The sequence below is a fragment of the Lactuca saligna genome, chromosome 9, assembly GCF_052625555.1.
Source record: "Lactuca saligna cultivar CGN05327 chromosome 9, ASM5262555v1, whole genome shotgun sequence".
Lineage (NCBI taxonomy): Eukaryota > Viridiplantae > Streptophyta > Magnoliopsida > Asterales > Asteraceae > Lactuca > Lactuca saligna.
The window spans coordinates 39,134,601-39,206,689 of NC_136425.1; the positions used below are offsets into that span (position 1 = coordinate 39,134,601).

A 72,089-nucleotide genomic window follows, 5' to 3' on the forward strand; every position below is an offset into this window, starting at 1 on the left:
GATAACATAAATTAATATACACAATCACATAAAGAAAAAAAAATTATATATTTACTCACCTGTCTGGATAACATAGTGGTGGCATCCAAATGAGCAAAGGTCCCAATCCAATAACCTCCATATTAACTTAAAACCATGGTGAAAGTTATTGATAGCCCATAATATAAATAAGGGAAAGTTTTGTTAGCAGATGAGACTGAATTGGAATGAGATTCCACTCAATGACACGTTTGGTTGCCAAAAAGATGGAAATACCCACAAACAAGAAGTTTAAGTATCATATACTCATTGTTCTTTGCATTTGAAAGCAGTAGTAGAGGATTTCGTTTTTCCTTTTCTTTTTGATGTTCTTGGCTTTCCATCTGATTCTGTCAAAACTATTTATCACCATATTCTCTTGCAATCTGCAACAGCATGTAATCCATGGATTTCCTAAAACTTTCTCCTACTTCACCAACACCATATACTCTTTGAAGGTATTTAATTATTATAGTTGTAGCTCTCACCATTTCCACATCCTCATAAAATTTGGTACTCAATATTATTGTAGAAATAGTAGGTTCCCTCAGTATTTTCTTTAACCCCAGATTTAAACTTGAACTACTGACTTCACTCAGATTTCCCAAGGCACCTATAGTGAACAAAACCTATAGCTTTCAGTACGAGCAACTTCATAAACTGAAACTCTGGTGCAAGAACAATTAGAATATTGTCAACTATAAAAGCCAAAGGTGAATCATATATAGATCTACACCTTCTTTGACAACTCCATACTGAAAGAAATCAAAAATTTCAATCAAACAAAGAGCATCTATAGCAGTGTAAGTCCTTTGCTCTTTTGTAAGAGGACGAACTGACAAATCACTGCATTGAAGTTCCCGAAACAAGATTATCATACTTTTCAGATTTCAAAATAGGAAATTTGTAAATGCTCCTAAAATACCCAATGCAAATTCATAGAAATAGATATAGGAAAAAGAAACAAAACCTTTGAAAGAGATATGCATAGAAGTTCCTCACATATGAATGATAGGCTCTTAGTACCCTTTGTCTTTCTTCTCGTTTACTTGTGATGCAGATGAATGTATATAGTTGCAATATCCAAAAATGGCTCCACCTTTTAAGTTTTTACCGAGAACAAGCATCACAATAACTATAGTTTAGTTTTCAAATTCCATTTTAGTTATGATTAAATGATGTGTGAGTAAAAGCTATTCCATAACACATGATGCACGAGTGCTAATCATATGTAAAATTCAAACCGACGTGATATATAAATTACGCAAAGGGATTGTGTTTACTAAATACATGATCACGCCAGTTAGACTTACATTTTGACACAAAACATCTCAAAATCCTAAATCTTCAATTTTCATAATGAAAGTCCTTTTGAAATGAAGAAATGATTACAGTGATTGGAGATCCGGTGTTGAGAACTCGTTGAACTCTCACAAGCCCTTCAGTACCATCCATAACAATAGTCCTCACCATATTATCCCCCAAATGCTACGCCACTTCCTAGACTAACCTAATCATTTGTGATGGGTGATGGAAGAGAGATAGAGGTTTGTTAAAGACAGGGCGGGGGTGGCGAACGAGATGTTTGATGATACCGATAAGAAGGAGATCAAGCAGAGATCCGATGAGAAGATTAACAAGTAACGGAGAAGTGGATCAGAGAGGAGAAAGAGAGAAAGAGGGAGAGGGGAGAATCGATTGCGAAGATGAAAGATAGAAAGAAAGTAGAAAAGAACAAGGCAAGTTTTCAAAATTTTGGGGATTCCATTTCCCCCATTGTCTACTAAACGCGTTTTTCATTAAAATTATTAAGCGATAGTTTTAGAGGACGCACATTTAAGATAAAGCTCATCTCTGTGTTTTTATTCTTTTTCTTAAGAAACTAATTTAAGGACACGAAATAATGCGTGACCTAAATCCTTAAATTTTTTGTAGAGATGACACTATTTTAATGTCACTCTCGTTTTCGTAACATAAATCAATGCATGTCGTGGTTTGCTGTGACAACCCGATATTTTTCCAGTCAATAAAAGTCAACCTTCTTAAATAAAATTTCGAATTTTATTTATTCCATTAAGCTCGTGAGGGTTAATGATTTAAATTATATAAATAATGTTTATATAAGTTTTTGGAATAAAACACACTCAAAAATAACCATTTTCCCCCTTAAAAACCAAGAAGCCTCGGACCGAAAACTCACTTTTTCGGCCGAGAACCCTCGGACAGCAAACCCATGGACCAAAAACATGATTTCGGCCAAGAACCCTCTTTCCGATCAAAAACACCCCTCGATATATATATATATATATATATATATATATATATATATATATATATATATATATACATATTTCCACCCAAAGACTTAGTCATTTCCTCACTTTTTCACTCGAAAACACTCTCATTTCTCTCTCAAACATCATCCAAAGAACATTCACACCTTGAAGATCAATCCTTTGAATCTTCATATTTTTCCTCAAGAACACCAAGAACAACCTTCATATCTTCAAGAGGCCGAAAACAACACTGAAACCGAAACCTGATTTTGGCCGAGAACCTGTGTTCAGTCGAAAACCAGTTCCGATCGAAAACTCCTCTAGACCGAGAACCTGGTTCTCGGATTGAGCCTTGACCGAAAACCCTACCATTCACTTCAAACAATTCGTGGTAGGTATTCCTACCACAAAACAAGTGTTTTCTAACACTTTAAATTAATGGTTTCGCTAATTTTAAACACAAATATATGTTTAATTATCATTAGGATACCGTTAATTCTGCATACATCAGCTCAAGGGTCATCTTTCCGGTCTCGTTGTAGAGCATACACAGTAAAAAACAGTAAGTTCATACCCCTACATTTTCACTATTTTTAATGTTTTTCAGGGGGAATATAAGTAAAACACAAGGATTTTTGTGTTTCTATACAAACAAAAATTTCAAACAGATTAAATACTTTTGCAATTGATACAAACCGAGAAATCACTACATTTTATAAGAATATTCAGATATTTTTATCCCTTTTGTAACATGTTGAGCATAAGGGTAGTTTTCAACATACAACCATAATTGCAAAACTTTCAGTACAATACATAACATACAATCGAACTATGGTTGATATAGTTTGGATACATTACACTACTTTTACATAATTCAATACACAAAACAAGAACATACAAACAAACTATAATAGGTATATAGTTTGGGATTCATTACACTGTTTTACTAATTCAAGAGCCTTATACAGTAACGAAAATACAAACTACGGTAGATATAGTTTACGATATTCAATACTATTTTTTGAATACAAGAGTACAAGACTAAATAGTTATTTAAGTATAATTATTTTGTAACGCCCCAACTCTCAGGTATTAATTTTACAACTTTATTTTTCATATTGAAAAGTCTACTCGACAAGTTGGATGCCCTGACTCGTCGAGTAGGAACATTTTTAGCCACATGTTTAAGTGATCAACTCGACGATTCGGAGGACACGACTCGACGAGTTGGAGATGAAGAATGAAACCCTAATTTCCGAGGTTTTGCACCCTATTTAAAGGGTCATTATCCTCCCTTGCAGCCCCTTGTGAGTCCAGAAACCCTAAATCGCCGTTTTTCCCTCTTCTTGTGTGATATTAAACTTTGTGGTGGATTGTGGAAGGAAGATCATGAAGTACTCAAGCTTGGAACAAGAGGAAGGCTGTAGATCTGATTTCTTCTTCATTTTAGCATTGTTTTTAAGGTAACAATTTGTTACCTCGACCTTCTTCTATCTAGATCTATGCATGTATGAGATTAGGGCCACTTTGGCAATGTTAACATGTTATTGTGGTTATTAGCCATGATCTGAAGTTGCAACTTCAGATCTATGCTTATCTTGGTCTGTAAGATCATAAAGTTTTAGCCTTTAGTGATTTAATACCTTCTTCATCCCTTAGAACCTTTCCTTAGATTGATTTGGGCCATTATCACCTTGCATGTACGTAAAGTTTGCAACTTTACGTAAGAAGTATGACTTAGGAGCTTAGATCTGCATTATGGAGCTTTAAAGTGGCTTAAAAATCATCTGGATGGGGAAAGGACTGAAGGGACTCAACGAGTTGCATGGCCAACTCAGTGAGTCCAATGAAGATTTTCGTATAAGGATTTCTACAACGACTAGGCGAGTCAGTAGGGTGACTAGGTGGGTCTGTTAGGGTTTTCCCGACATTTAAACATGCATGAACTCGGTGAGTTTTAGGGAAACTCGACGAGTCAACTGGGGATTTCGCGACTTCTCGAGTTCAGGAAGGACTCAACGAGTCGGTCAAATGCACTCAATGAGTCGGGTCAACATGGACTGTTGACCTTGACCATTGACTTGGACTTTGACCAAGGGTTGACTGATTGACTTCTGGGGTATGTTGGTAAATTGGAAATTTATGGAAATGATCTTATGGTAACTATAGGTGGTGGAGTTCGTGGCCAAGGTTCGAGAGTTTAAGTTATCACTTCGATTCGACAGTTGAGAGGTGAGTTATCCTCATTATACTAAGGGGTCAAAGGCATCAATGCCAGCCCATTGGATATGTTATCCTAGCAGTTGGTATTATGTTGAGTATAAGTTAATTTTTCATGCTAGTTGTTATGCTAGTTTGGTAGATCTATAGGACTATCTGGGTTATTATTTGATTATATGTATGTGCATTAGTTATGTTATATGTCGACATATTATGTGGGTTGGGTTGAGGTTATACTACTCCGTGCTGTAGCCAACAAACCCTAAAGTATTCCAGATATGAGCTGATGGCCAGGTGGGGCATGCCGGACTCATACTGAGGACTCAGGAGCATTCCAGATACGAGCTAGGGCCGAGTAGGGCATGTCAGACTCATACTGTGGGCTCGGGAGCATTCCAGATACGAGATGAGGGCCGTGTAGGGTATACCAGACTCATACTGTGGGCTTGGTGGCAATCCAGATGTGAGTTGTGGGCCTGAAAGGCAATACGGGATCACACTATTGGCCCAGGCGTAATCCAGTCTGTAAAGCTATGGACCCAGTACATGCTGTTATTTGTATATGTGTTATTTGCAGTGTAACAGTATTATAAGGGAACTCACTAAGCTTTGGGCTTACAGTTTAAGTTTTTGTTCCAGGTACATCTGATGATCGTGTGAAGGCAAAGGCGTGATTGTACAACTCCTCATATTTATAACTTGTTTCTGGGATACTCTGATATTATACTATTTTGAAAACAAGTTCTGTAATTATTAAGGGTTTTGAAATGTTTTGAAAAGTTTAAATTTGGCATGATTTTTATGGATGTTACATATTTTTACTCTACAAGTGATACATACAATTTCAAGTACAAAAGAACACTAGACGTAAACTAGTTAATATAGGGTTGTGAGGCACTACTTCAATTGTACCATTTGGGTGCGGAACAAAATCCTTCCACCGTATAACCAGAGTCTCCTAGAGGGAGAGTGTGAGATTTATGTAGAGATTTATACAGGACTGACAATCTGACACCTGAACTACTAGCTACAGTTAGGCAGGCATGTCTGGGGTGACAAATATCATACCATTCTGATGCCTGAAGAACATCATAGAGGTCAATAGGTCACATCAAGCATGGTTATACCAAACTCACAACAATATAAACTAACCATTTGTTTACGGGATTCAATTCTTTAAATAGTTTTATTTTAATTAATAGAACTACGATACAATACAACTGGAGGGTTATAAGGGATAAAACACATGGTTTTATTTGAAGTAATAAAACTACTATACATTACTAGTGGCAACCAGGGTTTTCATATAGAACAATACCATACATTACTGGTGGTAGCTAGGGTTTTCATGAGAACAACATTATACATTACTGGTGGTAGCCAGGTTTTTCATAAGAACAACATTATACATTACTGTTGGTAGCCAGGGTTTTCGTAAGAACAACACTATACATTATTGGTGGTAGCCAAGGTTTTCATAACAACACTATACATTACTAGTGGTAGCCAGGGTTTTCACAAGAACAATATTATACATTACTGGTGGTAGATAGGGCTTTCCTACATAACAATACTATACATTACTGGTGGTAACCAGGGTTTTCATATAGAATATTGCTATACGTAACTACTGGAAGTAACCAAGGATTTCATACAAGGGTTTTCGTATAAAACAACACGATACAATATGATTGGTGGTAACCAGGCATACATACTAATACTTTCATATACAACTACAAAATATAGTAACAAAATTACATTTGTTCTTAAGGTTTAAGACTACTATACACTACTAAAGAAAATATTGGATTTTCTTGCGAAAAATACAAACATTTTCACAGATTCAAAGACAGATTTTCATTACAAAAACATTCTTATGAAATCACCAACTTAAATGTTTAAACACTTTCAAAACCACTTGTATTCTCAGGGAACCGGTAGACAGGTACACCCACAGGTTTTGAGAAGACGGAGCTTTTAGAGTCGCGTCTTTTATACTTTTGATATACATTTTTGTTGTCATACAAACTATGTATCGAACATATGTAAATACTTTATTTATTCAATGTAATGGTTGTGTTTACTTTGATTACTATGATGCAGTTGTTGTGATACTGTACATGACATCCTTTGCCCCCGAACGTTTCCGCCGTTCCGGTTTGGGGGTGTGATAGATTGGTATTAGAGCATTATTTATAGTGAACTAAGTATGTCAAACCTTACGTGGTATACAACTATAAAGACTAAGGGGCCGAAGTGCTCTAAGCTAAAAGTATACTTTTAAAATCTAAGTATTTTATAAGAGGTATACTAACACTAAATACATACCAGAAGCAATATCACAAGAAGAACAAAACAAAATTACTTAGATGTTGGACACTACGGTTAAAATTAGACAGTAATGTAATCATATCTGGGATAAATATAGCCTAATCAACTATATTTATTTGTGATACGACTAACATGTGTTTGGGAGTGATAGTGGTGTTGCAACAAGTCTAAAACTTACCAAAATCTATACAAAAGGAAACAATAGAACAAAGCATACAAACTAAAATACTATATGAGTATTTTATAGCGCTACGATACTAGAGCCAAACACACTGTATAGATTTCATTCCAAGTGTTGCTATTAATTTCCTGGCGATTGTTAACTTTTATTAACTACACTTCTACTGTAAATCGCTTGATAGAACACTATACCTGTCAGGATAAGATATACATTGTTTAATATCACCTGACTCCTAACCACTATAAAGGACTTACCATCATTTTTCTCTTAAATTCTTTTAGAGAAATATGCCTCTGAAGAAGTCCATCCGAAAGAACAATAATCCACCGCCGATGCCACCTCCTCAGTACGATCCTGCTGTATTCCAAGCAGCAGTAACAGTCATTGTGCCTACTGCCATGTCATAGATTAATGCAAGTGGCACTAGCGGGTCGGGTAGTGGTGCCAACTCATCTAACCTCGGTGACAGTGATGGATACCCGAAGGAGTGTTCGTACAAGGACTTCACCAACGTGAAACCTTGATCCTTCGATGGCACAGGAGGAGTCATTGCACTAACCTGTTGGTTCAAGAAAATTGAATCAATATTTGAGATATGTGCATGCCCCGAAACTAGCAAAGTGAAGTTTGCATAATGCACCTTCACCAATAGGGCATTAATTTGGTGGAACAACCAAGTCAAATCACTGAATCTACCGATAGCTAATGCTATGAGTTGGGACAATTTGAAGGAACTGATGCTCGCTAAATATTGCCCACGGGGCGAGATGCAAAAGTTAGATCAGGAGATCTGAAGTCTAAAGATGAAGGGCTTTGATATTGCTGCTTACACTGTGAGGTTCAGTGATCTTGCTCTTTTATGTCCCGAGATGGTTACCCCAGAGAGCAAGAAAGTGGATATATTCATATGGGGATTAACCCCCCCCCCCCCCCGACGCAAAGAAATGTCCTAGCTGCCAACCCACTCACGTTTGATAGTAACGACCGGAGTAGACATTGATAGACCACAAGGATCGTCAATCCCGTGCCAACTGCTCACGAACCACCTAAAGAGGGTGGTGGGAAGAAGAAGATCTGGAACAAAAGAAAGGGACAATCACCATAAGAGACCTCCAAGAATCAGCAAACAGTGGCAGTCGATATGTTGGAACCCTCCCAAGGTGCGAAAAATGTAAATTCCATCATCACGGAGCTTGTTGTGACACGCAATGCACCAACTATGGCAGAAAGGGGCACATAACCCATTTCTTCAAACACATGTTCAACCAACCAATCAGGATCCTAGAGCTGGAGTAGGCCAAGCCTGCTATGGTTGTGGTGAAACCAAACACTACAAGAGGAATTACCCTAAAGCAACAACTACGAGCAACACAGGGAAAGTGCTAGCAATGGGCCAGGAGGAGGCAATTGTTGATCCCACTGTAGTTACGGGTACGTTCCTCCTCGACAACTCTTATGCATGGATTCTCTTTGATAGTGGTGCGAAGAGGAGTTTTTTCAGTTATACATTTAAAAACCTACTCAAACACAAATCCCAACCTCTAATCGAAACATTCACCTTCGAGATGGCTAACAGAAAGAAAGAGAGCACTAACGACATATTCCTATGTTGTACCCTCACTCTAAACGATTATTCCTTTCCAATCGACCTTATGCCGATCTCCATAAACAGCTCTGATGTCCTCATTGGCATGGATTGGTTGAGCCCCAATCGTGCTGAGATTCTTTGTTACAAGAAAGCCATTTGCCTTAATCTGTCAAATGGCTAAGCCCTCGTTATCTAAGACGATAAACTCAGCACGGACCTTTGCATCATTTTGTGCATCAAAGCTCAAAAATACTTGCGAAAGGAGTCTCATGCATTCCTAGCTCAGGTACTTAATGAAAAACAAGAAATTAAAGACCTCGAGAGCATCCGTGAAGTCTGTAACTTTCCTAATATCTTCCCCGAAGATCTTCTAGGGTTTCCTCCCGAACGCCAAGTCAAGTTCCGAATCGACTTGATTCCCGGAGCTACCCCTGTAGCTAAATCCTCTTATCGTCTAGCACCAGTAGAAATGCAGGAATTATCCATACAGCTGAATGAACTGCTCAACAAGGGATTCATTAGACCAAGCTTCTCACCCTGGGGAGCACCAGTCTTATTTGTGAAGAAGAAGGATGGATCTTTCCGGATGTGCATAGACTATCGCGAACTAAACAAAATCACTATTAAGAATCGCTACCCTCTATCCAGAATCGATGACCTCTTCGATCAACTTCAAGGAGTCAACTACTTTTCAAAGATAGACCTGAGATTAGGGTACCATAAATTATGAGTCCATGAGAGCGATGTTCCCAAGACAACATTTCAGACTCGATATGGTCACTAGGAGTTTGTAGTGATGTCCTTTGGTCTAACCAACGCACCCGCCGTATTCATGGACTTAATGAACCAGGTGTGCCGTCCTTTCCTATACAAATTAGTGATAGTGTGCATAGATGATATACTTGTATATTCACGACATGAGGAGGAACATAGACAACACTTGAGACAAGTGCTAGAAACATTAAGGACAGAGAAACTATACGTGAAATTCTCTAAGTTCGAGTTTTGGATCAGGAAGGTAACTTTCCTAGGTTACGTGCTCAGCGAAGAAGGCATACACGTGGACCCTTCCAAGATAAAGGAAACTGAGAATTGGTCAGCATCGAGAACGCTCACAGAAATCTGACAATTCTTGGGTCTTGCTGGATACTATCGCAGATTTATACAAAACTTCTCTAGAATTTCTAAACAGCTTACCACCCTGACTCAAAAGGGGGTGACTTTTAGTTGGGGAGAAAGCGAAGACACTGCATTGAAAACACTGAAACAGGCCCTGTGCAGCGCACCGTTCTTGTCTCTTCCAGAAAGGACAAAGGATTTTGTCGTAACTATGATGCATCCAATTAGGAGCCAGACTGTGTGCTTATGCAGCGGGTAAAAGTCATCGCTTACGCCTCGAGACAGCTTAACGCACACGAAGTAAACTACACAACTTACAATCTGGAGTTGGGTGCAGTGGTCTTTGCCATAAAAATATGGAGACGTTACCTCTATGGTACCAAGTGCACTATCTTCACCGATCATAAAAGCCTTCGACACATCATTGATCATAAGGAACTTAACATGAGATAACGGCGATGGGTAGAGCTACTCAATGATTACAAGGGTGTGATACGCTATCATCCCGAAAAAGCCAATGTAGTAGCAGATGCCCTTAGCTGAAAGGAGTACTCGAGTCGTAGGGTGAAAGCACTAACCATGACAATCCATTCCTATCTGTCCACGCAAATCAAAAAGGCTCAGCTGGAAGCCTTAAAACCAGAAAATATGGCAGGTGAAACTCTGTGAGGAATGGAGAAGAACATTGAGATCAAGGGAGACGGAGTTCATTATTTCATGGACTGAATCTGAACCCCAAAGTTCAGTGGTTACAGGAAGGTTTTCATGAATGAATCCCACAAAAATCGATACTCCGTTCACCCATGTTCGGATAAGATGTATCTGGATCTCAAGAAACTCTATTGATGGCCAAACATGAAAGCTGAAATTGCTACCTACGTGGGCAATTACCTAACTTGCGCCAAGGTGAAGGTAGAATATCAAAAGCTCTCAAGTTTACTCCAACAACCGGAAATACCTGAGTGGAAATGGGACTGCATCACAATGTACTTCATCACCAAATTGCCCAAGACCCCGAGTGGTCACGAAACTATTTGGGTAATCGTTGACAGACTAACCAAGTCCGCTCACTTCCTGCCAATCAAAGAAACATACAAAATGGAGAAATTGAGTAGAACCTACATCAAAGAGATAATACGACTACATGGTGTGCCCATATCTATTTTCTTGGATAGAGATAATAGATTCACCTCGCGATTCTGGCAGTCGCTTCAAAAGGCTCTTGGAACTAAGCTGGACATGAGTACAACTTATCATCCACAAACCGACGGGCAGAGTGAGAGAACCATTCAAACACTAGAAGACATGCTGAGAGCATGTGTTATCGACTTTGGCAAGTCATGGGATACCCATTTTCCACTGGTCGAGTTTTTATATAACAACAACTATCACACCAACATCAAGGCTGCTCCATTTGAAGCCCTTTATGGCCGTAAGTACAGATCCCCACTATTGTGTGTTGGAGTACGGGAGCATACGGGAGTACTTTATTAGTATTTTCCCCATACTTTTTATTTTGAAAGAGCTTTGGAGTCAGCATTTCTTTTATGAAGTGATCGAACGAGCTTCATATGCCAACGTTTCCTTTCACTAAGTAATTAAGGGAACTTCGTAGACTGCCTAATAAAATGTATCGGTAATAGACCACTACTAGGTATGTATGGTGTTATGTTTCCGGATAGTGTGAGTCTGGGGGTAAAATACCTCATGATATTCATATCAATCCTAGGCAAAGTTTGATGCTGGATAAGGTGAGGCTGGGCGTAAAATACCTCACGATATTCGTACCATAGCTAGGCATTGTTATCTAGATAACTACCCCTGACTTAATTGTCTTGTGGTTCTTTCTTTTACGAACGAAGGTTCGTGGTGAAACTTATTCTATTCCCCTCATTTGATGTCTTTATCGATCCTCGTTTGCTGCTAGGGAATTTCCGAAGCAGCTTCGTCAGTTTGTTGTTCATATCGATCCTTTAGGCTAGATCTTGTAAGATCATTGTAGAGGATAAGTACGTGGGGATTGATGTTCATTAAGTGCTTGTAGTATAAACCTCGAGCAGCGATGGACTTCGCGCCTATTCCTTAGGATAATCCTTAGGAATGAAGAATAGATGATTCTTAGGGTAGATCCTTAAGATTAAAGAAGATAATGGGGATGGATAATTGAGTTGATTATTCGATGATTAAATATAATAATAATATTATTGTGGGTTGAAAGCCCTATGTACTCACCAGGTTTCCCAACCTGACCCACTCAAGTTTATTTGTATCACATGTGTTGATACGAAGCTACTTTACACTGATAGATTTAAAGGATATGTAGATCACTAGTGTAAATAAATGTAAGGTCTGTTTATGCTTATGTTTTAGTATTGACAATGACATCCCAAAGTTTTAATATGAACAAAATACATTTCTTCGGAAATGCTTTGATAATATATTTATCATGTTTTTCTGGGAACAAATTCCGCAATATATTTATTTAAAAATATACTCTGATTTTCAAATAAAGCATAAACAAAATTGGTCTTTTTGGGGCGTGAAATTGGAAATCTCACATATGAAAACCTTTGGAATTCCAGGTTGGTGACCGCGCTCTGTTGAAGGTCTCACCCTAGAAAGGCATGATACGCTTCGGAAAGCGTGGAAAGCTAAATCCAAGATACATAGGGCCATTCAAGATCCTCGCAAGGATAGGCCCTGTAGCTTACAAACTCCGTTTACCTCAAGAGCTTAGCAACATACATCCCGTCTTCCACGTGTCAAATCTTAAGAAGTGTCTATCTGACGAAGGTGTAACGCCCGCAGATCCGGGCTAGTCAATTTAGAGTCAATAGGGGTCGAAAATGACTTTTCGACAAAAGATTATTTATAATAAATAATCTTAACCAAATTTTAGAATATGTCACAAGGTTTCCGTACATATAAAGAACGCCGAAATCCGAGTTATAACGAAGAAATTATGGCCCGTCGAAGTTTTACGGCAAAACCGGCACGACACCGAGAAGCGTAAATAGTGAATTTATGATAGAGCGAGATTTATCCTTAGCAATCTAAACAAAAGTCGTAGAATATGTTAAACTAAGAGCATCGATAAAAAGAACACCCAAATCTGACTTCGTATGAGGAAGTTATGATTTTTCTAAGATTCGGCTTAGCAGTGCACGGCCCGAAACTCGAATTTTAGTTCGAGCGGTTTTTGGCTTACGTGACCTAAATGAGAGTTCAAGATCTCATTAATAGGAACTCAACGGTAAAAATACAGACGAAAACGGAGTCGGTATGAAGGAGTTACGAATTCTTCGCGGTCATTTAACAGTCTAAACGCCTCGTACTGTTAAATTTAAGATCGGTCGAGAATTAGCCGACGGAGTCAAAATGAAAGTTGTAGATATTATTTTTACCTACGCGTGGATATAAAGAACGTCAAAAACGGAGGTCGTATGTGAAAGTTACGGATTTTAGAAGTCGGAAGTGTGTTGTGCGAAAATGGGTGATGTGGCACAATCTTGGCCATTGCTTTCTCCCCAAGTCTTGCCACTAGATGGTGACATGTGGCACCAAGTTCAGCCATTTTCACCCTATAAATACCACCTCTCCCACCCTCATTTTCTTCACACCTTTCTCATTCTTTCTTCTCTTTACTCTCTCTCTAGCCCCGAAATCCCCCGAAAAGCCTAGGGAACCTCCCTAGCACGAGGCGGAAGCCCCGGAGTGCTCGACGGCTCCGAGAAGAAGAGCTTTTCGGCTCGGAAATGCTGCTCCAAGCAAAGCCTGGTTTTCTATAAAACCCGCTGTAAGTGAGCTACGGCTACGCTATTTTTAATATAGTTTTTATTTAATTATATTAACGTTATTAAGAACATATAATAAATACTTGGGCTATTATTATGGGTTATATAAGTATTTTTTTAACGCTTATATAATAGTAATAATAGCTAGACTATTAATTAGTCTCGGCGAATAATAGACTAAAATCTATTGGTGATAATACTAGGTTTCGTCGAAGGAAATTATTTTAAAGTAAACGAAGCGCTGTCTGAGTACCGAGTCACCACCTTCTCAGGTGAGTGCATGGTCCCTTTCATCTTACACATAGATATGAAGTATTTATTATATAATTTACGTGTTGTGAGTGCATGGTCCCTTTCATCTTACACATAGATATGAAGTATTTATTATATAATTTACGTGTTGTGAGTGCATGATCCCTTTCATCTTACACATAGATATGGAGTATTTATTATATATTTTACGTGTTGTGAGTGCATGGTCTCTTTCATCTTACACATAGATATGAAGTATTTTAATATAAATTACGTGTTATGTGTGCATATTGTCTGAATACTTGTTGTCTATGCTGGTGAAAGATTTTTATACATGTTTTAAATGATGTAAACTGTATAAAGTATTTTATATCTACAAAATATGTTGGGTAAAACATGAGTAGATGAATGATGATGGATAAAATCTGAAATAGAGGAACATTACTAGTACAGACCTAGTGCCCTATAGGTATACATTGGCAGTAGTGGACCTAGTACCTTATAGATGAGCACTGGCAGCTGCGCCACAACCCGTAGATGATTTAGATCTACGGTAAACATCCTAGCAACTACGCTCTAAGGATAGTATCGGCAGTTGCGCCTAATAGGGAGCCTTATGACCATGACAATAGTGTTTAAAGGTCAATACCGACAGAAGCGCCTCATAGAAAATGTCCTAATTCTGGCAGCTGAGCCTAAGTGACAATATTAGCAGCTGCGCTTGACCAATGTGTCATTGGCAACAATGGACTTCATGTTATTTCCTTAGGAATGAATGAATGAGAAATAGCTGATTCTTAGGGTAGATCCTTAAGAATAAAGAAGATAATGGGGATGGGTAATTGGGTTGATTGTTTGATTGTTTAAACATAATAATTATATTATTGTGGGTTGAAAACCCTATGTACTCACCAGGTTTCCCAACCTGACCCACTCAGTTTATTTATATCACAGGTGTTGATATGAAGTGACATTACACTAAGAGATTTAAAGAGATGTAGATCACTAGTGTAAATAATTGTAAGTTCTGTTTATGCTTATGTTTCTGTATTAACGATGACGTCCCAAACGTTTTAAAATGAAATAAATACATTTCTTCGAAAATGTTTTAATAATGTATTTACCATGTTTTTCTGGGAACAAATTCCGCAACATTTTTATAAAATGAAGTACTCTGATTTTTATAAAGCATAAACAAAATCGGTCTTTTCTGGCCGTGAAAATGGGGATGTCACAGTTGGTATCAGAGCATTAGTTTAAGCGAACTAGGAATATGGATTTATTTCTAGACTTAAACTTAGAATGCTAAGCGATGATTGTGAGGTGTGAGCACTAGATTATTTTAGGAATTGTGCCTAAAATGCTTTTATGTGCTAAATACTTGTGCCTAATATAGTGTTAGTTGTTCGGATCTATGGTCTGCTGCCGACCGGATCTGGAAACCTTATGTGTTTAGGATTCTAAGCGTTTAACTATGATATTAGAACTAGCATATAAACGTTTCGGAGTGATAAGGATGATTTAACCGTCAATCCTAAGTAAAGATCTAGATTCACCTTATTCGGTGTATAGATCAAGATGGCAAGAACCCGTAGCGGAAACGTGAATGCAAATGGGAACCGAAACCAACCCCCAGTGATTGAGCAAATACCGGTTATGGTAGCCGCTGCTGAGCCAATAACGATGGCCGGAGTGCAAGCAATGATCCAGGAAATGTTGGATCGTCAAATGGAGGAAACCAGACGTTTGATCCAGCAAAATCGAGAGGAAGCGACTATTCAGATCGAACGTCCCGAGTTGAATGAAGGGCAGACTGAGGAGGAGAACTACAGTGGGACTGTTGGTCAAGTCAACCCACCAATAGTTCGACAAAACAACCATGACGACGAAGTCGAGAGGAATGGATGCAAGTACAAGGATTTTCTGACTTGCAAGCCATCGACTTTCACTGGAAAGGAGGATCCGATCGGGGTCATGGATTGGATCTCGGAGATGGAATTAGCTTTCATGACGTGCGGTTGCAAGGGAAAACAACAGACCACATTTGCAGTGCGTCAATTTCGAGGAGGCGATGTACGTTGGTGGAATACCTTGGGGAAGACTCTGAGCCCCAATGAGCCCCTGCAACTGACATGGGTAGAATTTCTGGTGCAATTCAAATGTAGGTACTGCTCAGCCTAAAATCTGCTCGAGCTAGAAAACCAATTCCTTACCTTAAAGAAAGGAAGCATGTCTATTGATGAATACACTAACAACTTCACAGAGAAGATGGAGTCCGCCTTACATCTTGTTCCGGATGAGCTAACAAAAATTGACAAGTACGCAAAAGGACTTCCATGGGAATATGCAGTGCCAGTGCGTCAGGAACCTACTTTGGAGGCAACTATCTGGGATGCCAAGTCGGTTGAGGAGATGATCAAGGGAAGATCCGCCAACAAGACCGAGGTTGGTGAAAAGAGGAAGTTTGAGGGGTCTGCGAAGCCCGATGAGAGAAGTAAATCAAGTACCAGGAAGTTTAGAGGATGAGGGAGTGAAGAAAGATGGTGCGAGAAGTGCAAAAAGAAACACTCTGGAAAATGCAGTGAGGAAGTAACTTGTTTCAAGTGTGGGAAGCATGGGCATTATGCCAACGAGTGTAAATTCAATAAAAGGGTGTGTTACGAATGTAATGAGGAAGGGCACTTCAAGTAAGATTGCCCAAAGAGAGAAGGGGCTACAAAGCCAAATGTGCCGCCAAAGCCAAAGGCGAGAGCATTTCAAATGATCCTTGATGAAGCAGATGACAATGCGAGGATTCAGGAGTGACGGCTCGACATCCAAAGATCGAGTTATGAAGTAGCCATAGAATCGTATGATGTAGCCTGTTAGAGGCATAGTCTAGGGTGAACTTGAACACCTATGTAATAGTTTCAAGGAATAATAAAAACTTTTGTTTTGATATTTGATGTGTTAAGCTGTTATATGATTTTCTTGTGTGGTGACTTGGGAAACTGCGGGACAATACTTGGGACGAGTATGAGTAGGTGTGAATGGTAGTAGAGGCCTATACTACCGGAAGCACAGGACTCACACTTGGATCAGGGAAAGTCACAAGGTTACCAAGAAGCCAGTAATTGATTTCGTTTTATTCAAGTATGTTGTTACCATTGTTTCGGTAATGACTAAGAAGATTGTTGTTATCCCAACCCTAGTGGTCATGTCACATTGAGTCCGACTACGATGAGTAGGTTACGTGGTTTAGAGAACCAAGTTTGATGTAGTGTCCGACTTTAACCAAACAACTGAAATCAAAGCGACCAATAGAAGTATTGGCACGACGCTAAAGAAGTTGGTAGCTAGAAATGCTACATGTTAAAGTGTGATTATATCACATTAGAACGTGAAGGAAGGCATAGTTTATTTCAGAATTTAACTCTAAAAGAACTAAGTCTAAACGAGCATCACATGATGATACGTCGTAATCTGGAGTCTAACCTGAAGAAGATAGCAGGTGCACAATTAAGTACTACTTACAGACAATAAGTCTAAAAGATAGACTCGAAGGAATAAAGAAGTTATAATTATTACCTAGGATGAAGAGATGACGTATGGAGTCATTATACGAGCCCTGTTTCGTTGATGATTCCGGGACGTAATCATCCTAAGGGGGAGATAATTGCAACGCCCGCAGATCCGGGCTACTCAATTTAGAGGCAATAGGGGTCGAAAATGACTTTTCGACAAAAGATTATTTAGAATAAATAATCTTAACCAAATTGTAGAATATGTCACAAGGTTTCCGTACATATAAAGAACGCCGAAATCCAAGTTATAACGAAGAAGTTATGGCCTGTCGAAGTTTTACGGCAAAACCGGCACGGCACCGAGAAGCGTAAATAGTGAATTTACGATAGAACGAGATTTATCCTTAGCAATCTAAACAAAAGTCATAGAATATGTTAAACTAAGAGCGTCGATAAAAAGAACACCCAAATCTGACTTCGTATGAGGAAGTTATGATTTTTCTAAGATTCGGCTTAGCAGTGCACGGCCCGAAACTCGAATTTTAGTTCGAGCGGTTTTTGGCTTACGTGACCTAAATGAGAATTCAAGATCTCATTAATAGGAACTCAACGGTAAAAAGACAGACGACAACGGAGTCGGTATGAAGGAGTTACGAATTCTTCGTGGTCATTTAACAGTCTAAACGCCTCGTACTGTTAAATTTAAGATCGGTCGAGAATTAGCCGACGGAGTCAAAATGAAAGTTGTAGATATTATTTTTACCTACGCGTGGATATAAAGAACGTCAAAAATGGAGGTCGTATGTGAAAGTTACGGATTTTAGAAGTCGGAAGTGTGCTGTACGAAAATGGGTGATGTGACACAATCTTGGCCATTGCTTTCTCCCCAAGTCTTGCCACTAGATGGTGACATGTGGCACCAAGTTCAGCCATTTTCACCCTATAAATACCACCTCTCCCACCCTCATTTTCTTCACACCTTTCCCATTCTTTCTTCTCTTTACTCTCTCTCTCTCTCTCTAGAACCTCTCTCTAGCCCCGAAATCCCCCGAAAAGCCTACGGAACCTCCCTAGCACGAGGCGGAAGCCCCGGAGTGCTCGACGGCTCCGAGAAGAAGAGCTTTTCTATAAAACCCGCTGTAAGTGAGCTACGGCTACGCTATTTTTAATATAGTTTTTATTTAATTATATTAACGTTATTAAGAACATATAATAAATACTTGGGCTATTATTATGGGTTATATAAGTATTTTTTTAACGCTTATATAATAGTAATAATAGCTAGACTATTAATTAGTCTCGGCGAATAATAGACTAAAATCTATTGGTGATAATACTAGGTTTCGTCAAAGGAAATTATTTTAAAGTAAACGAAGCGCTGTCCGAGTACCGAGTCACTACCTTCTCAGGTGAGTGCATGGTCCCTTTCATCTTACACATAGATATGAAGTATTTATTATATAATTTACGTGTTGTGAGTGCATGGTCCCTTTCATCTTACACATAGATATGAAGTATTTATTATATAATTTACGTGTTGTGAGTGCATGGTCCCTTTCATCTTACACATAGATATGGAGTATTTATTATATAATTTACGTGTTGTGAGTGCATGGTCTCTTTCATCTTATACATAGATATGAAGTATTTTAATATAAATTACGTGTTATGTGTGCATATTGTCTGAATACTTGTTGTCTATGCTGGTGAAAGATTTTTATACATGTTTTAAATGATGTAAACTGTATAAAGTATTTTATATCTACAAAATATGTTGGGTAAAACATGGATAGATGAATGATGATGGATAAAAGCTGAAATAGAGGAACATTACTAATACAGACCTAGTGCCCTATAGGTATACATTGGCAGCAGTGGACCTAGTACCCTATAGATGAGCACTGGCAGCTGCGCCACAACCCGTAGATGATTTAGATCTACGGTAAACATCCTAGAAGCTGCGCTCTAAGGATAGTATCGGCAGCTGCGCCTAATAGGGAGCCTTATGACCATGACAGTAGTGTTTAAAGGTCAATCCCGGCAGAAGCGCCTCATAGAAAATGTCCTAATTCTGGCAGCTGAGCCTAAGTGACAATATTAGCAGCTGAGCTTGACCAATGTGTCATTGGCAACAATGAACTTCATGTTGTTTCCTTAGGATGATCCTTAGGAATGAATGAATGAGAAATAGCTGATTCTTAGGGTAGATCCTTAAGAATAAAGAAGATAATGGGGATGGGTAATTGGGTTTATTGTTTGATTGTTTAAACATAATAATTATATTATTGTGGGTTGAAAACCCTATGTACTCACCAGGTTTCCCAACCTGACCCACTCAGTTTATTTATATCACAGGTGTTGATATGAAGTGACATTACACTAAGAGATTTAAAGAGATGTAGATCACTAGTGTAAATAATTGTAAGTTCTATTTATGCTTATATTTCTGTATTAACGATGACGTCCCAAACGTTTTAAAATGAAATAAATACGTTTCTTCGAAAATGTTTTAATAATGTATTTACCATGTTTTTCTGGGAACAAATTCCGCAACATTTTTATAAAATGAAGTACTCCGATTTTTATAAAGCATAAACAAAATCGGTCTTTTTTGGTCGTGAAAATGGGGATGTCACAGAAGGTCTTGTGATTCCACTCAATGAAATTGAGATAAACGAGAGTCTTAACTTCACGGAAGAACCAGTCGAAGTCATGGATAGGGAAGTCAACCGAATGAAACAAAGTCGCAAATCGATAGTGAAGGTTCGCTGGAATGTCAAGCGGGGACATGAATTCACTTGGGAGTGCGAGAAGACCAAATGCAACAGAAGTACCCGCATCATTTTCCTAGTCCATGATTGTACTCTATAGAAAGAATTTCGGGACAAATTTCCCTCTAACTGGGGGATGATGTGAAAACCGGATATTTTTCCAGACAATAAAAGTCAACCTTCTTAAATAAAATTTCGAATTTTATTTATTATATTAAGCTTGTGAGGGTTAATAAATGATTTAAATTATATAAATAAAGTTTATATAAGTTTTCGGAATAAAACACACTAAAAAATAACCATTTTCCCCCTTCGGAACCAAGAAGCCTCAGACCGAAAACTCCCTTTTTCAGCTGAGAACCCTCAGACAGCAAACCCTCGGACCGAAAACATGATTTCGGCCGAGAACCCACGTTCCAACCGAGAACACCCCTCAATATATATATTTCCACCCGAAGACTTAGTCATTTCCTCACTTTTTCACTCGAAAACACTCTCATTTCCCTCTCAAACATTATCCAAGAAGATTCATACCTTCAAGATCAATCCTTTGAATCTTCATATTTTTCCTCAAGAACACCAAGAATAGCCTTCATATCTTCAAGAGGCCGAAAACAACAGCAGAACCGAAAACCTGATTTCGGCCGAAAACCAGTTACGACCGAAAACTCCTATGGACCGAGAACCTGGTTCTCGGATTGAGCCTTGACCGAAAACCCTTCCATTCACTTCAAAGAATTTGCGGGAACTATTCCTAACACAAAACAAGTGTTTTCTAACACTTTAAATTAATGGTTTTGCTAATTTTAAATACGAATATGTGTTTAATTATCATTAGGATATCGTTAATTCTGCATACATCAACTCAAGGGTCATCTTTCCAGTCTTGTTGTCCAGCAAGCACACTAAAACATGCTGAGCATAAGGGAAGTTTTCAACATACAACCATAATTGCAAAGCTTTCAGTACAATACATAACATACAATCGAACTATGGTCGATATAGTTTTGATACGTTACACTACTTTTACAGAATTCAATACACGAAACGAGAACATACAAACAAACTAAAATAGGTATAGTTTGGGTTCATTACACTATTTTACTAATTCAAGAGCCTTATACAGTAACAAACATATAAACTATGGTAGATATAGTTTACGGTATTTAATACTATTTTCCGAATACAAGAGTACAATACTAAATAATTATTTAAGTATAATTATATTTACTCTACAAGTTATACATTCAGTTTCAAGTACAAGAGAACACTACAAAACTACACGTAAACTAGTTAATACAGGGTTCTGAGGCACTACTTCAATTGTACCATTCGGGGTGCGGAACTAAATTCTACCACAGTATAACCAGAGTCTCCTGGAGGGAGAGCGTGAGATTTGTGTATAGATCTATACGGGACTGACAATCCCACACCTGAACTGCTAGCTACAGTTAGGCAGGCATGCATGGGGTGAAAAATATCATAACATTCTAATGCCTGAAGAACGTCGTAGAGGTCACTAGGTCACATCTAGCATGGTTATACCAAACTCACAACAGTATAAACTAACCATTTGTTTATGTGATTTAATTCTTCAAATAGTTTTATTTTAATTAATAGCACTACGATACAATACAATTGGAGGATTCTAGGGGATACACACACATGGTTTTATTTTAAGTAATAAAACTACTATACATTATTAGTGATAACCAGGGTTTTCATACAGAGCAATACCATACATTACTGGTGGTAGCCAGGGTTTTCATAAGAGCAACACTATACGTTACTGGTGGTAGCCAGGGTTTTCATAAGAACAACACTATACATTACTGGTGGTAGTCAGGGTTTTCACAAGAACATTACTATACATTACTGGTGGTAGTCGGGGTTTTCTTACAGAACAATACTATACATTACTGGTTGTAACCAGGGTTTTCATACAGAATATTGCTATACGTAACTACTGGAAGTAACCAGAGATTTTATACAAGGGTTTTCATATAAAACAAGACGATACAATACGATTGGTGGTAATCGGGCATACATACCAATACTTTCATATACAACTACAGAATATAGTAACGAACATACATTTGGTCTTAGGGTTTAAGACTACTTTACACTACTAAAGAAAATATTGGATTTTCTTGCGAAACATACAAACATTTTCACAGATTCAAAGACAGGTTTTCATTACAAAAACATTCTTATCAACTCACCAACTTAAATGTTGATACACTTTCAAAACCACTTGTATTCTCAGGGAACTGGTAGATAGCTACACCCGTAGATTTTGAGAAGACGGAGCTTTTAGAGCCGTGTCTTTTATATTTTTGATATACATTTTTGTTGTCATACAAACTATGTATCGAACAGATGTAAATACCTTATTTATTCAATGTAATTGTTGTGTTTACTTTGATTAATATGATGCAGTTGTTGTGATACTGTACATGACGTCCTTCGCCCCCGAACGTTTCCGTTGTTCCGGTTTGGGGGTGTGACAGTTGCGTGTCATTAAAGGCATATATTCTAGTAGTGTTTACTAAAAGATTTGTATCATAAGATGTGTTTGAGAGCATGCATGTGTTGCTCTCTTAGATCATACATGTATAGATAGTTCCGTTGAATCACAAAAACATTGTTGGGTATATAAATGTAAATGTGAGATATTGAAGTGCACCAACCAAACTATGATAATGTGTGAGGTTTGTTATAGGAGGACCAAATGAATCCTGTGTGATCGTTTACATCGTAGGCATCGAAGTTAGTGACATATAATTTATACACCTCTCAACAAAACGGTAAATCTGAGAAGATGTTATGTACTATTAACAATAGTGTTCGAACCCTTCTCTTCCAAATTCCTCTTCAAACCAACTATTGGGTTGAAACCCTCCATATTGCCATCCGATTACTAAAAATTCTTCCATCCTTTACATTGAGAATGAAACCCCGTTTTATGTCTTCTATCAAACTCAACCTACTTATGATCACTTATGCATATTCGATTGTCTATTTTCCCCGAATGACAACTTCTCATGAACATACAACAATTACATGCACTAGCAAACTAGCCAATAAGCAAAAACAAAAAATGAATGATAGCCGTAGCCAAACAGTTACTACTTTGTTACTCTGATTCTAAGCCTTCACACTCTCAATCAAAATCGAATATACAATTTTAATGTCATTGTAGTTGACCATAATAAAAACTTTGACTAAAATCAAATCAAAATTCTTCTTAATGCCATTTTGGTCGACCATCGTTCGAGAATATACAATCATTTTACCTCGAAGAAAAACAAAAAGAAAAAAAAAACAGTTTTACTCCATCAACCTCAAGTAATGTTCAACATTCAAGTGTTTAGCTCTTTCTTTGTATTCAGCCATTTCCCTTTGATATCTCTCCTTATCCTCCAATCCTTGCTTCTGATAGACCTAAATATGCACATATATAATTGGTTTAATTCAAAACAATTAACTTGTAAGAAATGACAGCAATCAGTTTTTTCGTACGCTTTTATCTTCTGGCGAAAGGTTGTTCCAAGAGTCGCCAATCATCTTTGTGAACTCTCTTTCCCTGTCGGGATATTTTGACTTCAACTCGGCATGCTTTTCTGCAAAGAAGAAATTGTAACCGCTTCTATTAGTTTTGGGTCGGGTCGGATCTCGACTTTTTCTCCGATTTCTTCTTTTCCTTGAAGTAGTCAAGTCCATGTTTGGAATGACGACATTGTTGTGTTGTGGATGATAAAGTACTCCATGGAGGATCTCTGAATCCAACTTCATTCTCACTAAATAACCGTATTCAAACTTGTTATCAATTATCCCCGTCGCTTCCAGAGTTATAAAACCACCTGTATGTATGGGGATATGTACATATATATACGTAATTACGCATCATGGGGGGCTTAGAGGAAGGGCAAAGTGGGCAGCTGCACAGGGCCTAATTTTTTTTATTATATATTTTTATTTAAAAATACAAAATTATAATAAAGACAAAGGCCCTTTTTTTCTTGTTCGTCCTGAAACTTTAAGAATATTTCATTTTTCAGGACCGGCCCTGTTACGCATGATAGATAAATGTAAAGGTACATGTATGTATGTATGTGTGTATACATAAATTTACCTGAGTCTGAATGTGTGGATGATTCCGATGTCAAAAAATAAACGATTTCATAGTGATACAAGAATTTCATGTAACGTTTCCTTAATGCATAGGAAGCACTTGTTGTCGTTGTGGAGAACCCGAAACTTTCACTCACTTCCCTCCATTTTTTTAATCTTACAACCTATACACAACTTGAAACAAAAGTGATGAGTAAGTTATACATACTAGTAAATATGTAAAAACTATCAAACTTTATACGAAATTGCGACCTCTCCTTATTAAATACAAAAAAATGACAGCAAACTTAATTGGTCTATATATATTATCTTATGTGAAACTTTTTCGCAATGTTCAAACCTTTTCTTGATGATTATCAGATTTTTACTACCAAATTAGATATTAAACCAAAGTTGTAAGTTGTCATGTTTAAAGAAGCAAAACAAAAGTTGCACCTTGTCAAAACCACCCCTCTTGGTTACCTCTATGTACAAGACATGCAAATTCAGCTCCTTTCCTCCTATCACTGGAACCCTATATATGATTTTAAATTGAAACATAAGTACTCATTAATATCGCAAAATTCTAAATTTAATTACTTGTAAACTCGATTCTTAAAGATATATAATAATCGAAGTTTTCAAATTAAGTGATTTTAAAAAGTTAATATCGAAATGATCAGTCACGTAAAATTGATAACAAACAATAAAATAATAATATAGAAAAGAGGAAAGAGTGTTACATAAGTGGGGTGCCCATGAAGCGGTGAAAGCTCCGGAGGGTTTCCCAGAAGAGAGAAAAGTCTTTAACGACGTCGTCATGGGATGCCAGGGCCGCCGGATAAGACTCACCATCACTGCCAATTCTACCCGCTGGCAACATTTTCCGACCGACGACATCAAAAGGTCACCGGCTCATGTACACACACTAAACTCACACACATGTGAAAGAAGAGATAAGTGTTTATAGCTACATATTTCGGATTTTTCTGGTAGCAATTAATAAGACCAGCTTTTGTTTTATGTAACTTTTTTTTCAGTGGAATAATAATAAAAAAAATTATCTTGTTTATATTGGGATAAAACTTTAATCTTTAATTCTATTCTTTTAATACTTGTTTAATCTATTTTTACTCATGAATATTTGAAGTGTGGATAATTTATATTTATTACATGATGTTCCATTATAGCTAGCAGGGTGTTCTTTTGGATGGATCGGTTCGATCCAATCCAATTAAATGAATCCATATTTATTTTGATTTTCAAAAAATAGATCTAAATAATTCAAACAAAATTCAAATTCGATTCGATCCATCCAAATTATAATTTGGTTGGACATGCTTTTATAATTTGGTTTTTAAAAACCAGAATATTTTAAAGCCATATATATAATTATAACTTTATCCAACTTTATAGAAAAAAACAAAAACAAACTATTTAATATTGGTTTGAAATTAATAAGCAACTATTACAAGAATATCTTATAGTTTCATATTTTATAGATAAAAAATTTATAAAGAATATGTATTTTAAGGTTTTTTAGCAGGTGAAACTTTTCAAATTGATTTGTGAAAATACATCACTACATTAATAAATAATTATAGATATATACTAAAAATTAATAAATAATATATTATTATTCGGTTACTTTGAACAATTTGGTTCTTATTATTTAAATCAAAATCAATCTAAAATCAAAAATAATAATTTGGTTTTGTTAAAAATCAATCTAAAATTCTGAATATCCAAACCAAATAAACTAATCAAAATTGAACAAATTATCCAATTTGGTTTTATCCAAATAATGAACAGACTTAATTATAGTTTATGTTTTGCTGGAAAATATCAAATGTTCAATAAGTTTGTTAAAAAAATATATCAAATTTGCAAAGGAAATATATGTTTGAATATGTATATATTTGTCTAGCTAGCAATAATAACAAAAACAGAAACTACTCTCTCTCTCTCTCTCTCTCTCTCTCTATATATATATATATATATATATATATATATATATATATATATATATATATATATATATATATATATATCTTTACTATCTTATAAAAGAAATCTAACTATTTCTAAAAATAAATTGATTGTAATAATATTATTTTTTTAAGACGTCCAAATGATGAAGCTGATAGTACAAGTAACCATTAATAAAATAATATTAAATTTTAACCACATTTTGAATTCAAATATTTATCATCAAATCTCCTTATATTTCTCAACAATTTGATATGGTTCCCTCAGATCCCGGATTCATTCAAATTTTGAACCCTTTTAGATATCCTTAAATTTAGCATGTTGATTCAAATATCCCTCCAATCGCATATACCTCTTTGTTCCCTCCTCTGCTATAAAGCCCACCGTCCAGGAACAAAAAATGACTTCATCTCCCAAATAACACCATAGTTTGATTATTTTGTCTTCGACATGTACTTTCTTTTGTAAAATAACATTTTTGTAGAGGAAACATATCACCGAAAGAATTTACACGCCCGCCGCTTTGCGCGGGTACACTGCTAGTATATATATATATATATATATATATATATATATATATATATATATATATATATATATATATATATATATATATATATATATATATATATATATATATATATATATATATAGGGAAAGAATCAAATGAGAACACCTAAAAGATTGAGAACACGAGAACAATTCTGGACCAATCCATATATAAGGACTTATTAGTAATTGTATATTTTAATTAAATTAAAATAAAATAAATTCAGTCAAATTCCCTTAAATTTAGGATCAGTTACCAAAAAAGAAATAAATATTCGATTTTTATTTTTTCTTATTAATGGAATATAAATCTATTTTTACGAAAAAAAATTAAAAACTAAAAAAAGAATTAATTTTTTTTCTTAAAAAAATAATTTTTTTTTCTGTTATTTTACATTTTTTCCTTCAATCGTAAGTGAATAAAAAACTAAACCATCAATCATAAATGATTATATTGTAACCTGGACTTTGTATATTTATATTGACACAATTGTACTGAATGATTAAAATCACTTTGAGACATTATTCATATATGAATGCACATTTTCATTCATAAATATAAGATATTATAGTTTTTTAATGAATACAAATATCATCCTAATTGAATAAATAGCATTATAAAAAAATCAATACATTTGTAATCTTAAATGACTAGAACACAAATTAGAGATGAAACATCAACAAAACACATTTGCAATCATATATGAATACAATTGTAATCACAAATGAAAAACTACAATGTCTTAATATAAATAAATGTCAGCTCCTTTCAAGTTGTTGTCCATGTGCATTCATCATTCATCCTTATAATAATTTAGCCCATCCGTATTAACTCGGTCAATCTACAAGAAATCAAAGAAATTTTTTGTATTATTTGTCCACAAAAAGTGCTTAACTCATTAACCAATTTGTTTTCTAAATTGCATTAATAAATCAAAATGTAATAAAGAGAAGGGTTTTCTCATCCTTCACCTTAAGTTCATTGTGCTTCCATTGACCATGAACACTGTCGTACTTGAACATGTATGTCTGCAAGTAAAACAAATGGATCGTTTATTATATATAAATCACATGATTGTAAAACAGATTGAATCCTATATAAATCCATACATCTACATTCGAACAAGGTAAAGAGATCTTATAGTACACTGTGATAAATGAATTTTTGATCCACTGATAGAATAATCATTTGTTTCATTCGAGTAACTTTTTGTCATAAAAGGGAAAGAGATGATAGAGATTGTGACAAATACGCCGAGACATACTGAGATCACGCACTCTATAAACCCAGACATTGATAGTGTGTTCATACAAACTAAATAGCGTTCTACTACATGATCCTAAGCATCACTTAGAATATTCCTGTTTGCAGCTTATTTAAGATCTATAATATTGAAGTGTTTATTAGATAAAACCAATCAGTAGCATTCGTTTATAGATCGAATTGTATTTAACACTAAAGTGGCAAACCAAAACAAGAAGTGTACCATGTAATCAGTGGAGATGAAAGGATCGTTAACAGCAACAAGCTCAACATCATCTCTCTGAAGAGCAACTCTAGCAACTAGACGACCGATTCTTCCAAATCTTGTATAATATCAGTCGGATCCAGTGAATTGATAAGAAAAAAACCAAAAGGATCTCAAAAAATAGATCAAACTACAATAAATAAACAAAAAATGTACCGTTGATTCTGATCCTAATCATAGATTGATTATTTGACTGTTTTACCTCGATAGCCCTACCTCGATCGCAAGTGGGCTTTTCAAACTGTGATTGGTCGCTTGCAGCAGCAGTCGCACAAAGAGACTGCAGGAATCAAGGTGATTGACAATTTTGAACAATAGATGCCCTGAAAATCGATTCTAATGCAAACAAAGATCATGGGGTTTATCGTTTTGATTAGGAATAAGATGCAAACCTGATTTCCCTTTGTATGTATTGTTGATTTCGGATTTGCAAAGGCTTTTATTTTGTTATTTGAACATTGATTGATTTCTCATCTTGAATCGAAGATGATGATGGAGGTTGGTGGTTAAACTCGATGCAAGCGATGGTGGTGGATCAATGATATAGGGCTGTGTAAAATGGTGGCGTAGGGATGGGATGATGATAATGGAAAGATTGTGCTCTGCTGAAGATGGAGACGGTGGAGGCATACCTAGGTTTACAAGGTTTACAGAGAGATGAAGAGAGAGACGGGAAATGGAAGGAAATAGGTGAGTGATTGAGAAATTATAGGAATTAACTAATGGTGGAAAATGCCCAATTACTATAGTACCCTTCTCACCATTTGAAGTTACACTTTAATACCTGTAACTTTTAAAATTTTACATAAATTGCTTGTTTGATAATAACCTTAGATTTTATTATCTAAATGGACCAGATGTGTTCTCGCGTTCTCAATCTTTTAGGTGTTCTCATTTGATCCTACTCATATATATATATATATATATATATATATATATATATATATATATATATATATATATATATATAATTGCTCACTTATATAGTTATACAATACTAGCATTTGTGGAATTTCTGTAAACATAGTGGTTTGAAAAAAAAAAAAAAAAAAAAAAAAAAAAAAAAAAAGGAAAAAGTCGTATGAATTTATCTTTTGATTTTTGTATGATATTTTTGAAAATTGAATTTACTTAGCCTTTGAAATATGAGCTTCATTGAGTGGCTTAAACTTTTAATGAGATTATCATTATCTCATATGGATGTTCGGTCCTAAATTGTAAATATCATAGCCTATTCAGCATTTTCGATCTCAAATATATATTATCAAGAGTATAAAAGATCTGTTTTATATTATATGGTTTCTTTGTTAGACACGACTAAAAAAATATATCTTGATAATTGACACAAGCGATAAATTCCAAGCCGTTGAATTAGCCTTTTGTATATTTGATGTTTATAATTAAACCGATGAACATGTACCATTCATAAATAATCTCTTTAAGTTTGTTACGAGTTTGTTTCTCATCAACTCAACTGAATGGACTGACATCAACATTAAACATAGAACACGATGCAATTTTCTCTTTCCTTACATTCGATTATAACTTCATATGTCACACACAAGCAATTTATAGTCGAAGTAAGAAAGAAATAACAATATTTCATTACCAAAAACTCTCATAACTTTATATATCATACAAAAAGCCAACCAAGCTTAGAAAAATGTTCACCAACATTTGTCTTGTCACTTTCCTCGTTAAACCAATCACACTTGCTACAAAAGAAAACACAAATCCTCGTCAGGATAACAAAGACATTCACGTCTTTTACACAACAACAGATTAAAAGCAATCTCATGTCCCACCTTTTTTTTGGATAGGACCAAAGATTGCAACTTTTGTCCCATTGGCATCAGTTCTAGTCCAATGGACATAAGACACAGACAAAACACAGTACAACCTGTTATGTTTATGTTTTATAGAGCTTACGTGATTAATGTAGACTTGGAGTAATCCAAATTGGAGGAGGCCATCGACGTCCATTGGACAACTTTTCATAACCCGGTAAACCTACCACACTACCATTTTCCAAGTCATAAATACCCAAATCATGATCCCCATTAGCACCATCATAATTCCACTCAGAATAATCATCTGTGAAATATATACAATTCCCATTACAACCATGGAAATCAGAAGCACGAAACGCCATGGAAGAATTCTCCCCCAAAAACAACGCACACCCATCCAATCCACTCAGACTCTCCCATTTTGGCCCATTTAAAATCAACTTAAACACTCGAAAGTCGGTAGTTTTATACACAATATCAACTTTATGTTGATCCATGTTAAATTCAACCTCCATATATCGAGTCACCAACAATAATTCATCTTTCCATATCACCAAATATTGCATATCACCTCCAACTTGTCTTGGGGTTTCGATAAAGGAAACATTTGGTGATGATCCAGTAATGTCGCATATAGCAACTGTTCCATGTTTACTCACAGCGTAGAAACACTCTTTGTGAAAAACAACGTCCTCACAGAAAGAATTTGCATCGTCTATGAATTTCCAACAGTTGTCGCCTTTCTTGCAAAATGCAAGATCACCGGTTTGATTTAGAATTGCCACCGCATAGTAATCGGTGTTTTCATTTGAAGGGCTTGAAGAAAAGATCACCTTTTTGATGAAAGAATCACGCATTTCTTTTGAATTACATGTATATACTTCCCCTTCTGATGTTTTGAGAGTGTATTCTTTCCCAATTTCAGATGGCTCGAAGGATGTTACGTTTGGAAACGATGATAATGGTGGGAGGTGGTGTCTGGCCTGGGTTAATGGGTTTACGATTGAAATTGAAGGGGTTTCTTCCAGAATCACAAGCCATCCATATGAAGATCCACATCGACGATTGCTATCAGAATCTTCAGGCAGATCAATAAGGTGAACTTTATCATCCGAGACGTTCAAAAAGCTTCGGGTATTTGATTGTGGATTCTGATTTGTTCTTCGAGGGAGCATTAACCAGGGCAGTTGACATGGTAAATGTTTAGGGATTCTTGGTGTCGCGCTTCGCCAAGCTAAACAAACAGCTCTAAATCGAACATAATCCTGATGAATCTTTAGCTCCTTCGCAATTGTTTCAAGCAATTCCGGAGGTTGATCCGACCAATCCACCGAAATCGACATTTTTTTTTCCCGTTAAACCCTGCTTTTTTTTTTCCACGAATTGGGCGGAACTCAAATTCTAAACCCAAATCAAAATCAGATTTTGACCAACTATACGAATTCGAAAAATAAAAAAGGAAGAATCGGAACTAGTTTATGGGATTCCAATGCAGATTGTGCGTACCTGATAAGATCCCGCAAAGAAGGAAGAAGAACGAAGAGTCTGAACAAGAATCAGGGGGGTGAACCTACGAAAAGGCGCCCCACTGATCCGATCTTGTTTCTTGTCTCTTGTAATCTTCCCTGAGGAATGAAGGGGAAGTTGTTGTGCACTTATTAGATGAGGGAGGAGGAGGATCGCCATTTTAGGCCAAAATATACCTCCATCCATACATTCGGAATCCTCCCATTAATAGCATGGCAGATTATTAAATTTATACGAATTATATTTGGAATCAATTGTTTATATTATTCAGAAACATATTGTCAGAAATCAATATTTAAAAAGTTTATAATCTTTGGTATCGAATCCAATTATCCGATTAATCTTTATATTATACTTTAGCTCGAATATTCATGTCTCATTTCCTACATAGACTGTGTTGATTATAAATGCATTGCTTTCGTGTTTCCAATGATAAGATTTAGGTTGATTACTTGGTTGCATGAAACTTTTGCCAAGGCCCAGCCCATCGACAATCTATCGGCTTATTTAAGGATAAGAGATGCGCAACTGGCAGTGGGCTTATCCATTGTCTAAATATAAGGTTGTATATTTTTGGTTGGACACGCACATACGACGTTACAGCAAAAACATTTTCTTATTTTGAGGGTTTATGTGTTATTAAAAAAAACAAATACATCAAAATTTATCATATATATATATATATATATATATATATATATATATATATATATATATATATAACCATTATTAACAATAACCGATGAATCGATCAGTATAAGGTTGTACCGATGGCAGTGTCACTCCATGTTACAAGATGGTAGCGTCCCTGAGGATCCATATGCTTTTGTTTTTGCTGGCATCCGTAAAAAACATTGTGTAGTGAAGTTCAATGACATATGCAAATATTGTGGAGCAAAACAATTGTTGTTTCAATCTCCTAGCTTTTGTTGCAGGAATGGGAAGACAAGGTTGGCAGACTCCTGTATTCCTAAGGAATTACACGATCTTTTCACCACAGAAACCAAATTAGGCAAATTGCCTAGAAAAAAGATATATGCGTACAACACCAACTTTTCATTTGCATCCATGGGTGTAGATGTGGATGAATCAATTGCTAACATAACATGTGGGGTATACACTTTTTGTGTGAATGGATGAATATATCATAGAATCAATCAGTTAGTTCCAAGGAAGAAGGATGAACCTAAGTATTTACATGTAACACTGTAGATTTTCAAATAAAATTTTTGTTTAAAATCACATTAATCTTATTAGCACAATCACAAAAATCCTCAGTTTATATCAAGTTATCAAAAACACATGTTCAAAAGTTGTTTATAACACAATCCAGGACCCTCCAAAACAAATCTCCAACCCGTGTGTGTACAATCAAGTCGATGTTTTCCCGTGATCATGAGAAGGACCTAAAACACATAACACACAACACGGTAAGCACGAAGCTCACTGACTTGTCAATGCTACGGCTCCTCGTAGGCTTATGACACTCTCTCACTTACTCGTGAATGTTACGGCTCCTCGCAGGCTTGCGACACTATTTCGCTGACTCGTGAATGTTACGGCTCCCCGTAGGCTTACGACACTCTCTCGCTAACTCGTGAATGCTACGGCTCCCCGCAGGCTTACGACACTCTCTCATTGAGCCATGGATGTTACGACTCCTCGTAGTCTTACGAAACTCTCTCACTGACTCGTGAATGCTACGGCTCCCTGCAGTTTCATAATACTCTCTCACTAGTTGCGGGCTCATCCCACGGTTCTTTCCCGACTGTCCTAGGTCATTACTCCCACCCCGATCCATTCACTCTCTTATCACCCCATAATCTCATTTAACAAGTCATCGCTACACTGAGTTTGCTAACTCATACTCTGTGGTCTAACATAGATAGGTACACAAACCTTTCCAGATTATGCATCGTTACTCTTGACAAAATTCTCGTAGACAAGACATTTTCCTCAGTACAGTTACACCCTTGGACAATCCCGTCTGATGAAAATTAGCTAAAAGGCTCCCACTAGAACAATAGTCACTCGGTACTCCACTTCCCATCTCACAAACTCAAGTTTCAAAATAATCCAAAAATTTAGGGCTTCATACTCGAATGCCTCATCACACCATCACAGAACCTCACGATGTCTTGCCTCAATCCCTGATCTTTCCACTCACAACATCATACTCGGATACCGCAATACACTCTCTCAAAATCTCACACTGTCTTGCCTCAACCACTGGTCTTCCCCCTCGCACAACTTGAAACCTTGAAATACTCCAACTCACAATTTGAAATATGGAGGAATCGTCAATGACTGAGAACATGTTGATGAAAATCCGAAACCCTACCCTTTATTGCTCAAAACCCATGCGAGAATACATATACCGACTCTAAAGTTGGTTGCTAAATCAAATGCTACCCTTCCTGGAGTGCATTTAACAACCCATACATCAAACTAGAAATTCTCAACAATCAAAACTCGACCCCAATGACCCAACTGTCTCGTACTCGAACATTGGCAAACCCCGACAACCCTTATCCATAATAGATCCCTGATCATGTAACACTCATAAAATTTACGCCAATTTAAAACATTTTATTCCATTCAAAAACCATTAAGTTATTACAACTTGTTTTCAAAATAGTTTAAACATCAGAGTATCCCCATAACTAAATCACAAAATCATGAAATATGAGGAGTAGTACGATCACGCCTTTGCCTTGCCACGATCTCCTGATGTACCTGAAACAATAAATTGTAACTGTAAGATTGAAAGCTTAGTGAGTTCCCCCAAAATACCCATACACACATAATCATACACATACAACAATGAACAACATACTATAGGTCCAATCAACCATTCGGTTGGAATACCCCTGGCCCTCAACCATTGGGTTGGAATGCCAACATACTATGAGTCCAATCATCTTACCAGGATGGAATACTCTCGGCCCACAACCATCGGGTTGGAATGCCCGGACACCTACACATACAACAACAACTACTATGGATCCAATCATCCCTCAGGATGGAATACCCCAGTCCCTCAACCATCGGGTTGGAATGCCAACCTACTATGAGTCCAATCATCCTACCAGGATAAAATACTTCTGGCCCACAACCATCAGGTTGGAATGCCCTACCTGCTATGAGTCCAATCATCCTACCGGGATGGAATACTCCTGGACCACAACCCTCGGGTTGGAATGCCCTACCTGCTATGAGTCCAATCATCCTACAAGGTTGGAATATACTCGTGGCCCACAACCATCAGGTTGGAATACCCACATACTTACAAACATATGCAACTATCAAATAATCACATAACAGTCTACAGAAACACATACTAGGGCCCTATCATCCTACGGGGATGGAATACCCTCTACTACTGCTCAAACATGCGCACATATAACAAGTAATCTCCTAACAATATACAAACAGTCAGACCAACTACAGACCACTAAGCATAGCCATCACCAATCTACCAAGATACTAATCTAACCAACAAAGCTAACACATAATCATCCTTTCTACCAGAATGTCAACTAACATATCACAGCAGTAACTATCTCAAATAAAAATCAAAGGGCCGGCCTTGGTGCCTTAGACCCTTGGGTATAATGAGGATAACTTACCTGCAACTGCCGAACCGAACCACGAAAGCACAATCCCGAAGCACTATCTCCAACTCCAACACCCATAGCCATCAATGATCCATTGACATAAATATCCAAATTACCATAATACCCTTGAAGGTCGAATTTGTCAAATTCAAAGTCCTGGCTAAAGTCAACCTTCCTGATTGACCCTACTCGCCGATTCAATCCACTGACTCGCCGAGTTCTTAAACTCAAAAAACTCTCATATCACGACTCGACTCGCCGAGTCACCCCATGACTCGTCGAGTTCAACAATCTCCGAGTCCTATCCTGTCCATCCCACTGAGTCACCACTCAACTCACTGCTCTGAGTCTTAACTAGAAGAGGTTGGGGGTTCTACGTTGTGACTCGCCGAGTCCAAGAACAGACTCGCCGAGTCCACGACAATCTTCATCAGACTCGCTGAGTTGTTCTTCCAACTCGTCGATTTCAAGCTCATCATCATATGACTCGTTGAGTCTCTTTAGCCCTTCATCCATACATACCTTTTTCCAGCCATGTAGGAGCTCCAAAATGTAGATCCATCCTTCTATGGCATGACTCTTACGTAAATTTGCCAACTTTACGTGAAAACAAGGAGCTATAGGCCCAAATCAACCTAGGGATAAGGTTTAAGACAAAGATGCTTCACAAACAAACCAAGGGCTGATACTTTATGAGTTTCTAGAACAAGACAAGTCTAGATCTGTAGTAGCAACCTCAGATCTAGACCCCTAACCTGAAATAGATCCTTAACATGCCAAAATGGCCCCAAATCTCATTCAATAATAGTTCTAGATGTAAAAGAGTCAAGGTAACAACTTGTTACCTCCAAAATGTGCCCAAGCTGAAGTAGATTCTGGATCTACACCAAACCCTTGATGCTAGCCTCTTGTTCTTCACGCTCTCTTCTCAATATTCCTCCTCCAAAGCTCAAATCTCTTTCACAATGGAAGCTCATACGATTTTAGGGTTCATTGACTCTCAAGGGAAATAAAGAGGCGGAGGGGAGGACATTAAGCCCTTTAAGTAGGGTGCAAACCTTAAGATTAGGGTTTTTCTCTTCCCAGCACCAATTCGTCGAGTCCAGGTGCCGACTCGGCGAGTTGGTCACTTAACTCGCGACCAAATCCAAACTCCGACTTGATGAGTAACCGCACCTACTCGTCGAGTAGCTCCCTTAATGTACACTTTAGACCCTTCAATCGTACTTCTGAAATTTGGGAAGTTACAGATCATCGACTACTTGTCGTGGGTACTCTCAATCTTCCTTGGTCTCGTACACGTGCATCACCTTGCTCTATCTATGGCCTTGTCTGCCACTAAACACAAGTCTCATGTACTCATACCGCATACCCCCATAACCCAATCCTCTGAACTGTAACTCAAATAGATTGTTGATCCTCCCACCAGAACGCCCAACTCTCCCTTACTTAGGGTTCGGACCATCGCCATTTGGCATATCGACAGTGTAGCACCTGGTTCCCGGTACGTACTCGTTGATATTTATTTTCTTTATATATATATATATATATATATATATATATATATATATATATATATATATATATATATATATATTTCCTTGGACTCGGCGAGTTGATAGGCCAACTCGCCGAGTAGGAGTGGGTCAAGGAACGGGATTTGGACTCTGGACTCGGCGAGTCGGTCCTGGTTGGGCAAAAACCCTAATCCGGGTGTTTGCACCCTATTTAAACACTCTATCTTGGCCTCCTTTGTCCCCAACACTTCCAAAGAGCATTAGAGTGAGACCCTAGCCCCCTCTTATTGATCTAGAGAGAGTTTTTGGCCTTGTGAAGGAGATTGGAGCTTAGAAGGAGAAAGAGGTGGTTGAAGAGTGCAAGGAAAGGAGTAGATCCGAACTCTACTCAGGGAGAAGCTTCCATTCAGGTAGAAAAGTCTCTACCTTGATCTTTAGATCATTAGTTGCCATTTTTGTCCCAAATTGGTGGTTTTCAAGCCCTAAAACACCAAGCTCCATGTGTGGTGCTTAATGATCCGAAAGGACTTCTGATCTGGACTTATTGGATGAATTTGTAGCATAAAGTTCTTGTGGTTGAAGTGATTAAGGTCCCCATTGAGTCTATGACCTCTTCAAGAGCTTGGTTTTGGCCTTTTTAGCTTATAGGGCCATGCATGCACGTAAAGTTTGCAACTTTACGTGATAAGCATGCTCAAGGGACATGGATCTATGGTTTTGAAGCATTGCATGTCTCAAATTTGGCCTATATAGGAAATGGGTCATAGGGACTCGGTGAGTCCCAAGGAGGAACTCGGAGAGTTCCATGAAGATGGCCTTAGACTCGGCAAGTTGGATGAACAACTCAGCGAGTCCTATGAACATTGCCTGGAACTCGGCGAGTTGTTCTTCAAACTCGACGAGTCGGGTCACGAGTCAGTTCATTCGTCCCAAGTCATGAATGGAGAGTGAATCAGTGAGTGGGAAGAAGGACTGGTTGGGTAGGACCGGGTTACTAGGAAAAGGACTCGGCGAGTCCATGCCATGACTCGGCGAGTCCAGTCAAACGAGCATTGACTTTGACCAAGGGTTTGACCTTGGGCCAAGGGAGGGTCAGTCTTTTGACCTGATGGTATTTATAGGTGTCTAACCTATGTTTATGGTTAATATCCAGGGGATTTGTGATCCAGCAGTTAGACGCTCAACAAGCAGATTTCAGCAGCTACTTTCGAGGTAAGTTACCTTCCAGTAGCGATGGGTCTAAGGCCAAAATGTCGGCCCAACAGTAGGATACGTATGATAGATGATTGTATTTGTGATATCATCTAGGTTTTCTACTACTTGATATGTTATATGCTAGCATGATATGTTGTATGTGATAGTAGTAGAGTTCGGTTGTTAGGACAGAAGGGCAGTCAGACACCCCAAATACATCTAATAGTTTGTGATGCTATGTTTGCATGCTGGCTTGTTATGTTATCTGCGATAGAGGTAATAGAGGGGGAATAGTCCCCAAGGTTCATTCGTTAGGACTGAAGGGTAGTCAGCACCCCATAATGGCTTGACATGGGTAGTCAGCACCCTAGAATGGCTTGACTCGGGTAGGTCGGCACCCCCGAATGGCCGTATCGGGTAGGTCGGGCACCCCAGAAATGCCTGGCAATATGTATGATATGTGATTGTATGGTATATGTTATGATGGGGGAACTCACTAAGCTTCATGCTTATAGTTTTCAGTTTTGCTTTCAAGTACCTCTTCTTCGAAGGGGAAGGAGCTCGCGCGGTAGCAGCACATCACACACACGCTTTGTATTCTGCACTAAGAGATCTTCCTGGGGATTTTTACTCTGACTTTATTATGTTTTTATAAACTGGTTTCCAAACACGTACATCTTCTATGAAATGATATGATTGGTGAATGTTTTATTTTAATGTTTTTCTAAGTATGTGTATTTAAAAATGATATTTTTTTCTCGTATTTTTGGGGTGTTACAAGTTGGTATCAAGAGGTGGTTGAAAAGTGCAAGGAAAGGAGTAGATCCGAACTCTACTCAGGGAGAAGCTTCCATTCAGGTAGAAAAGTCTCTACCTTGATCTTTAGATCATTAGTTGCCATTTTTGTCCCAAATTGGTGGTTTTCAAGCCCTAAAACACCAAGCTCCATGTGTGGTGCTTAATGATCCGAAATGACTTCTGATATGGACTTATTGGATGAATTTGTAGCATAAAGTTCCTGTGGTTGAAGTGATTAAGGTCCCCATTGAGTCTATGACCTCTTCAAGAGCTTGGTTTTGGCCTTTTTAGCTTATAGGGCCATGCATGCACGTAAAGTTTGCAACTTTACGTGATAAGCATGCTCAAGGGACATGGATCTATGGTTTTGAAGCGTTTCATGTCTCATATTTGGCCTATATGGGAAATGGGTCATAGGGACTCGACGAGTCCCAAGGAGGAACTTGGAGAGTTCCATGAAGATGGCCTTAGACTCGGCGAGTTGGATGAACAACTCGGTGATTCCTATGAAGATTGCCTAGAACTCGGCGAGTCGGGTCACGAGTCAGTTCAATCGTCCCAAGTCATGAATGGAGAGTGAATCAGTGAGTGGGAAGAAGGACTGGTTGGGTAGACCGGGTTACTAGGAAAAGGACTCGGCGAGTCCATGCCATGACTCGACGAGTCCAGTCAAACGGGCATTGACTTTGACCAATGGGTTGACCTTGGGCCAAGGGAGGGTCAGTCTTTTGACCTAATGGTATTTATGGGTGTCTAGCCTATGTTTATGGTTTATAGCCGGGGGATTTGCGATCCAGGAGTTAGACGCTCAACAAGCAGATTTCAGCAGCTACTTTCGAGGTGAGTTACCTTCCAATAGCGGTGGGTCTAAGGCCACAATGCCGGCCCACTAGTAGGAGACGTATGATAGATGATTGTCTTTGTGATATCATCTAGGTTTGCTACTACTTGATATGTTATATGCTAGCATGATATGTTTTATTTGATAGTAGTAGAGTTCGGTTGTTAGGACCGAAGGGTAGTCAGACACCCCAGATACGTCTAACAGTTTGTTATGCTATGTTTGCATGCTGGCTTGTTATGTTATATGTGATAGAGGTAGTAGGAGGGGAATAGTCACCAAGGTTCGATCGTTAGGACTAAAGGGTAGTCAGCACCCCAGAATGGCTTGACTCGGGTAGGTCGGCACCCCAGAATGGTCGTACCGGGTAGGTCGGGCACCCCAGAAATGCCTGACAATATGTATGATATGTGATTGTATGGTATATGGTATGATGGGGGAACTCACTAAGCTTCGTGCTTACAGTTTTCAGTTTTGGTTTCAGGTAACTCTTCTTCGAAAGGGAAGGAGCTCGCGCGGTAGCAACACATCACACACACGCTTTGTATTCCGCACTAAGAGATCTTCCTGGGGATTTGTACTCTGACTTTATTATGTTTTTATAAACTGGTTTCCAAACACGTACATCTTCTATGAAATGATATGATTGGTGAATGTTTTATTTTAATGTTTCGCTAAGTATGTGTATTTAAAAATGAAATTTTTGGCTCGTATTTTTGGGGTGTTACAAGTTGGTATCAGAGCCCTGGTTTGAGGGATTCGGACACACCTTCAGGGGTGTTTGAACTCAAATCGAGGGATTAAAAGATTTTGGAAAGAGAAAATGTTTTCTAAAAGGCTAAGTAAAGGGTTTTAAGAAAGAACAAAGTGTGTGATGTGCGCGACCGGCCGAGCTCAAGTAAGTATTCCCCAATGTACCCATACAAGTTTATATATGTTTATCAGTTCCTGTAGAACAACATGCTAGAATAGGACTAAGGATCTAGGAGTGATGCCGTATCTGCCTGCTTGTGTGCCTCAGTATATGAAATTGCATGCTAGGATTAAGTAGACAACAGTAGGATAGCCTGTTTAGGTTATGCCTGATAGCATGAGCTTAGCATTGTATGCTAGTTCAGTTTTCTCTACGAGGATAGAGTTGCTTGAGATTGTTTTCTTTATGTCCAAATGCTGCTTGCTTTGTGCTATGTGGGCTTTGAAGTGATGGGAGTTAGCTGTTAGGTGAATACGTTAAAGCAACATGTGATCAGGGTTGAATAATCTCAGAGTGTTGGATTTGACCCTATTGCGTAGCTCTTGTTTGAGTCCTAACCGTTGTAGGGATGAGTCCCTTACTCAAAGGATTATCCGAGCCTCGTCACATGTGATTGTATTCAGGTAATAGCTAATTGGCATCACCAAGAGGCCTTCAGCAGCTGAGGACTAGGTTGGGTGGAGTCAAAGGTTTCCTAGGGAAAGCCTAGGATAAGAGTAGCAGTGATCAGCGGTAGTGGAAGGGACCTGGTTGAGTCGAGGCGGTCTTTGGGGAAGGTACGGATAGATGTGGAAGGTAGTATGGGCCCGTACTACTGAAAGCAGAGGATTTGTACCCGAACCGAGGAAGGCTAAGATAAGACCAGGGAATTTGTAGTGGGTGTGATCCCTCCAGGGGTATCAGTATCATTAACAGTTGTTATTTCTTTGTGTTTCAGAATGGTGGTACTACGCCCAAGGCCAGCAGTTGGCAGTTCAGGAGAGGGATCGAGTTCGGGATCAGGTGTCGAGCCAGTAGATGAGAGGCTACGCGAGTTCATCGCGTCAGAGATCACTAGAGGCATCCTTGAGTCGACCCCCATTATCTTCGGGTCAATAAAAGAAGGGATATTGGAGATGATGGAGGATCGCCTCCGAGCATTTAGGAGCGACATGGCATCTGGCCAGTCAGGATCCCGCACTCTGTCCTTTAAGGACTTCAGGGGAAGTGGTGCACCGAATTTTCACGGGGCGAAGGACCCCATAACTGCCAGGCGATGGATTGCCGACGTTGAGTCTGCACAGATGATTAGCTTCTGCCCTGAGGGGTCGAAGGTGAGGTTTGTGGCAGGGTGTTTACAAGATCGAGCTACGGATTGGTGGGAGTCCGTGAGTGACTCGTTGGGAGCCTCAGCTATCGAGGATATGACCTAGTCGGACTTCGTGACCAGGTTCAGGGCAGAGTTTGTGCCGGCTGTCAAGCTTCAGCAGTTGGCCAGAGAGTTTTTGGACATGAGACAGACGACGGAGACTGTGGCGGAGATCACCACCAAGTTTCGGGAGAGGGCATTGTTAGTGCCCCAGTATGCGGGTGATGAGGACATGAGGAGGACCCGCTACCATGACATGCTCCGAGCTGATATTCGAGAGCATGTTAGTTTTTCAGCTTGCCCTACCTTGGACTCTATGATTGCCAGGGCGAGGGAGAGAGAGATAGATTCGGAGCACGTCCGGAAGAGGAAGACTGAGGAAGGACAGCAGGAGGGGCTTCGGGGAAGAAGCCCAAGGGATCAGATGGTAGGCCAAAAGGCCAGTCAGGACCGGGCCGCTGCAGGAAATGCGGCAGGCCTCATGAGGGGGTATGTAGATTGGGATCGTCGGGCTGCTATAAGTGCGGCAAGGCGGGGCATTTCAGCAGGGATTGTACTGCCCCTGCACCTGTGATTCAGACATCGGAGTTGCTGTGTTTCACTGCAACCAGAGGGGCAACAAGAAGGCCAATTGCCCCCAGTTGACATCACCAGCACCGGTTAAGGCGCCAGCTCCAGCTACCCTGCTGATTACAGATGGCCAACAGGGCAAGGCAGAGGCTCTAGTGGTGAGGAGCCGGGCGTTTCAGCTGACTGCAGAAGAGGCACGCGCCGCACCCGATGTGGTGACGGGTATGGTTCTTTCCCTCTACTTTATTTTATAATTGTTATGTTATTGATATGTGCTCTGTGTATATGCATTAGGATCGTTCCATGTGAACGGTATTCCGGTTCAGGTGTTGTTCAACTCGGGTGCCACCCGGTCATTTGTTTCCCTTGCGCTTAGCAAGAGGTTTACTGAGTCCTCGGGTATGTTGGATTGCCCTTTAGAGGTAGAGATTGCCGATGATCGATCGGTGCGAGCATCAGCAGTGTTCAGGGATTGTGTTTTGAGGTTATTTGAGGAGCATTATCTGGTGGATTTGGTTCCCATACCATTTCGGGGGAACAAGGTGATTATAGGCATGGATTGGTTAGCCCTAATGGGGCGGTGATAGATTGCGCACAGCAGCTAGTGCGGGTCAGGACCCCAAGTGGGGGAGAGTCGGTGATCCATGGCAAGAGGCCACATCATGGACCTATAGTATGTTCAACAGCGAGAGCTAGGCGCGACCTTCAGCAGGGATGTGCGGGGTATGTCGCGTACGTTATGGATACCCGGGAGTCGGGGAAGGTGACAGTGAGCGAGGTTCCAGTGGTGTGAGACTACACTGATGTGTTCCCGGAGGAGCTTCCTGGAATACCTTCGGAGCGTTAGGTAGAGTTCAGGATCGACCTAGTTCCTGGTGCGGCTCCGATAGCCAAGGCACCCTATCGGTTGGCTCTTCCCGAGATGCAGGGGTTATCTACGCAGCTGCAGGAGCTGCTAGACAAAGGATGTATTCATCCGAGTAGTTCACCCTGGGGAGCCCCGATTCTGTTTGTAAGGAAGAAGGACGGGTCGCACTGGATGTGTGTAGATTACCGGGAGCTGAATAAGGTAACGGTGAAGAACCGTTACCCACTCCCGAGGATTGATGACCTCTTTGATCAGTTGCAGGGAGCATTTTGGTTCTCCAAGATCAATTTGCGTTCAGGCTATCATCAGATGAGGGTTAGAGAGGAGGATATACAGAAGACCGCGTTTCGGATGCGTTATGGCCATTATGAGTTCGTGGTGATGCCATTTGGGCTCACCAATGCTCCTGCCGCGTTCATGGACCTCATGAACCGTGTGTGTAGACCGATGTTGGATCAGTTTGTGATAGTTTTCATTGATGATATCTTGGTTTATTCCAAGACTCAGGAGGGGCATGAGGAGCATCTGAGGGAGGTTTTGGAGACCCTGAGGAGGGAGAGCTCGTATGCCAAGTTCTCCAAATGTGAGTTTTGGTTGCGCGAGGTGTAGTTTCTTGGGCACTTCGTCAACCAGAACGGGATTTCAGTAGACCCGGCCAAGGTGGAGGCCGTGATGAGATCGGAGGTTCCGAAGTCTCCATCCGAGATTCGGAGTTTCCTAGGATTAGCAGGCTACTATCGGATGTTCATTCAAGATTTCTCCAAGATAGCCGTACCCCTGACACAGTTGACTAGGAAAGTCGTGGTCTTTCGATGGGGGCCTGATGTAACAGCCCGGATCCCCAGGTACCTTCATTTCATATTTCTTTGACTTTCTGTGAGGGGACTCGACGAGTTGGAGGTCGAACTCGCCGAGTCAGGTCGCGGTTTTGGGCGGGGGTTCGCGTCCGGACTCGGCGAGTCCAAGGGATGGACTCAGCGAGTCCACACTGTTTAATGAAACCCTAATTTCCCAGTCCTAAGCCCTATTTAAAGGACCTTATGGCCCTCATTTGTGGCCACCTTGAACCCTAAGAGCCCCCATACGACTGTGAGCCCTTGTGAGTGTATTTGGAGACCATTTGTTCATCATTTTGTGTGATATTGCAAGAAAGGAGGGAGAGGATCAAGCTTGAGGAGTTGGGGAGCTTGGATCTGTTGCTATTTCATCAAGGGAGTCTTCTTGAGGTAACTTTCAGAGCCAAACTTCGTGTTTTGTGTTGATGTGTCAAATCTAGGGTTTCTTCTTGCATTTCTCGGCTTGAATTGGAAGTATGAAAGGTCCAATGGAGATATGGAACCTAGATCTGGGCCTTAGAAGCTAAGGTTGTCATATTAGAGGTTGTGTCTCCAAAATAAGCCTTGTATGCATTGCTTGGCAACCAAGACTGAGACTTTACGTGACAAATAAGCTTGGGAAGGCTAGATCTATGAATGTATGGAACGGTTCTGACCGCAAAAGCCAGTTTTAGCTGGTGCATGACATGGACTCGCCGAGTCTGATGAACAGACTCGACGAGTCGCTTGAAGATCGTCCTTGAGACCACCCTGTGTGTAGTACTGATCGAGTTATGGGCGACTCAGTGAGTCGCAGAGATTTGGAAAGGTTTTGACAGGTGGACCGAGTCAAGTTGGGACTCGCCGAGTTGACCTTGCGACTCGGCGAGTTGAGTCGCGATGGCCCTGTGATTCAGGCCCAGGTGGAACTCGTCGAGTCAGGGGAGTACTCAACGAGTCAAAGGGAAAATCCTTGAGAGTTGGTTAAAACGCGTAGACTCGCCGAGTCACTATTGTGCACTCGCCGAGTCCGGTCCAAATTGACTAAAGACTGTTGACCAAGTCAACCTGTGTTGACTTGATATGGATGGTCAACCTTAGTGGTACAAGTAATAATTATAGATTTATTATATCATAGGAGGATTGCAGCTCGAGGGTTCAAGGACGAGTGATTCCAGGATTTACGATTAGCGACATAGCGAGGCATTCGAGGTGAGTCTTCTCACTATAATATACCCGGAAGGGTTTTGACTGTGTGACCGGAAGGTCGAATATGATATGAGATATATGCATTATGCGTGTTAAGTTATTCGTTATATGTGCCCTGTATGATATGCTTGATTTGGGCCGGAAGGCAATATGATATGGGCCGGAAGGCGTGGTCATATGGACTGTAAGGTTGACGTGGGTAGGACTAGAAGGTTTACCCAGTCGGGACGGAAGTCCCCTGAGATACATGGACCGGAAGGTCAAGGCCTGGAAAGGCGTATGTGCGTAGGTTGTATTTTGGGGAACTCACTAAGCATTTATGCTTACAGATGTTGTGTTATGTGTTTCAGGTACTAGCGAGGACCGTGGGAAGGCGCCGGCGTGATAGTACACACACTCGGGGAAAACCATTTTATGATCTTTTGTTATGTAATCGGTTGTGACTAAATTGTTACATTGGATCCTAAACTTATTACTCATGTTTTGATGACTGTAAAAATGAAAATTTTTGGTTTGAAATTTTATGACGTTACAAGTTGGTATAGGAGCCTTGGTTTGAGGGATTCGGGTACACCTTCGGGCGTAACTGAACTCAAACCGGGGATTTGAGAAAATTTTAATTAATAAATCAAAAAAAAAAATGATTTTGAGACAACCAAAGAAGAAAGAGTGTGTACGGTCAGCCAGCGCCCGAACGGTAAAAATCCCCAAAATACTCTTACAATATGTGTTATGAGATATGATATGATATGATACGCATGCTAGTAGACTAGGTGTACATATTAGGACTAGAGTGGCCTGATTTTGTGATGCCTTAGTCTAGGGAAACCTGCTTCTATGAGGTGCTTGAGAGCGAGTGGGTAACTAGTGTATGACAAGAATAGAGTACTCAGGATTCGGGGTTTGGGGAGGAGGACTTGGGGTGAATACCGACGCGGTGTAATTGGTAGTATTGGGCCCGTACTACCAAGGACACCGGGTCAGTGGGCAGCCCAAGTAAGAATCCCTAGGTGTCGAAGACTGAGTAGGACTGCGTTATCGAGTGCGATTATGCCCGATAGAGTCTCTGATATTTTTATGTTGTATTTCAGAGACATCATGGTTGGACCACGACACAGACCTGGTACGAGTAGTGTGACTGACGAGGAGCTTCATCAGATGATTCATGAGGAGGTAGCTGCAGCGATCCGGGCCAAGATTCCGGAGATGTTTAGGTCTACTAAGACCACGCTGATGGAGACATTTGATGAGCGGTACGCTGCATTGACTGAGGCTGCCACCGCTGCAGCTACCGCAGCTGTGGCCGCTGCCAGACCACAAGGGGGTGACTCGTTGCTGTTCCGGGAGTTCAGCAACACGAAGCCACCAGAGTTTGACGGGACGCAGGATCCGATTGCTGCGATGAGATGGATTGCGGATATTGAGGGATGCTTCTATACTTGTTCATGTCCGGAGCATCTGAGGGTTCGGTTCGTCCTGAACCAGCTCCGCCTAGGAGCAAAGGATTGGTGGAAGTTTGTGACGGCAAACTTCACTCTGGCAGAGGTCTCAACTGTGACTTGGGAGAGGTTTACTGACATGTTCAGAGATGAGTATGTTCCCCCGGTGGAGAGGGAACGGTTGGTTCAGGAGTTCTTGACCCTCAAGCAGGGTAATGATTCGGTTACGGTGATCACGTGGAAGTTTCATGAGAGGGCGATGTTCTGCCCCGAGCAGGTGTCCACGGAGCAGGCTCGGATGAGCCGGTATTTGGGAGTGCTGAGGAGGGATATCCGGGAGTTCGTATCGAACTCGTCATATCCTTGTTGAGCTTCAGGCGAATGCTAGGAAGCGCGAGATCAAGTTGGAGACCCAGGCCAGGGAGGAGGTCGAGTCTCAACGGGTGGATCGGCGGCCGGCTCAGTCTCAGCCGGCAGCCAAGCAGACCAAGTCCGCTGATCTGAGATCCGGAGGTCAAAAGAGTCGCACTTGTGGGAAGTGCGACAAGGGTCACGAGGGGGCTTGTCGATCGGGTGCTTGATACAAGTGTGGCAAGGAGGGGCACATTGTTAGGGATTGCCCCAAGGGATTCATGGTTTGCTTCCATTGCAACCAGACTGGCCATCGGAAGGCCAAGTGCCCCCAGCTTCGCCAGGGATTTTCGCCTGCTCCCAGGGTTCCTGAGGTTCGGCCAGTGAAGACCGAGGCTCCGAAGGCTCGTGGGAGAGCTTTCCAGTTGACTGCGGAGGAGGTCCGCGCGGCGCCTGATGTCGTGGTCGGTATGTATTCTTTCATGTATTTACATTTATACTAAGATATTGTGCTTATATTATTATATGCGTAGGTACTTTTCTTGTGAATCATGTGCCTGCTTTGGTATTATTCGACTCGGGTGCGAGTCGGTCCTTTGTTTCTTTGGCTTTTAGCCAGCACATCGATATCGATCGGGAGGCGATGAGTCGTCCCCTGCGAGTTGCTATAGCAAATGAGAGAGCGGTATACGCCACCGAGGTGATTCGAGGATGCGTGCTCGAGATTTTTGGGGTCGAGTTTCCTATAGACCTGGTCCTTATAGCTATGGGGGATGTTTGCGTTATCGTGGGCATGGATTGGTTGAGCAAGTTTGGAGCAGTCATTGACTGCGAGAGACAGCTGGTGATAATTCGAGACCCTAGTGGGGGAGTGCTCACGGTTTATGGCGAGGGGACTCGGTGTGGGTCGGCGTTTTGTTCAGCTGCCAGGGCAAGGCAGAGTTTGCAGCAGGGTTGTGATGGATTCATAGCCTATGTGATGGATACTCGTGTGACCGCGGAGAGGCCCAATTCGATTGATGACGTTCCGGTTGTATGCGAGTTTTCGGATGTGTTCCCCGAAGAGTTACCAGGTGTGCCTCCGGAGAGGCAAGTGGAGTTTCGTATCGATTTGGTTCCGGGAGCGGCGCCCATCGCCAAGGCGCCTTATCGTCTCGCTCCGCCAGAAATGCAAGAATTATCCTCGCCGCTTCAGGAGCTGTTGGGAAAGGGATTCATTCGACCGAGTAGCTCGCCTTGGGGAGCGCCGATTTTGTTCGTCAAGAAAAAGGATGGTTCACACCGGATGTGTATCGATTATCAGGAGTTGAACAAGTTGACGGTTAAGAACCGATATCCGTTACCTAGGATCGACGATCTATTCGATCAGTTGCAGGGGGCATCTTGGTTTTCCAAGATTGACTTGAGGTTGGGATATCATCAGATGAGGGTTCGCGAGGAGAATATCCAAAAGACTGCTTTCAGGACTCGTTATGGACATCTTGAGTTTATGGTGATGCCTTTTGGGCTCACCAATGCCCCGGCCGCATTCATGGATCTCATGAACCGGGTGTGCCGACCAATGCTGGATCGGTCGGTGATCGTATTCATCGATGATATTTTGGTGTATTCGAGGACTAGGGACCAGCATGAGGAACATTTGCGGGAGATTCTTGGGGTTTTGAGATCGGAGAGACTGTATGCCAAGTTCTCCAAGTGTGATTTATGGTTACGAGAGGTCCAGTTCCTCGGGCATCTTGTGAACCAGAAAGGGATATTGGTCGACCCGGCCAAGATTGAGGCGGTGTTGAGGTGGGAGGTGCCGAGATCGCCCACTGAGATCAGGAGTGTTCTGGGTTTGGCTGGATATTATCGCATATTTATCAAGGATTTCTCCAAGATCGCTGTGCCACTTACTAGGATGACCCGGAAGGGTGTTACGTTTTCATGGGGACCGGAGCAGCAGTCCTCATTCGAGACGCTTCGTCAGAAATTGTGCGAGGCTCCAGTGCTTGCACTCCCGGAACGGATGGAGGATTTTGTGGTATACTGTGATGCCTCTATATCGGGTTTGGGGGCGGTACTTATGCAGAGGGGTCATGTGATAGCGTACGCTTCAAGGCAGTTGAAGCCTCATGAGTCGAGATATCCCACGCACGACCTGGAATTGGGGGTGGTGGTGTTTGCCCTCAAGATCTGGCGACACTATTTGTACGGGGTTCGGTGTACGATTTACACAGACCATAAGAGCTTGAAATACTTGATGGATCAGCCAAATCTAAATATGCAACAGAGGAGGTGGTTGGATGTGGCGAAGGATTACGATTGTGAGATCCTGTACCACCCGGGCAAGGCTAATGTGGTAGCCGACGCATTGAGCCGTAGGGCGGATAGCACCCCGATCCGAGACATTTGTATGAGATTGATGGTTTTGACCCCGATTCTGGATATTATTCGAGGGGCTCAGGTGGAGGCTGCAAAGCCGGAACACCAGAAGAAGGAACGGGTTGTAGGTCAGGTATCAGAATTTGTTACGAATGGTCGAGGGCTTATGACTTTTCAGGGTTGGATTTGGGTGCCGTTTGTGGGCGGTGCGTGCACTATTTTGATGGAAGAAGCACATCGATCGAAATTCTCGATTCATCTTGGTGCTACGAAAATGTATTTGGATCTCAAGAAGGAGTACTGGTGGCCATGTCCGAAAAGGGATGTCGCTTGGTTTGTCGAGAGGTGCTTGACTTGTCGGCAGGTCAAGGCCGAGCACCAGCGACCGCACGGTAAGCTGCAACCGCTAGAGGTACCCCTGGTATTGGTTCAGTGGCAGCATCGGAAGGGATCAAAGATGACCTGGGAGCCGGAACGTGAGATGCAGGAGCAGCATCCGGAGCTATTAGCCTAGCGGGACTTCGAGGGCTAAGTCTTATTCTAGTGGGGGAGAATTGTAACAGCCCGGATCCCCAGGTACCTTCATTTCATATTTCTTTGACTTTCTATGAGGGGACTCGGCGAGTTGGAGGTCGAACTCGCCGAGTCGGGTCGCGGTTTTGGGCGGGGGTTCGCGTCCGGACTTGGCGAGTCCAAGGGATGGACTCGGCGAGTCCGCGCTGTTTAATGAAACCCTAATTTCCCGGTCCTAAGCCCTATTTAAAGGACCTTATGGCCCTCATTTGCGGCCACCTTGAAACCTAAGAGCCCCCATACGACTGTGAGCCCTTGTGAGTGTATTTAGAGACCATTTGTTCATCATTTTGTGTGATATTGCAAGAAAGGAGGGAGAGGAACAAGCTTGAGGAGTTGGGGAGCTTGGATCTGTTGCTATTTCATCAAGGGAGTCTTCTTGAGGTAACTTTCAGAGCCAAACTTCGTGTTTTGTGTTGATGTGTCAAATCTAGGGTTTCTTCTTGCATTTCTTGGCTTGAATTGGAAGTATGAAAGGTCCCATGGAGATATGGAACCTAGATCTGGGCCTTAGCAGGTCCAGGAGACCCTATATGACAAGCTTTATGTCCATCCTTTTGAGTTAGAAGCTAAGGTTGTCATATTAGAGGTTGTTTCTCCAAAATAAGCCTTGTATGCATTGCATGGCAAGCAAGACTGAGACTTTACGTGACAAATAAGCTTGGGAAGGCCAGATCTATGAATGTATGGAACGGATCTGACCGCAAAAGCCAGTTTTAGCTGGTGCATGGCATGGACTCGCCGAGTCTGATGAACAGACTCGACGAGTCGCTTGAAGATCGTCCTTGAGACCACCCTGTGTGTAGTCCTGACCGAGTTATGGGCGACTCAGTGAGTCGCAGAGAGTTGGAAAGGTTTTGACAGATGGACCGAGTCAAGTTGGGACTCGCCGAGTTGACCTTGCGACTCGGCGAGTTGAGTCGCGATGGCCTTGTGATTCAGGCCCAGGTGGAACTCGTCGAGTCGGGGGAGTACTCGATGAGTCAAAGGGAAAATCCTTGAGAGTTGGTTAAAACGCGTAGACTCGCCGAGTCACTATTGTGCACTCGCCGAGTCCGGTCCAAATTGACTAAAGACTGTTGACCAAGTCAACCTGTGTTGACTTGATATGGATGGTCAACCTTAGTGGTACAAGTAATAATTATAGATTTATTATATCATAGGAGGATTGCAGCTCGAGGGTTCGAGCACGAGTGATTCTAGGATTTACGATTAGCGACATAGCGAGGCATTCGAGGTGAGTCTTCTCACTATACTGTACCCGGAAGGGTTTTGACTGTGTGACCGGAAGGTCGAATATTATATGAGATATATGCCTTATGTGTGTTAAGTTATTCGTTATATGTACTGTATGATATGCTTGATTTGGGCCGGAAGGCAATATGATATGGGCCGGAAGGCGTGGTCATATGGACTGTAAGGTTGACGTGGGTAGGACCGGAAGGTTTACCCAGTCGGGACGGAAGTCCCCTGAGATACATGGACCGGAAGGTCAAGGCCTGGAAAGGCGTATGTGCGTAGGTTGTATTTTGGGGAACTCACTAAGCATTTATGCTTACAAATGTTGTGTTATGTGTTTCAGGTACTAGCGAGGACCGTGGGAAGGCGCCGGCGTGATCGTACACACACTCGGGGAAAACCATTTTATGATCTTTTGTTATGTAATCGGTTGTGACTAAATTGTTACATTGGATCCTAAACTTATTACTCATGTTTTGATGACTGTAAAAATGAAAATTTTTGGTTTGAAATTTTATGACGTTACACCTAAGCAGCAGGCAGCGTTCAAGACTTTGAGGCATCTATTGTGCGAGGCGCGGATCTTAGCCCTGCCCGAGTGCGTGGAGGATTTTGTGGTATAGTGCGATGCGTCGATATCAAGCTTAGGCGCAGTGTTGATGCATAGGGGGCATGTCATTGCTTATGCCTCGAGGCAGCTGAAGCCTCACGATGCAAACTACCCGACACATGATTTGGAGTTGGGGGCGGTGGTATTCGCCCTCAAGATATTGTGACATTACCTTTACGGGATTCGTTGTACCATTTACACGAACCACAAGAGTTTGAGGCACCTCATGGATCAGCCGAATCTGAACATGAGGCAGCATCGGTGGTTGGACGTGGTGAAGGATTATGATTGCGAGATCCTTTACCACCTGGGGAAGGCCAATGCACTTAGCCGCAAGGCAGCACCGATCATGGATGTTTGCATGAGGATGACCGTGGTGACTCCTCTGTTGGAGCAGATTCGAGAGGCTCAACAGGAGGCTATGAAGGAGGAGCATCGGAAGAGTGAGCAAATAGTGGGACAAGTCACCTCCTTCGATTATGATAGTCGGGGATTATTGACACTACACCGTAGGGTGTGGGTGCCGTATCATGGAGGCGTGCGCCAGATCTTGATGGACGAGGTGCACAAATCCCGATTCTCTATTCATCCAGGGGTGACGAAGATGTATTGGGATCTTCGCCTGGACTATTGGTGGCCCAGCATGAAGCGGGATGTGGCGTGGTACGTCGAGCGGTGTTTGACCTGCAGGAAGGTCAAGGCCGAGCATCAGAGACTGCACGTCAAGATGCAGCCGTTGGATATTCCGTTGTGGAAATGGGAAGATATTACGATGGATTTTATCACAAAGCTTCCCAGGACTGCGCGAGGAGTGGATTATATGGGTCATCGTGGATCTATTGACCAAGAGCGCCCATTTTATTCCGATTCAGGAGAGCATCTTGGCCGAGAAGTTGGCCGATATCTATATCAAGGAGATAGTGGCGCGACACGGGGTGCCAGTATCAGTGATTTCAGACAGAGATGTGCGTTTTATTTCCAGGTTTCGGAAAAAGTTTCATGATGAGTTGGGCACTCGTCTACATTTTAGTACTGCCTTTCACCCGCAGACGGATGGCCAGAGTGAGCGGACCATCCAGACACTTGAGGATATGTTGCGGGCATGCGTGATGGATTTCGGTGGTAGTTGGGATACCTATCTTCCTTTAGCTGAGTTCTCTTACAACAACAGCTACCACGCGAGTATTGAACGTCCTCCCTTCGAGATGTTATACGGACGGAGATGCAGGACCCCGATATGTTGGGGTGAGGTTGGCGAGAGGGTCATGGGAAGCATTGAAGTGGTGCTCCAGACGACAGAGAGGATTCAGCAGGTCCGAAGCAGGCTTCAGACTGCTCAGAGTCGGCAGAAAAGTTACGCCGACAAGCGCCGTTCAGACTTGGAATTTCAAGTTGGGGATATGGTTCTTCTGAAAGTGTCGTCATTGAAAGGCGTCATTCGATTCAGAAAACAGGGTAAGTTAGGCCCAAGGTACATCGGGCCATTCAGGGTTGTAGCCCGGGTGGGCAAGGTGGCGTATAGGTTGGATCTACTAGCCGAACTCAGCCAGATCCACAGCACTTTCCACGTCTCTCAGTTGCGGAAGTGTTTGGTGGACGACTCGGCAGTGGTACCTTTGGAAGACATTCAGGTCGACGGCAGTCTAAATTACATCGAGCGGCCTGTGGCAATCCTCGATAGGAAGTCAAAGGATCTGAGAAACAAAAAGGTGGAACTCGTGAAGGTGCAGTGACAGCACCGGAAGGGTTCGGAGTGGACTTGGGAGCCGGTGGAAGAGATGATGAAGCACTACCCCCGAGCTGTTTCGGGATCGTGCAGCAGACTTCGAGGACAAAGTCTAAGATAAGTGGGGAGATTTGTAGCACCTGGTTCCTAGTACGTACTCCTTGATATTTATTTTCTTAATATATATATATATATATATATATATATATTGGACTCAGCGAGTTGATGGGCCAACTCGCTGAGTAGGAGTGGGTCAAGGAGTGGGATTTGGACTCTGGACTCAGCGAGTCGGTCCCCGGACTCGACGAGTAGGCCCTGTTTGGGCAAAAACCCTAATCCAAGTGTTTTCACCCTATTTAAACACTCTATCTTGGCCTCCTTTGTTCCTAACACTTCCAGAGAGCATTAGAGTGAGACCCTAGCCCCCCTTATTGATCTAGAGAGAGTTCTTGGCCTTGTGAAGGAGATTGGAGCTTAGAAGGAGAAAGAGGTGGTTGAAGAGTGCAAGGAAAGGAGTAAATCCGAACTCTACTCAGGGAGAAGCTTCCATTCAGGTAGAAAAGTCTCTACCTTGATCTTTAGATCATTAGTTGGCATTTTTGTCCCAAATTGGTGGTTTTCAAGCCCTAAAACACCAAACTCCATGTGTGGTGTTTAATGATCCGAAAGGACTTCTGATCTGGACTTATTGGATGAATTTGTAGCATAAAGTTCCTGTGGTTGAAGTGATTAGGGTCCCCATTGAGTCTATGACCTCTTGAAGAGCTTAGTTTTGGACTTTTTAGCTTATAGGGCCATGCATCCACGTAAAGTTTGCAACTTTACGTGATAAGCATGCTCAAGGGACATGGATCTATGGTTTTGAAGCGTTGCATGTCTCAGATTTGGCCTATATGGGAAATGGGTCATAGGGACTCGACGAGTTCCATGAAGATGGCCTTAGACTCGGCGAGTTGGATGAACAACTCGGCGAGTCCTATGAAGATTGCCTGGAACTCATCGAGTTGTTCTTCAACCTCGGCGAGTCGGGTCACAAGTCAATTCAATCGTCCCAAGTCATGAATGGAGAGTGAATCAGTGAGTAGGAAGAAGGACTGGTTGGGTAGGACTGGGTTACTAGGAAAAGGACTCGGCAAGTCCATGCCATGACTCGGCGAGTCCAGTCAAACGGGCATTGACTTTGACCAAGGGGTTGACCTTGGGCCAAGGGAGGGTCAGTCTTTTGACCTAATGGTATTTATGGGTGTCTAACCTATGTTTATGGTTTATAGCCGGGGAATTTGCGATCCAGCAGTTAGACGCTCAACAAGCAGATTTCAGCAGCTACTTTCGAGGTCAGTTACCTTCCAGTAGTGGTGGGTCTAAGGCCACAATGCCGGCCACCAGTAGGAGACGTATGATAGATGATTGTCTTTGTGATATTATCTAGGTTTGCTACTACTTGATATGTTATATGCTAACATGATATGTTGTATGTGATAGTAGTAGAGTTCGATTGTTAGGACCGAAGGGCAGTCAGACACCCCAGATACGTCTGACAGTTTATGATGCTATGTTTGCATGCTGGCTTGTTATGTTATATGCGATAGGGGTAGTAGGAGGGGAATAGTCCCTACGGTTCGGTCGTTAGGACTGAAGGGTAGTCAGCACCCCAGAATGGCTTGACATGGGTAGTCAGCACCCCATAATGGCTTGACTCGGGTAGGTCCGCACCCCCGAATGGCCGTACCGGGTAGGTCGGGCACCCCAGAAATGCCTGGCAATATGTATGATATGTGACCGTATGGTATATGGTATGATGGGGGAACTCACTAAGCTTCATGTTTACAGTTTTCAGTTTTGGTTTCAGGTACCTCTTCTTCGAAGGGGAAGGAGCTCGCGCGGTAGCAGCACATCACATACACGCTTTGTATTCCTCACTAAGAGATCCTCCTGGGGATTTGTACTCTGACTTTATTATGTTTTTATAAACTGGTTTCCAGACACGTACATCTTCTATGAAATGATATGATTGGTGGATGTTTTATTTTAATGTTTTGCTAAGTATGTGTATTTAAAAATGAAATTTTTTGCTCGTATTTTTGGGGTGTTACAGATAGACTACCCACAGTTTGGTTCACCAGGTACGCCACATGCGACCCTTGGAACATACCACGTAACACTCGATGATCTTCTAAATACAGACCAAGCAAATCCAAATACTCTGTATCCTAGATGAAAACCTCGTAATCCTCCCAACGGGACTGCCTCTTGAAATATCCCAAAAATATTGCCCATAAATTTCATTTTTAATTATTAAATAACCATAACTATTTAACCCATTTCATAACAAAACATAAATCATTGTATCAAACTGGGTTTCTCGTCAGCACTTATATTAACATCTGTCAGTGTATAAACATCCCAGGCTAAACAGATGGTGTGTGCACTACAATCATCCCGAGCTCCTCTTTTGAAAACCGAAGTACCTGAAACCAAAACTAAAACGATAAGCACGAAGCATAGTGAGTCTCCCTATACTACCACATACCATACTCATAACATGCAATTAGGAGATACGGGCCCCACCCATACTCATGAAGATTTAGGCCCCACCTACACTCCACTGTTTAGGAGATTTGGGCCCCGCCCACGATCCGCTGTCTAGGAGATTCAGGCCTCACCCACACTCTGCTGTCTAGGAGATTCATGCCCCGCCCACACTCCGTTGTCTAGGAGATTCGGGCCCAGCCTACACTCTGTTGTCTAATATGCATAGAAGTATCACACAGATAACCAATATATCTAATTCTATTAAACAATGACATATCCATAATATAGTATATGAGATTCCGGCCCTAACCAGACACAGCTACTACTATGAGATTCGGGCCCCGCCCACATAGAATCATTATAGCTGAATCCAGTCCACTTATCTCTCAACTAACTACTCAACTTCTGATAACTCGAGGTTCCCACTAGAAAACATAATTACAGATCCAATTACCCCTGCATATTACTTATACTTTGGCCAAGGCTTAGATAATCCTGCTATGAGGGACTTAGCATAACCCAATCCATCTGTTACTCTAACGAATTTATGATCTAACTGATCAGATCCATGCTTCGAACCCTGCCATCACCAAATCCAAGGCTAAACGTGATTACTACATGACCACTGCTAGCCTTATATCACAAACGACCTTAAACAGTCTATTGCTTCCCTAATCTCATAATTGTAGTGGCATTCCTACGATTTTATCAATGGATCAAATAGGTCTAATTCATCTGGGGAAATATGTAAACCAATATGTAGGCTTGCCACGCCCTCACTCCTGCACTCGAACTGATAGGTACCACTATTCCTTCCGTATTCTAACAACACGCTCATGCTATCTACTATCCTAGTGAATGCTATGGCTACACCCACAGAATTACAACACTCTAGCACTATCTTCCAACCTTGTGAATGTTACGGCAAGACCAGCATACTTACAACACTCTAGCACTATCTGTCAATCTTGTGAATGCTACGACTACACCCGTAGATTTACAACACTTTCTCACACTATCTCAATCGTTGATTACCAATCCAAACACATCCAACGTCGAGCATTCACACGAACTTTCATCCCAAACTGAACTCATGTCGTTACTGAAATCCCCAACCAGATTCGCTAATGCCTGCTATCAAAACACTGTAACCCCCGCAAATTCGGGCTAGTTAATTTAGACACAATGAGCATCAAAAATGAGTTTTTAATGGAAGATTATTTAGAAGGATTAATCTTAACCAAGTTTTAGCATATGCTACCAGGGTTCCGTACATATAAAGAACGCTGAAATCTGAGTTATAACGAAGAAGTTATGATCCGTTGAATTTTTACGGCAAAACCGGCATGACACCGGCAATTGTAAAAAGTGAATTTACAATAAAATACTTTCTAGACTTAGAAATATAAATGAAAGTCGTAGTATATGTTAAACCGAGAGTGTGCATAAGAAGAACGCCCAAATCTGACTTTGTATGAGGAAGTTATGTTTTTTCTAAGATTTAGCATAACAGTACATAGCCTGGAAATTTGAATTTTAGATCGATCGATTTTTATCCAAAATAATCTAAACGAGAAATGAATATATCGTTAATAGGAGTTAAACGATAAAAAGACAGTAAAAAACGGAGCTCATATGCGAAAGATATGGACGAAGCTTAGTCTCTACTCTTCAGGCGCGACGAATTCGATGCACATTTGTAAATCTGAGACAGAATAAGAATTGGCCGATGAGGTCTAAATAAAAGTTGTAGTAATCGTAAATACCAACGCGTGGATATAAAGAACATCGAGAATAGAGCTTGTATGAGAAAGATATGGATGAAACTTAGTCTATACTCTTCAAGCGCGGTTCGATACAGTTTTGTAAATCTGAGTTACAATGAGAATTAGCCTACGGGGTCTAAATGAAAGTTGTAGTTCTTGTAAATACCAACGCGTGGATATAAATAACGTAGAAAATAGAGCTCGTACGCGGAAGATACGGATGAAACTTAGAGACTACTCTACAATAAAACCCCTATAAATAAAGGTGAATCATTCACATTTCTCACTCGTTTCACCCTCTCTTTCTCTCCCTACTTTCTCTCTCTAAGACCCCTACCCCCCCTAAGCCTAGGTAAACCCCTAGCACCCGAAGGAAGCCACGGGGCTCCCGGAGTCCCGAGAAAAATGGTCTTTCGGTTCGGAAACGCTGCTCCAAGCGAAGCCCGGTTTTCGACAAAAACTGTTGTAAGTGAGCTACGTCTACGCTATTTTTAATATAGCTTTTAATTAATTATAGCAACGTTATTAGGACCTTATGGTAATTATTTGGGCTATTATTATGGGTTATATAATTGTTTTTTAATATCTTTTTAACCACTCACGGTACGAGTAATCTGGTTTGGAGGGCCGCTTGGGTTGCTGGATTCAGAAGTGCTATATGCCAAAATGATCTTGCCCTATGGTGTTTCATGTCTGACCCATGTCTGTACATAGTAGGTGAATAGTATTGTTTAATGCTTATATAATAGTAATAATAGCTAGACTATTAATTAGTCTCGGTAAAACGTTAGACTAAACTCTAGTGGTAATGGTACTAGGTTTTTTCAAAGGAAATTGTTTTAAAGTAAACGAAGTGTTGTCCGAGAACCGCCTCACCACCTTATCAGGTGAGTGCACAGTTACTTTCATCCTACACATAGATATGAAGTATTTTATATAAATTACGTGCTATATGTGCATATTATCTGAATACTTGATGTCTATGCTGGATGAACGATTTTACACATGCTTCAAATGAATTAAACTGTAAATGTATTTTATATCTACAAACCGAGTTGTGAGACCGGAGGGTCTTCATTGAGATATAGGATTGGTGGGTCCAACCCAAGCTGTGAGACCGGAGGGTCCTCACTGAGAAACATGACCGGAGGGTCCACACCGAGCCATGATACCGGAGGGTCCTCACCGAGACGCATGAGACCGGAGGGTCCATGCTGAGTTATAGCCATGAGAGGCTTATTATTTGTGTATGTGGTATTTTGGGGAACTCACTAAGCTTTACCATGTTATGTGTTATGTGTTTCAGGTACTTCTCAGGATCGCGAGAAAGCGCCGGCTTGATTGTACACACCTGTTCGAGACTATGTTGAGGATTCTGAGATATTATCAGTTGTTTTGTTGAATTGTATTTTGACATTTGATACATTGTGGTATTTGAGAAAATATGATACTGATTTTATATAATTTAAAAATAAAAAAGTTTATTTGAAAATTTAGAGTGTTACAGGAACCGAAGGCGTTAGGTGAAGCATCAATTCAAAAGAAGTAAAAAAAAAAAAAAGAAGTTATTTCCTTTTTGTTTCAAGCAATACCCGAAGATATGGTGTTGTAAATAGTGAGTTACACTGACCCAAAGCAAGTGTGAGATGGGATAAAAACATGGTATTTGAGAGTAGATTAGGTGAGAACGGCTTAGCTTGCGACCTTAAAGAGGGAGCGTGAAAGTTTGTGCATGAAGGAGGGTGAATCGGTTGATGATTTTGTGACAAAATTATACGGTTTAGCTTCAAAAGCAATGAGTTTTGGTTACGAGCTTGAAAAACTGGATTTGGTGAAAAAGTTACTTGATTCGATGCCTAAGTCGTTTCTCCAAATCGTGGCTTCAATAGAGCAATGTTTCGAGCAGGATTCGATGTTATTCGATGAAGCGGTTGGTAGATTGAAGATGTACAAAGAGCGTATAAGAGGAACCGAGAAAGTGGACGACACTCAAGGTGGGTTGTTGTTGGCTAGTGAGGAAAAATCACATGTTAATAAATATTGTGACAATAGACGTTCAAATCGGGATGACTTTGGACGTGGTCGGATAATAGGTCGGGGGTTCAGGAGATATCGAGATGGTAATGAACGTGTATGGGATAAAACTCATGTTAAATGTTACAAATGTGGTGAGTTTGGTCACTATAACAACGAATGACCTAAATGAGAAAAAGAAGAGACAAATATACTCGAAAAGGAACGAACATTTTTTTTGAACGAGTTGTATGATCAAACCAATTAAGAAGGTGATTGTTGGTTAATTGGTCTTGATCATTACGGTTTAATAGGAAAATTCTTTTTTAGGATTTTTGATTTGCTGGTTTTTGTATTAAAAATATGACTCTTTTTGTTTAAGTATGAATTGGGCCACATATTTGAAGATTGTAATTTAAGTTTTTCCATCCAATAATACTTATACTCCAAAGCAATCTTCTTGTTTTTTTTTGTTTTTTCAGATTCCATTGCTAATCTCCTATTCCTTCTTTCTTTCCACCTGGTGTTACCTTGGTGCAAAAGATACAAGGTGTGAAAAAGTTTTTCTACACTTGTGTAGTGGATTTCAAGAAAATTTGTTGTTGCGTTTTATAAATGAATAAGGTTTTTCTTACGACATAAACTAAGTATGAAATTTTAATTTTTAGATAAGAACATAAAAATAATTTATTATAGTTTAATTTATATAAACTAATGATTTAATTAACTATTTGAGATAAATCGTTGATGTACTAACTTATATATATATAAAAAAAAGGTAACACATCGATCACAATCTAACTATACATATAAACTTTTATTTATTTTTATTTTTTATTTCGTTAAATATATAAAATATTTCCAAATAATTTTAAATAAAATTATGTATCTAAATATTACATTATTTATACATCATTTAACAAAAAACAGTTCAAGCTATTGAAAACACTTGCTTCTAATCTATACAATTAAAAATCTATTAAATTCTTTAAGCTTTATAAAACACCAATTTCATAATGAATTCATATAATAAAAGCCATACAACGCTGCTATATTATTAGGTAGGTAGGGTTAAGTCATCACCATCATGGTGCAAAATCGTCATCTTCTTTCATCATTCCCATCTTGAAACTCCCCTTCTTTCTCCAGCCCCACCCACCTCACCATCTAAATTATTTGTTCCTTTTCTTTTTTTCTTCCCAAAAAACAAAAAAACCTAATGCCCCTCCATCATCATTGCATCTCTCTCAATGACATACGTACATGCTTTACCCAAAAAAAAATTACATCAGTACATGCAGATACTCCATGTATCTTTCTACCAGTTGCACGTGATATACATTTCTTCTGATTATTACATCTAACAAATCAATTCAAAATAATTTAGGCTAACTTTGGTATACGTGTTCAAAAACTAGTTTTTAACTTGTAAATTGGATTATCCATCTTAAAATAATTTAGGCTAACTTTGGTATACATGTTCAAAAACTAGTTTTTAACTTATAAATTGGATTATCCATCTTAAAATAATTTCATTATCAAAAAATTAATTTATAAACAACTTTATAAGTTATAATAAATTATTTTTAGGTTTCACTAAACAACAAATTATAAAAAACTCAAAAGATAAACTAACTTCATGGCCGGTCCAAACGTATATGGGCCCGAGACGAAAAGTAAAAAAAAGGCTTCTTAAAAATAAATATAATAAATATTAAAAAAAATATTATTTATTTTTCATTATAAATGCGTTCAATTAACAATAATAAGCAAATCAAATTGTTTATCTTTTGAGCTAGTTTAAGTTTGATTTAGTCCTTAAAAATCATTTAGATAATATATATATATATATATATATATATATATATATATATATATATATATATATATATATACACTACATAGCCCATAAAATTTGGACCACTGGACACGTGAGCCCTGGGCGGTCGCTTGGGTTGCCCACCGTCTAGACCGGCCTGACTAACTTATGCATGCCAAATAAAATCTTAAGGCGTGTTTGATTTAGGTCTGATTAGTCTGGTCAAACTTTTTGTTTGACTCGGTCCAATGAGCATATTTTATACGTGCAATAAAAACAATAACACTCTGACTTGGTTCATTTGTATTTTCTTCACATTTTTGCCATTTTCTTAGAACAAACACACTCATGTAGTCGTAGCTCCATTCAATAACAAGTCCCTTCTAGCCTTCACTTTCTTTCATCCTCAATTACAACGAGCCTCACCTTCGCCCTTAATGCATTGCAATGTCGGTCGACTACCTCCTCCATTCTTTTGATTTCCTCCATTGGTGTTGCTATTCCGTCAGTATCTACCGCCACGACCACATCTTCCTCAAGTAAGGTCCATCAATTCAGTATCTAGGTATGAACTTGAAATCATAAAGATTTTTTTTCCTTCTCTTAAATCGATTTTTGTCTTTGAAGTTGAAAGTTTTTTCTTTTGCCTTTACGTGTTCTTGATCTTTAAGCTATTATGGAAAAAAAAAATTATATTTATATCAATATTAGGCCACCAAAGTTGGCTCTCTTCGTCATGTGGTTCCTTCTGCCCCTTATGTCCATCGATTTAGTATGTGTATCATCGTTTTTGTTAGAATATTATTTGTTTTGTTTTATTGTTTTGTTCTCTTTGTATAATACAAGGGTTCCTTTGTAACGCGTGTGTGTACACACACACACAAACATGTAACCCTAATTAAGGGATTTCCACATTAATTAGCATGGTATCAAGCCTCCTTGCGTATGCCTCATAGCAAATTGACAGAGATCGGTTTTGTCATTGATCGACATTTCTTTCACTCGATTTTTTCATCACCTATGGTCGAATTCCAAAATAGTATTTTTTTTCCCCTGTGTTTGGCTACCTGCTACGTCTCTGCTACCTAATGTCCCAATCTTTTATTTACTAGGTCTCGCCCTCAAGATGTCGTTGATCACTTGTTGCTAAACATTTAATTACTTCCGTGCATTAGAAGTTCTACAAATCATTAGGTTCCTTCTGTCCAAGGTTAGCTTCTAGTCTATTATTTATTGTCTCTATTAATTTCTATTTTTTTGATCTTTTTAGGGTCTAAATAATTGGTTCTGTAGCCTCCTCTTTCGTCATTTGTTCCAACCCTAATGCCATTCAACTGGTCTTTGCACTTACTAATGTCTACTCACAGTTTTGTTTCAATTTATATGTAGATGGGTATAAATATAAATTGTTGCACATAATTTTGAAGGACATGTGCAAAGGTGCTAAGGCACACGAACATATCACTAAAAACTAAGCCACAAGGAGACGAAGATGAAGATTGGGCGACCATTGACTCTAGAATCAAATCATGGTTTTCCAGTGATGATTGCACCTCAAAACACCTTTGGGAAAAACTTGATGAGTTTTTTCTCAAGAATAAGATGTCTCGTATTCTTCAACTTCAAGAATAATTTCGTAACACCAAGATAGGCTCCTCCACCATTATGGAGTTTTGGCATTCTCTAAAGAGTTTGGCTGAAGCTCTTGCGGATTACAACTCAAATATTGATGAGGTTGAGTTGGTGATGCAAATTCTGAGACAACTCCCACCACCCTATCATAGTATTGTCGATTTCATTACCTACATGAAACCATTTCCACCATTCCTTAAAGCAAAGAATATGCTACTAATTCATGAAACTCCTAAAGAATCTATTGATCCTCTTTGTGATGCACCCCGCACCTCCTTCTCAACTCTTTACTCAAGCTCGATCCATGGGAAATCAAGAAATAAGTTTAATAAAGGAAATAATAATGGGAGGATTGCTTCCAGGGGGTAACTCATGAGTATCTAGACCTGAGGCAGGGGACGGAGTCGGTGATTGAGATCACCAAGATGTTCACTGAGAGAGCATTATGCTACCCTGAGTTTTCTGTTTCTGAGTAAGCTTAGATGACCCAGCACTTGAGCATGCTCAAGACAGATGTCCTACTAATGACCTGGAGTTAGGGGCAGTGGTGTTTGCCTTCAATATTTTGAGAGATTATCTATATGGGTCCATTATACCGTTTACACATATCATAATAGTTTACGATATCTTATGGACCATCCGAACCTGAACATGAGGCAACACTGGTGGCTGGACGTGGTCAATGATTATGATTGCAAGATCCTTTACCATCTGGGTAAAGTGAATGTGGTAGCGGATTCCTTGAGCCACAATTCGGCTAAATCTTCAGTTGGAGAGATGTGTATGAGTAGATCCATTGATTCCTTACTTTTAGATTTGATCGGGCAGGCATATGCAGAAGGAGTTAGGAAGGGGAACTAGAAGCAAGAGACGATCAGGGGCGAGATTGACATGTTTGTCACCGATAATCAGGGATTATTGACCCGGTGTGATCGGGTTTAGGTTCTAGTTTCTAGTGGGATCAAGCAAATAGTGTTGGAAGGGGCTCATAAGTCTCATTTTTTTATACACCTGGGAGCCACCAAGATGTATCATGATGTGAGATTAAGTTACTTGTGGTCGGGTATTAAGAGGGAGATATCCTGGTATGTTGAGAGGTGCTTGACTTATAAGTTGGTCAAGGCCAAGCATTAGAGGCCACATGCAAAGCTACAACCTTTATAGGTTCCCATGTGGAAGTGGGAATAGATCACCACAGATTTTATCACCAAGTTGCCAAAGACTGTCAATGGTTTTGATGCTATGTGGGTCATCGTGGATCGATTAACCAATAGTGCCCACTTTTTGGCCATCCGGGAGAGCTCTTTGGCCAAAAAGTTGGTCGATGTGTATGTTCAGGAGATTTTTGCTCGTCATGGGGTTCCGGTCTCCATTGTATCAGACTGAGATGTTCGGTTCACTTCTCGATTCTAGTAGAAGTTCCACGGGGAACTCGGCACGAGACTAAATTTCAGTACTTCTTATCATCCGTAGACCGACGAACAGAGAGAGTGGACTATCCAGACACTTGAGGATATGTTTCGAGCTTGTGTTATAGATTTTGCTAGGAGTTGGGATTCTTACCTACCTCTTGCGGAGTTCTCCTACGGCAATAGCTATCACTCTATCATTGGTGCTTAGCCTTTTGAGCTCCTGTATGGTCGGAGATGTCGTACCCCTGTTTGTTGGGGGGGGGAGGTTGTTCATAGAGTCATGGGAAGGAATGAGGTAGTCCTTCGAACCATGGAGATTATACAACAGATCAGGTAGAGACTGCAGGCAACTCAGAGTCGGCAGAAGAGTTATGCCGACCAACGCCCACCAGAGTTAGAATTTCAGGTTGTCAATATGGTACTAATGAAGGTGCCACCCTAGAAGGGCGTGATATGCTTTAGAAAGAGGGGGAAATTGGGTCCCTGGTATATTGTACCATTCTGTGTGATCATCATGGTAGGCAGGGCGGCCTACCAGTTGGAGTTTTCAAGTGAGCTTAGCCAGATCCACAACACTTTACATGTTTCATAGTTGCGGAAGTGTGTGTTGCACAATGAGGCTGTGGTCCCTTTGGATGATATTCAGGTTGATGAGCGGTTGAATTATGTTAAGAGGACGGTAGCGATAGTGGAAAGGAAGATGAAGATTATGTGCAACAAGGAGATACCTTTGGTAAAGGTTTAGTGGCAACCTATGAAAGGCTCCGAGTGGACCTGGGAGCCAGAGGCAGATGTGGGAGCATTATCCTATGTTGTTCACGGCGTCCAATGAAGTCTAGTTCAAGTGGGGGAGAATTGTAGCATCTTGATGTTCAGGTATTTTAAATTTTAACCCAATGTATGAATAAATATTGCATTTTAGTCCTTGAGTATAAGAAAGAATGCAAAATGGTCCATAGTAGCATTTTGCTAATTTTGGGCATTAGGGTAGTAAGTTCGGCATACGTTGTGTACGTTGAGCATACTAGGGCAGACCCTGGTACGCTTGGCGTACACCTTGTATGCAGGGCATACATGGAGGAAGTTCAAACCCTAAGTTTTAGAGTTTGGTCCATATATAAACACCATTGTAGCCTCATTTATCATTCTCTCATCAGTCCCCATCTGAGATTTTGACCCTCTAGTAGACCCTAAGTGATAAGAGTGTTCTGAGTTCAATTTTGTGCCTTGTTTGTGTTCTTGAAGTTGGAGACGTTGGTGCAAGAACTTGAAACGTGGAAGCAACTTAGATTTGGGATTCAATACTTGTTAGCAACCTCTTGGAAGTAAAAAGTTCATAATTGATCATTCTATCTTGTAGATCTAGCCATTTATTCTTTTAGGGCACTTTTTGGTCCCAAATATGATGATTCTTGAGCATGGAATGCTCTTGACCAAACAAGTCATCCTTTCAGTCCTTACGGGGATCTTAAGTCATAAAAATGTGGTCTTGATGGTTATTTTTAGTCCATAAATGCTATAGAAGGTCTTAAGGCATTAAGATGTTGAGATTTTGTATTTAAGCACTTAATTGAAATGAAAAGTCATAAAGTTGGACACTTTATGACTCTTGATGGTATTTTAGCCTTGGATCTGCAATTGGACATGTTAAGTCGAAGAAATAAGCACTTAATGATGGTTTTTATATACTACAAGATCCTATGGTGCACATACAACCCTAAAAGCTTTGGATCTATGTTTTCTCTAATTATACACGCAATATTGTTTTTGAAGCTTTAAGTCTACAACTAGCACGCAAATGACATACTCAACATAAAACTGAGTTATGGAATTACCTCTTTGTTGTAGCTTGTAGATCTTCTTGAGTTTGGATTTTAAGAATTTAGTTCCCCAAGTGTTGCACCTCAAATGGAATCACAACACACCTAGGACAAAGGACGGATATTGATAGAATATCCTAACACCAAATTTTGGATCCTAGGGGATTCTTACATAGTGTGGCAAGATTAGGGTTACACCATGTAAACACTAATGTCTATGACCTTCCATATTCCTTAAGCTCCATGGGTTTAAACCCGCATGGATCATCCGTGGGTTGTAACATTGGTTTAGCCTAACCTAAAGAATCATGGATCATTGGCCTACACCATAAGAATGAATGATTTACCAAATCGATCCCCATATATTTAATTAGTCTCTTTTGATCGCAAAATTAATTCCAAATTAATTCTTGATCAATACTAATTAAACAATATGATTTAATATTAATATATTAGAACTTATAATATATTAACAAATCATCAATAACCTTTTCTTAAAAGTTCATCCTATCAAATTGTCCTGGTGATATGCAACCTAAATGGACCATGCTACTCTCGCGTCAAGTACATACCAATTATAGTTATGGGCTTAAACACCTAATCCAACAGTCTCCCACCTGGATAAGTTTAATAACTATTATTGCAAGTATGACTCCATAACCCGACTAGCAATCGTAGCTCTTAAAAGTCGTTGTCGAACTCTGACCTAGTCAATGACGCGTCTATTAGATAAGGGATCATATATTCCTCCATTCTAAATATCATATGGACATGAGACATGGATTATAATCATTATCTCTGTCCATTTTTTGTTTCCCGATTTCCGATTTATGACGACTGACTAATTGAACAAATCAAATCAGTCTAGGCTTGGCCAAGCACTTAGGGTTTTCATCACTAAATCATCGAGGGGCCCATAGATATCGCTTTTATCCCTCTAAGGGTAAAAGGAATGGATAAACTTCGACTCAAACGCTTGCTTGTACTTACTCGTCAAATCACACACAATAATATGTTTTATAACACCAAGTTACTGGTGCGTTTACATACGTCAATGCGCAACCGACTTGTAAACTACAACTCACATGTCTTGGTTTCAAGAATATAAGATATTATCGTCTCACAATCACACGGGATATTAGATGAGTGTGGGTTGAATCCAATACTCGAATCTTATTCCAGGAGTACGCATGAACACTGCATCTATGTCTAAAACACCTAGACAAACTAAAGACCCATTGATAACGGTCTTGCCTCAATACCTACTTCCAAAGTATGATTTACTGTGGATGGTTTGAATAACCTAGTTATTTGGGATGTAAAAACATGCAAAGTGAAACACAAGAATGATACTAATCCTATATGGACCCAAAACTTTTGAATGCCATATTGATTACTCAATATTCATTGTATAATGTTTCAATTTATCAACTTAGTACTTGAATTAAAACAATAACTATGTCATGCTCCAAGCATACACACTATGTTTGTCTATGGTCCTGACTTTGTGAAATAGATCAACTGAAAAACCTTCAATGATGCTCATTTCACAATTGCAAATCCTTATTGCAAGTGTAAGAATTCCAAATTCTTGTCACTGCTAGAAAGTGTTAGATTCTAAACTATCATGCAATGATTCTTTTGTAATATCTAGGTACCAAAAGTCACAAAGGCTTGACCTATGATATTACAAAATATTCCTTTGGAGATTGTTACAAGACAATTCCATGGAAATGAGGTCTCAAATTCAATGTATATTCCTTTGAACATCCTTCTTGCATAATAGTTTCTAACTTTCTCATCTATTCTTCAACTCCCAATATGAAAACATTCCATATTTTCCATACAACAACTCATTATTAATAGACTCCTGTCTATTCATAATAATGTCAATATGGTCCATCCATTACTATACTTCCAACTGCCATTAAGCGACTAATCCTTGGCGAACCTTAGATTGTCCTTAACAGTTGTTTAACCACTTTAGTCATATCCAGTTCTATTCCTTTTTCCCTCTTAATGCCCTACGCATTTGGAAAACTAGAACACGAGAATATTATAGCATATGCAACCGATCCTATACCTAAAACATATAGGACGCGATTCATAATTTCTAACATAAAGACATGATACTTGATCAACCTTTTTCTATAATATTACTATTTTCCATGCTCTCACAATTCGAATTATGAAGAGGGATGCCGTAATCATAATCGAATTTGAGAATATAATTAACAGTTCCATGTAAAATTTCCTTATGTCGAATCTTTTCAACACAAAATTTATATATGTCCTTGACTAAATTTGATTAAAACCTCAATCTAAGCTTTTAGAATTGAAATGAAGTATGAATTCCTCTCCCTTAATTATAGCAAAACAACATTTTCAACCCTGTAACTTTACAAATTGAAACTTTTGTTTTCTATAATTAACAATGCTAACTCGCAACACTTACCATAATAATTATGCTCCCACTAGCATAATAATTATTATCTTACTAGCATAACACTTATTCCCACTAGCTTTGACATGTACCCAAAAATCAGCTAGACTTTTAGAAGTCATTACTTGTTGACTTTTATTACCAAAGTTCAGATTCTTGATACGAGATGCTTCTATAAGACTTTTATAGGCTTCTCAAAATCATACACCTTTCCTTAGATAGCTCACATGTGTGTCTTACCAATTTTATAACTTACAACAATAAGTCTCAAATGTTTAGACCCTTTCCCATTTCTTATAATTCAAATTATGAAAAGGGATTCCGTAATCATAATTGAATTGGAGAATGCAAATATCATAATTCTATCTCCTTAAAATCTACTTATTGAAAGCGTTTCCTCACAATCATTTTCATAAATTGGAGAGAAACCTTGTGACACATAGTTTTTATGGTATATGTGTTCCTATCCCTGTGAATTTGTCATAACCATAATCACAAGACAAGGTTAGTGACAGATCCAAACTAATATGGACTGAAGTTGCAATCTAAATCTCTTGCCACCTGGCAGCACAAGGGCCTACCATTGCTTCCAAGTTATAGCCTTATCAAAACAATTGAGAGCTCATAGAACTCAAATGCATAGTCAACTTAACTGTAATGGGCACAGAAAAAAGAATATGTCAACACGATAGGTTACAAACCTGAAATCGTGTGCTAGTGATTAACAACAGGTTTATTCTTGATTAGTTCTTGAAACTTGTCAAGATCTTTAAGACTCCCACTGACCTCTTGACATATGTGATTCTTTTTGTTAAGAAACATCAATTAACAAACAAATATCCAAGAGTTGGTGCAGATTCTTATCAAGACTACCACTTCACACAATTGGCCTTAGTTGGTCTTTGTTTTATCTAAAACATCACAACTTACCAATTTCAAATGTACAAGAGTAGAAAACATTTTACTATACATTTGATAAGTGTTATAAACCTTTCTTAAGATTATGTGACTCAAAGGTCAATCTTGGAGTATGACTCTAAGACTTTATTTGGAACGCAGTATGATTCACCTTAATTGATTTAACCATTTCAACAATTCATGATTCCTCTTCTCAGCCATAAAAATGCACTAAGATGACCTTAGAGGATCAACTGTGATATGGTTTTCATAATCATTAATATGATCATAAAACATGATGCTAAAGTACTTTCCCATCTTTTTAGATTGGAGAAACTTTTATCTTTCTGCCTAATTTGATTCTCCTTATTCATTTTACCATACATTGAAACTTTTCCAATGTTCAAAATTATACTTCAACTTGTCAGCATAACCATATTTACCAAACTTTAGTAAATCATGATGAATAGTCTTATCGTTCTTTAAGGTGGACCTGACCAGCGCACGCCCAGTGTACCCGAACCCCTAGTCCTTCACTTGACTCACATATACATGTGAACGAGACGAAGGTTCTCATTCATCACACACTACAAGAAGCATGATTCCAAGTTTCTATCCAACTGAAACTTGGGCGATGAGAATCTTTCCTTATTTGGCAAATTCTTGGCACTCCCACAAACAAAAGAATCAAATTCATATTGCTAACATAGAAACATACAAACATAAATTTTCACAAATGCCATTGCAAGGAGATATAATAAGAAAAAATCTTATTTATTTATAAAATCTAGAAAACGTTTCCTTACAATGCAATTACAAATGAAAACTATGTTACTACATATGTCTAAGCAATCTATCATAACTCTTAAGCAGCAACTCAAAAATCCAATCATCAAACCTTGCGATTGAAATCCATCTTTGCGACCAGATTCAGCATACTCTTCCTTTAAGCTTCCTTCCTTTTGCATGATCTTACAAAACATCAAAATACAACCTTGTCACATCATGTATTAAGAATCAAAAATTAGGAACTTAATAGAGTTAGATAGTACACTTACCCAAAGCAGAGTCAAACTTTTTGATTTTACCTTCTCTCATATCTTTCAGGTAGTCAGTGCAACTTTGCTTCGAATGTCCCTTCAAATGGAAGTAGAAACAAATGGCTTCAATTCCTTTCCATTGGGGAGAGAAAGCTTCTCTGGACATCTAATGCTACCATTGTAAATGTCCATGGAAGTTAGAGAAGTAGATCTTCCAATCAAGTTTGCTTTTTGATTGCGCTAAATCATTGCTGATTCAACAGCAACAAGAAAATAGGTTAGATCAATAAGGTTCATGTCGTGGTCTATCACATAGTAGTCCTTAATGAACTCACTAGATGACTCAGGAAGTGATTGAAGAACCCAATCAACAACCAATTTCCTCGAGACAACAACACCCAATACTCTTAGCCTGTCAATATGTGACTTCATCTCCAAGACGTAAGTACACACATACCTTCCGTCTTGATATTTCATTGCAAGTAGGGTTTGAGTGACCTTGAACTCTTCAAGTCTTTGAACTTGTGGGCCAAGGAGAATAATTGGAAGAGATGGAGGAAGTGAAGTATGATCTAATCGTGGAACATCATCTTCAAGAGTAAAGCTTGTTCCGAAAGATTTAGGGAGACCATAGTTGTCTAAACTAGACATCTACATGGGAGAAATTCAAGTTAGTTGATTTAAGTCCTTAATATAACACTCTAATGAAATATTAAGGCTAGGACCCAACACAATATTTAACAATTCGCAAGAGGGATGCCGTAATCCTATTGCAAAATATTTGAAGGTATGTAAATGACAATTTACCAATTTCCACCATGAAAAAAATGAAATTGATAATTAAGTTTTAAATAGATTGAAATTCCTAGATCCATTGAGATTCATTGAACTTTTCAATAGCATGTTTAAATCTCGATTGTGCCCTTCAAGTTTGTGGTTGGGATGTCGAGGATCACAAACAAGGTGTGAATAACCATGCAAATTAGCTTGGTACACTCAATGTTACAACCACCAAATCAATGTGTCGATTAACCACACACACTCCATTGATTTATGATTAACATCAAGCTACCCTTTGTCACGCACTGTTAATCCCAGATTAGTGTGCAAGTTAACCACACACGCTGCACTAACGACTTAACAAGGTGCAAAGTGTACTTTCATGGATTAGCACTAAATTCATATTTTCCAAAAGTAACTAAGATTGGGAATTTAATAAAAAATTTAGTTACTTTATAATTATCATTATACTTATAGTGAGAGTTAATGTCTGATATGTGCATATTTAGTGTGTATTAAGTGTAGTATTTATTCATATATTAGCTAAATTGT

At 39.8% G+C, this 72,089-nt stretch overlaps 3 protein-coding genes across 10 annotated transcripts; all 3 read right to left on the minus strand.

Annotated features, from left to right (window-relative positions):
- Positions 1–23,278: 23,278 nt before the first annotated feature.
- On the minus strand, positions 23,279–25,149 carry LOC145018807 (HMG (high mobility group) box protein with ARID/BRIGHT DNA-binding domain-containing protein). 6 transcript variants are annotated; one of them, XR_013667174.1, is made up of 5 exons: positions 24,910–25,149; positions 24,623–24,701; positions 24,189–24,351; positions 23,576–23,994; positions 23,279–23,497 (listed from the first exon to the last, which is right to left on the minus strand). XR_013667174.1 is itself a non-coding variant. In XM_078976652.1 (5 exons), exons 1-5 carry the CDS (start codon positions 25,047–25,049, stop codon positions 23,384–23,386), a joined length of 810 nt encoding a protein of 269 aa, XP_078832778.1. In that variant the 5' UTR covers positions 25,050–25,149; the 3' UTR covers positions 23,279–23,383. The 6 variants fall into 6 exon arrangements, 5 of the variants coding, with proteins under 5 accessions (XP_078832778.1, XP_078832780.1, XP_078832779.1 ...); XM_078976652.1 differs by having other exon boundaries at positions 23,576–23,916; positions 24,650–24,701; XM_078976654.1 differs by having other exon boundaries at positions 23,576–23,676.
- Positions 25,150–27,374: 2,225 nt separating this feature from the next.
- Positions 27,375–28,863, minus strand: LOC145016236 (uncharacterized). The gene is made up of 6 exons (XM_078974616.1): positions 28,753–28,863; positions 28,626–28,669; positions 28,436–28,513; positions 28,192–28,291; positions 27,677–27,733; positions 27,375–27,546 (listed from the first exon to the last, which is right to left on the minus strand). Exons 1-6 carry the CDS (start codon positions 28,861–28,863, stop codon positions 27,499–27,501), a joined length of 438 nt encoding a protein of 145 aa, XP_078830742.1. The 3' UTR covers positions 27,375–27,498.
- Positions 28,864–29,742: 879 nt separating this feature from the next.
- On the minus strand, positions 29,743–31,859 carry LOC145015492 (F-box protein SKIP23-like). Of its 3 annotated transcripts, none has more exons than XR_013665900.1 (3): positions 31,530–31,859; positions 30,039–31,424; positions 29,743–29,948 (listed from the first exon to the last, which is right to left on the minus strand). XR_013665900.1 is itself a non-coding variant. In XM_078973973.1 (3 exons), the coding sequence occupies exon 2, from the start codon at positions 31,364–31,366 to the stop codon at positions 30,167–30,169; it is 1,200 nt and encodes a 399-aa protein (XP_078830099.1). In that variant the 5' UTR covers positions 31,367–31,385; positions 31,530–31,859; the 3' UTR covers positions 29,743–29,948; positions 30,163–30,166. The 3 variants fall into 3 exon arrangements, 2 of the variants coding, with proteins under 2 accessions (XP_078830099.1, XP_078830098.1); XM_078973973.1 differs by having other exon boundaries at positions 30,163–31,385; XM_078973972.1 differs by having other exon boundaries at positions 30,163–31,424; positions 31,530–31,856.
- Between the last annotated feature and the right edge of the window lie 40,230 nt (positions 31,860–72,089).

What these genes read in the sequence shown, in the direction of transcription:
- LOC145018807 (XM_078976650.1), bottom strand. Translation starts at nt 25,049, where the DNA reads ATGTTGCCAGCGGGTAGAATTGGCAGTGATGGTGAGTCTTATCCGGCG. An exon ending in AGAGGGGTGGTTTTGACAAG is followed by an intron (nt 24,352 to 24,622) that starts GTGCAACTTTTG and finishes AGTTGTGTATAG; the next exon opens with GTTGTAAGATTAAAAAAATG. An exon ending in TTTCGCCAGAAGATAAAAGC is followed by an intron (nt 23,498 to 23,575) that starts GTACGAAAAAAC and finishes GTGCATATTTAG; the next exon opens with GTCTATCAGAAGCAAGGATT.
- LOC145016236 (XM_078974616.1), bottom strand. Translation starts at nt 28,863, where the DNA reads ATGCCTCCACCGTCTCCATCTTCAGCAGAGCACAATCTTTCCATTATC. An exon ending in ATCGAGGTAGGGCTATCGAG is followed by an intron (nt 28,292 to 28,435) that starts GTAAAACAGTCA and finishes ATATTATACAAG; the next exon opens with ATTTGGAAGAATCGGTCGTC. An exon ending in GGAAGCACAATGAACTTAAG is followed by an intron (nt 27,547 to 27,676) that starts GTGAAGGATGAG and finishes GATTTCTTGTAG; the next exon opens with ATTGACCGAGTTAATACGGA.
- LOC145015492 (XM_078973973.1), bottom strand. Translation starts at nt 31,366, where the DNA reads ATGTCGATTTCGGTGGATTGGTCGGATCAACCTCCGGAATTGCTTGAA.